Source organism: Gobius niger (genome assembly GCF_951799975.1).
Source record: "Gobius niger genome assembly, chromosome: 6".
Lineage (NCBI taxonomy): Eukaryota > Metazoa > Chordata > Actinopteri > Gobiiformes > Gobiidae > Gobius > Gobius niger.
The window spans coordinates 33,445,670-33,511,280 of record NC_136857.1 but is presented as its reverse complement, the minus strand read 5'-3'; the positions used below and the strand labels follow the sequence as shown (position 1 = coordinate 33,511,280).

General features: G+C 43.5%; 4 protein-coding genes across 6 annotated transcripts in view; 1 reads left to right on the top strand and 3 right to left on the bottom strand.

The window, feature by feature from the left end:
* Nucleotides 1-5,690, bottom strand: part of tpx2 (TPX2 microtubule nucleation factor) — a gene marked incomplete at its 3' end in the record, with an annotated part of 14,717 nt that extends 9,027 nt beyond the window's left edge. Inside the window, exons 1-6 of the mRNA XM_079559095.1 lie at nucleotides 5,671-5,690; nucleotides 5,269-5,416; nucleotides 3,938-4,030; nucleotides 2,565-2,652; nucleotides 471-524; nucleotides 311-391 (exon numbers count right to left, since the gene is read on the bottom strand). Coding sequence (XP_079415221.1) covers nucleotides 311-391; nucleotides 471-524; nucleotides 2,565-2,652; nucleotides 3,938-4,030; nucleotides 5,269-5,377 — 425 coding nt within the window. The 5' untranslated portion in view covers nucleotides 5,378-5,416; nucleotides 5,671-5,690. The remainder of the gene's footprint in view (nucleotides 1-310; nucleotides 392-470; nucleotides 525-2,564; nucleotides 2,653-3,937; nucleotides 4,031-5,268; nucleotides 5,417-5,670) is intronic.
* Nucleotides 5,691-7,728: 2,038 nt separating this feature from the next.
* Nucleotides 7,729-15,786, bottom strand: tpk2 (thiamin pyrophosphokinase 2). 2 transcript variants are annotated; one of them, XM_079559125.1, is made up of 8 exons: nucleotides 15,667-15,786; nucleotides 14,087-14,328; nucleotides 13,315-13,378; nucleotides 12,511-12,641; nucleotides 11,228-11,346; nucleotides 9,711-9,843; nucleotides 8,930-9,026; nucleotides 7,880-8,027 (listed from the first exon to the last, which is right to left on the bottom strand). In XM_079559125.1, exons 1-8 carry the CDS (start codon nucleotides 15,734-15,736, stop codon nucleotides 7,981-7,983), a joined length of 903 nt encoding a protein of 300 aa, XP_079415251.1. In that variant the 5' UTR covers nucleotides 15,737-15,786; the 3' UTR covers nucleotides 7,880-7,980. The 2 variants fall into 2 exon arrangements, with proteins under 2 accessions (XP_079415250.1, XP_079415251.1); XM_079559124.1 differs by lacking the exon at nucleotides 9,711-9,843 and having other exon boundaries at nucleotides 7,729-8,027.
* Nucleotides 15,787-15,997: 211 nt separating this feature from the next.
* Nucleotides 15,998-26,046, top strand: gmeb2 (glucocorticoid modulatory element binding protein 2). Of its 2 annotated transcripts, none has more exons than XM_079557682.1 (10): nucleotides 15,998-16,344; nucleotides 16,999-17,156; nucleotides 17,236-17,318; nucleotides 17,912-18,036; nucleotides 18,761-18,864; nucleotides 20,592-20,746; nucleotides 22,042-22,110; nucleotides 23,039-23,176; nucleotides 23,560-23,682; nucleotides 25,391-26,046. In XM_079557682.1, exons 2-10 carry the CDS (start codon nucleotides 17,014-17,016, stop codon nucleotides 25,963-25,965), a joined length of 1,515 nt encoding a protein of 504 aa, XP_079413808.1. In that variant the 5' UTR covers nucleotides 15,998-16,344; nucleotides 16,999-17,013; the 3' UTR covers nucleotides 25,966-26,046. The 2 variants fall into 2 exon arrangements, with proteins under 2 accessions (XP_079413808.1, XP_079413807.1); XM_079557681.1 differs by having other exon boundaries at nucleotides 15,999-16,344; nucleotides 16,996-17,156.
* A 1,782-nt stretch (nucleotides 26,047-27,828) lies between these two features.
* pdyn (prodynorphin) lies at nucleotides 27,829-29,758 on the bottom strand. Its single transcript, XM_079559097.1, has 2 exons — nucleotides 29,340-29,758; nucleotides 27,829-28,469 (listed from the first exon to the last, which is right to left on the bottom strand). Exons 1-2 carry the CDS (start codon nucleotides 29,457-29,459, stop codon nucleotides 27,921-27,923), a joined length of 669 nt encoding a protein of 222 aa, XP_079415223.1. The 5' UTR covers nucleotides 29,460-29,758; the 3' UTR covers nucleotides 27,829-27,920.
* Nucleotides 29,759-65,611: the final 35,853 nt, after the last annotated feature.

Below are 65,611 nucleotides of genomic sequence, written 5' to 3'. Positions count from 1 at the left end.
AGGCCAGGCTAGGTAAATAAGTACAAACAGGCGAGTTATGAAAAATAGACTGAGGGAAAATGTGTTCACTTCACAAAAAAAGATCTTACTGTAGTAGCGTTTAGTTCACTGCTAGAATAGCGTAATTTAGAGATCACTTTTCTTTTCTTTTTCACCAACAACCCGACAGCTTCGATCGGTTCACGTAGTCACGGTCAACCACTGGTCAAACGGTCATCAGTTAACATCTCTAGTATAGAGGGTATGTGTGTGCGGTCGTTATAGCAACAGCATATGGCAGTGACCCACAGGAGACCTTCACTGTACTCACTCTGTATTGCTCCGCGTCACTCTCATGCTTTTGTTGTTCTGGAGCCGGATGGACGTCCGGGGCAGCTGAGCGACTGGACTCCTACACAACGACATATGTCAGGACTTTCAACGTTTCTCGCCTTTTCGTTCACAAAAACAACAATTGCGTCACAACGTACTTCCTCGGCTTCTTCACCGGAGGTCCCGTCGTATCCATCTTGCGCTTGGAAACTCTAAAAGATCCATCGTTTTGATTAGTTTAATACATTTAGATAAGACAATATAGATGTTAGACATGTTTCAGTGAAGTATGTACAGATAAACAATATGACATAAGCCTTAACCAAGCACATTTTCTACAGTTTTACCCAAATCTAGAATCTTCTTGACTGGAGCTTACAGCCTATAGGCCAGTGTAACGCCTCGTTTGAAAGCCAAGACCTACAAAGCTGCGTCTTTGTTTCAGTTATCGCGTTTTTATCATGTCGTCAATGCATTTTTGTCCCCCATGCCACATTTGTCACGGTTTCATTGCTTTTTTTCCTGTTTTTTTTGCTACGTATGTAATGCTCTTTTTATCGTTTTGGCCGTATTTCGTTTTTTTTAGTGTAATGTAACAAATCAAGCCTCAAAAATGTGACAAACAACCAAAAAGGACAAAAACTAGGAAGAAACTTGGATGAGCTTCAGATTCACTTTAGCCATTTGCAGTATAAAAATCATATTGGAAAAAATGGGCAAGAAGGTAAGAGTATAGTAGGTCTTAGCTTTCAAATGAGGCGTTACACGGGATTATTAGGCTATAGGAAAAGGAGAAAATGCACTCGGGGGTAAGAGGATAATAGGAACTTTGTGCTACCAGCTGGAGGCACGTCATATCAAACTTTAAAAAGACAAACATGTCTATGACATGAATGCATGTGCAGGACTATGGACGTCCCACTGATGCCCTGCACTGAGCCGGAGGCTGCCATGACAGACTGCAGTTCAATGAGCGCCCACTAGAGTGGAGTAAAGAACTCCCACTTGAGCAGAGAAGATGACAGGAGTGGAAGCCACTAATTAAGAGGTTATATGCGTCCAAACCTAACCTACGTATATTTGTATTTGTCCCAATTCTCCACAGGGACGAGTTTATGGCCACATTTCACAACTTCAGGTTCACCGTCCCAGAAATGCGGGAAAACGGCATGAAACATATGCTGTACAATTAGATGTGCTTTTCCAGACAAAAACTAAATTTGCACAAAACTTATTTCATTCCAATAGTTCGGAAGCGCACGGTGTCTGCTCCTCCCTGCGCTCTGCCACTGCCCCGTCGTCGCTTCTTCGCCCCGTTTTCTTCACTTTTTCCATTCCATTTTTGTGGCTTTCTTGTTGCTTTTCCGGCACGTTTGTTGTTGCTCTTTTGCCACATTTTTTGGTTTTAGTTTCTGGGTAAAGCCAAAATGGAGAAAGTGTGCTCGGGTCATGTGGGCATTAAGAGGTTAATCTCAGGTCAAGTGTCAGTGTGTTAAAGAGCCTCAGTAAATGATTTAAATGAAGGCAGTTTGTGCTTTTGATTTCATTTAGTACAAACTTAAGCCACATGGCTAATTTGCATACTGTAGCTTTATGAAACAGCTGTTGAGATAAAACTACACTAAGGGAAATGTATGGCTCATTTGTTTTTTTCTTCTCCCTAAATGGCGACATGCACTTTTCTTTGGCCTGCTCCACCAATTACTTTAAAGGAACAGGCCACCATTTCTCCATACTGAGATATGTTCTTGCCTGAGCTTAGACGAGATGAAACGTACATGTCAGGGAGGCGCAGTAAACTGCCCTCTGTACGAAATGCACGGTATAAAATAAAGTTGCCTTTGTGCGTGCCCTCAGTCACATAAAACGACCAAAGACGCTGTTAGCATTTGGCCTCTCCCAATGTATTCCCATAGCGCCAAACGGGGTGAAGTAAGAAGCAACCGAGCTGTTCCACACGCACAATGACCAGACAGGTACATATCAACTTGTCTAAGCTCAGGTAAGAACATATCTCAGTATGGAAAAACGGTGGCCTGTTCCTTTAAAGAACAGCAGCTTCCCCTTCCCCTGGGTAAAGACGGTCGAATTCGACAAATGCTGCTGAAGCTCTAGTTCACGAACTGCATTGTGAGATCAATAAAGGCTCATCTCAGAGATCTAACAGTTGACCCCATGAAAGGTTAAGGATTAGTTGCTAGTGTTAGTGCTTAAGGCTATAATTTGATGGTTTCGGACGCAGCCAGACTTACCTGCGCGGCTCTCTGGAGGCCGTGGTGTGTTTGGTGTCAGCGCCCCATGACGTCACAATGTTTGAAGGAGGAGCCGAAGAGCCGGCATCTGCACACATTCACAACAACCACTGAGCCTGTGTTCATTCAGGGAAAACAGGACCAAATTATTTTTGTCAAAAATGATACCCTAAAAAAGGATTTCTAACCTTTTGCCTAAAATACGGATACGATTTCTCAATTTTCTAGGTCACAGAACTACATACTTCAAACACCATTTGATGAATGCTCGCTGAAGCACAATACGACCGGCACTACTAGGAACCAAAGTACTGCAGAGGCTTGTGTACAAAAAGCAGCATGTGTTGAAGCAGTCAGACTGTGTACTAGGGTTGTGCCGATGAACGATATCATCGTCCATCGGCGATGGATGAGCAACATCACGATGGAGAGCCACCATCGTGATGCCACGCCCCCTCCTGTCAAAAACACGCACTGGTCTTCTGTAGGCCTTGTAAACCTACAAACTGTGCAGGGATTGCACTGTAAATTAAATAATGTGACTATGTGAAATGTAACTAATATGCACGCTAGTGTCAGTAGCCTGCCAGAAGCCACGATGTGTTAGCCGTAATTATTAACGTAAAGACGCAGCGCTGCTCTGTTTCTGACGCGCGGGCTCTCTCTCTCTGCAGCTCAGAGTTTAACAGCGCGTGGTTTTGCTTTGCTGCGTATTGAAACTTAAACCGTTTTAAAATGAGATGGCACTCACATCGGACCTAGCTGAGCGCGTGGACTATTCTCACGAAGGACCAAGAGAGGAGAGAGAGAGGAGAGAGAAAGGCGCGGTGCAGGAGTTACGAGGTTACGAGCACACGAAGCAGGCGGCGCGTGGAGCAGCTTCAAAAATGTAGCTACGACGCAAACGTGTACATATTGTCCCGTTCACCCACTGTTTCTTAAACATTACGTTAAAACTGAGCAAATGCAAATAATAAGCTCCAATTTACATTTGTATTAGTGTGATAAGAGCCTTGGTATTGAGGAGGAGTTGACACTCTGAATAAGTCATTCTCTCCTCAGACTTTACGCACCAGTTTTAACACATTTCTGTTGCAAAAGTCGTGTTCCATGACTCTGTTCAGATCATGTTTAGTTTAGATCCATTTATCCTGCAATCTCACGTTTTCCTAACATACATAGTAATATGCAGCATATATATAGGCTATGTAAATGTCTTTAAAAAAATGCTTATAATGAAAAATGGATGATATCATCGTCCATCACGATGGTTCACTGTAAACATCGTCAACGGCCAATTAAGGGAACATCGCCCAACCCTACTGTGTACGTTTGGGAAAGGCTCAAATGGATCCAGCTGGATTTTCACACACCTCCGTCTGTGTGCGCTGCCTCTTCCTGTGAGGTCTGCGGGTGCTCTTCATGGTCCCTCAGGGGCGTGCTGAGGTGTCCACTGGCTTGTTGCTCTGAAAATGTAAAGGCTTTAGTCAAACCTTTAACATACGCACAACAAAATCCTATCTGTTGATGTGCAGGGAGTCAGGGACTGATACAGATATTTGATTGGTATCACTCAGTTTCCACAAAGCAATCCTAGTCAAACAGGACATGCCATACCTCACCAGCTCTTGGCGTACTTAAGACAAGTTTAAGGCAGGCAACAAACTGCAGCAAATAGCAATCAATAATGTCATCAACACCAAGGCTGGGACATGGGCTGGGTAACTCATCAAAATCCCTACTGTGGTCAGTCTCATTCGTCATGGGACTCAGGAATCTGTTTACAGACACTGTGTTTTTGAGTTGAGGGTTGTGTAAAAGCCATGTCTAAGTTCATAAATCAGCTACAGGTATTTATTACATGTATTCCATATTTGTTTTTAGTATGAAAAAATAAAATCTAATTGTCAGATTGTCCAGCTTTAGCATTTCAGAAGCAATAAGGATTGAGTCTTGATTTAAATTTCTTACGACATAATAATTACAATGCTCATCCATCAGGCATAAAAGCAGACCATCTTGAAAGGAACTCATCGACAGTCAGTGTTGGGGAGAGTATTTTGAAATTGTATTTAGTTACCAAATACTTGACTTAAATTATATTCTGCAACGTATTCCGTTACTTTGTGAAAGCATTCGAAATACAGTACTGTGATTAGACAGTCATTGTCATTATATTTATGTTTACATATGGCGTATAATTACAAAAATGAAGACTATGATTGTTGGAACACCTGTTAAAAAGTCACTCACCATTAATGAGGAACTCTTTAACTCTGTTGGCAAAAGCACAGGAGCATCATGTGACACATGGGCAGTGTTTGTATGAACTGTGGCACAAGGCGTTTTAATCTTTATTTTATTTTAGGAGGAAAAACAGCTCAACATTCAAAGTTCTTTCTTAATGACGTACTGGGTTGTATTCCCTTGATATCTGAAAAGTAACTGTATTCTAAATACTCCCAAATGAAAGTAACTTCACCAGAATACAGTTACTCCAATGAGTATTCTAAACACATGTATTTAGTTGCTGCCCAACACTGTCTACAGTCTAGAAGCCTGCGCAGAACTCTGTGGCTCGTTTGATCAGGCGTGTTGTCGAGGGAAATCATCAGCAGGGATCAGTACAAAGCAGTGTGGGGGAAAAGCAGCAGAAAATAACACAAACTATTAGGCATCAGTACTTGGATGTCCAGGCACTTACCGAACCAGCTGTCGTCGATGGGCGCGTTGTGGAGCTCCACGAAGTCCATCTCCTGGTTCGGGGCGTCGAAGTCGTAGCGATCCGAAGTCTCCAGCTCAATTTGTTCCATCGTGGCTGTTAAAACCAAAGCAGGACGAGCGACGACAACCTGAACAGCGAAGAAACGTAAGCTCAACGAGAGGCGATTGGAAAACACTAGACAAGTGAACCCAGATCACCCCCCAGTGCAGCGCCAGCAGCGGGCTGTTAGCCGCTAGCATGGCCACGGACGAGCTGCGTTTGTTTTGATCCCGTTTTAGAAGTTAGCCCATTGAATATACGAGGACTAATCATTTGAAGAGCGGGGATGGAAAGGGGTGAAGTTTGTGTAAATGCAGATATGGAATTCCGCTGTAGCCTTACCCAAATCCCGTGTCTGAGCGGCCCAGGTCCTACCGCGGGGCGATCAGGCTCTACTGTTGTGGTTTGAACAGTTCCCTCTTCTTCCCTCCTTTTGAAGGGACCAATGGCAGGCGCGCGCTGCTCCGCCGCCGTCTCTGATTGGCTCAACAGAACTAGTAAACTTCCTGTTACGAATACGCAGTGCCTGACGCATGCGCCTCTGCAAGGAGTTTGCAAACTTCGACATCAGCCAAAAGAAACACAACACTACAAATCTCACACTGGCGTAGGGAAGAGAGCGGCGGCCAAAGCCACCAAAGAGCTTTTTAAGGCAAAGAAGTGGAATGTTATTCAGTGGCCAAGTCAGTCACCTGACATGAATCCAATTGAGCTGCATTTCACTTGCTGAAAATGTCCCAAGAACAAGCAGGAACTGAAGACATTTACAGTAGAGGCCTGGCAGAGCATTTGTAACCAAATATTCCAAATGAAAAAGTTTAATTCATAATTGCTACTTTGTCCCATTACTTTTGGTCCCTTGAAAAGTGGGAGGCTCACATAAAACACTTGTAATAACTACACTGTTCATCTGATCTGGATGTAAATAGCCTCTAATGAAAGCTGAAAGTCTGCAGTTTATGCATGTTTTCACATGTTTAATGTAAAATCCATTGTGGTGTTTTATAGAGACAAAAACATAAATTGAGTTGATGTCCCAATATTTATGGACCACCTGACTGTATTGGCTCATACACCCTGGGTTCTGTTGATGATCTCACTGGCTTTTGTTTAGAGTACAACTAGTTTGAGGGTCATCATTATCACAGCTGGTGCTTGCCTTCTGTTTCAGAGTATCTTAATCTCTTTTCATTGTAAACAAGCTCTTGCATTTTCGATGATAGTAGATTTTTGGAATCTGTTCTCACCAAGGGACTGTGCAACTTCTAGGACTGCTGCATGATTCCTCACTTTTGCAGTTTCAAGTAAAGATAACTAAGGTTCATAAGTCTGAGGACATCCTAAATGAGTATCAGAGCCTGAGGAAGCATGTTGTATGATGCACTTGTCTATGGCATTCCCTTCTCCTTTTCCATGTTGAAGTGGATAGCACCACCACTAAGCCTGAAACAGCAAACAACACCTCCAGAAAGGTACTTGCATAACATTCCCAAGTAGAATTCTGTGGAAAAGTCCAAATCAGAAAAATCATGGAATCAAAAAAATCAGAGCAAAAAATCACTATGTTCAATAGAATGATTTTTTTGAAACGATTTTCAACCCAATGTTTCTCAGCGCCCCAGAGGCCTAGAAAGGTGGTTGACACATCTTTTTAAAGCCCTGAGTCCCGACACTGCCTCTTCCAATGTAAATTCTCTATCACATCTGGTTCCAGAAATATACAACCATTTACCTAATCGATCTGGTAGAGTTCTTTTTTTTAAGAATACAAAGCAAATTATAATGATGTACAGGCCATTTCCAACTACATTTCTGAAAAGCCACTGAGTTTTGGTTCTGTTATTGATGGTGGCATTTTTCTTTCCTGTAGTCACTGAACACCTTACCTTGACATACGATGACGTGTTGATTTCTCATGAAAACTTTACAATCTGTCTGTTTCTCATGGAACAGACTGGAAGTAGACAAATAAATGAGTAAGTTTATCTGCAGCTCAATGTTCAATTTCATGAAAAATACAACACAGACTAGATATGTCTGTCCGTGACCTGAGAAAGAGAATATGTGAGGGCCTTGCATGTTACTTGAGTGAACGTAAAAATGGGGCCTGATAAAACTGCAAGTGACTCAAGTACATGCACCCTGAGAGTGTCAAGGCAACTAAGAAATAGAACTGAAATGAGCAGTTGCTTTTTTAATATGAAATACTATTAATATTTATAAGTCAGAATCGTTTTTATTGCCATTGTTTGAAAACAAGTTCACAAACTACATTTTTTTCTCGGTGCTGACGTTCAACTTTAAGCATATAACACAGAATTTAGATTAAAAATAAGCTTATAACATTTTATAACTATGTTTGGCTTTTGGCTATTCGATAAAAAGTCTTTTGGTAAAATCCATATCCTGGTCAAACTGAAAAAGCTAAAAAACCTTTGCCGTCTACTTGAATACAGAGGATGACGATGAAATCAGGATATAAAGGAACAGTATTTTTCCCAAAGTTTATTTGAAGTTGAAGTTGTTTCACAGTTTAAAAAAGGTGAATGTGACTTTATGTCCGTCAGTTGGCAGATGTGTGTGTTCATGTTCAGAGTTGATTGTAGATTCCAAGTGGAGTGGTGCAGTTCAGTGGTAGATGCCCTTGTGCTGCTATAGCTGTTGGTGCAGTCCAGACACAAATTCCTGATAGAGAGGCTCTGAAAAAGAAATGTGCATTTATCCTTGGCATTATTGTTTTGACATGCAACTGTGTGACACCGAGACGTTTAAAGGAAGTTAATGCAGAATCTGCATGTCATGGTTTAAAGATGCAGGACACAAGGACATGTGGACACTTTAGAGGACATTCTAAGCTTCTGCATTTTGTGATCATCTATTCCACACATATAACATTATCGAACCCTTTAATATTTGCAAGAGCCAATATTGACCTAAAACGACTTAAAAATAGAAACAAGTCATTTCTACGATGTCAGCTGGCCTGCATTAATATTAATATTAACCATATTATGTCTGTGTCCATAGAATTATTGAAACCTTTTTGATTTACAATAACTTGTATTTGAGCAGCATCAGCTTTGTGGTTGTATAAGCTGCGCAGCGGCGGACTGATCTGCTAGAAAATAGTCCCTCAAAATGCAATCATTCATGTGATGCAAGGTCAGTTATATTTTAAAAATTATATTATTCGACATTTATATGGTTAGTCAGGTGTTATAAGTGATTTGCCTCAGGTGCACTGTGGAGCGGGTCGGACTGTTTTTAATGCAGGCTAGCTGATACGATAGAAATGCGTTAGCCTTACACTAGCCTAGCACCACCCTGGATAACTAGGAAATGAGGCCCTATGTCAAAAATCCTGAAATATCCCTTATAAATATACGTCCAGCGCCCAGGCGAAAATGTCTTTCCAAAACCAAACAAACAAAAACCTATGGCACAACCATTTACAATGTAAAACACAAAGAAAACATCTTTTTCATGAGCAGAGCATGAGTTTTGTAGCAATGGTGTTGTTTAAAGCAGTACACTGTCAGGCTTAGCGGATTCATATTATGAGGAGCTGTTGTGATTGGGAGTAAATGGGAGAGGATCAAACCTGTGTCTGGATGGATGAAGGAATGGCGGATGAGGAAGTCCAGGACCACCATGGCTGAGTTTGGCTTGAAGTCATCTGTGGCCAGCAGCTGTTGAACCTGAAAGAAGATGGCACTGTATCACCACTGCGCTGACCCCTGTTTAAGTCTGCATTCTCAGAAGCCGTTCAGGAAATGTGGAAAAACTGGTTGGGCCGCCCTTTGCATCAGTAACTGAGATCAAGCGTTTCTCTGGTGATGAGTCTGTCACATCGCTGAGGAGGAATTTGCTTGTTAGGGATTCTTGTCCTGCTGCCTAACCCAAGAGCACTTGAGGGCTTGAACTGATGGCCGGACATTCTCCTCCAGGAGTTCCTGGTAGACTGCAGAATTTATTATTACATCAATGACAGCAGGTCATCCAGGTCTTGAAGCAGCAAAGACCCAGACCATCGCACTGACACCTCCATGTTTGACTTCAGGCTCAGTGTAGCTGTCAATACCAGTCTGAATGAAAAGAACAGCGAGGCAAATCATAGAGGCCATGGCCAATTAAGCATGAGCAAAAAAGTCACTGCGCTGCTTCATTTTGCTGCTTCCTCAACAAAAACACAATATTGACTGTGTTCCTTCAGAGGCTTTAAACATGGCCAAGCCTCCACAGGCTTTATTAACCATATAGCTTACTGCTGTGGGTACTTAAGAAGAAAATACTTTCTGGTGGTGGATGGATACTCGCCAAAACCTGTGAAACCCAGGATATCAAATCCAATCCCAGTGTATTTACTCATGACCAATGCTGACCTCAGTGATGGGCAGCAGGTAGAACTCCTGCACCTCTCCGTCTCCTACAGCTGGTCTGAAGTCCTGAGGAAGCTCCAAATCAAAGACGAACTGGTTCTCAGCAAACACGCCCTCCTCATCTTCATACGTGTAACTGGAACAGATTCACACACGTCTGACTGCCTTTTGACGTCAGAAAGTTAAGCAGCTGCACATTTACCCGAGGAGCTTCTGGAAGACTGAACCTGGGTACTTGACTTTGAGGAGTGTAACACCAACCTTTTTATTAAACTCTTACATTAAAGGGGCTGGAAGCAAGTTCACCATTTTATACTCACTACTGCCACCTCAGGCCATATGTGTAACTGCACCTTCTATATTAAGCTCGTGCATGACGGCAATTCAGGCCGAAGTGACACATTTTTGAGTGACCGTACAGGATTTTAGAGGCAGTTGTGGTGAACAGGTCTGAGCTCATTCTACACATTAGGACATGGCTGGAACACGTAGGGGGAGGAAAATACTTCATTTTAACATTTTTAAACTCCTTATAGTCCCTTTAAAGGGGCTAGATGCAAGTTAGCCATTTTACACTCACTACTGCCACCTCAGGTCAAATGTGTAACTGCAGCTTCTATATTAAGCTCGTGCATGACGGCACTTCGGACCCGAATTAACACCTTTCTGAGTGACAGTGCAGGATTTTAGAGGCAGTTGTGGTGAACAGGTCTGAGCTCATTCTACACATTATAGGGCATTGTTGGAACATGTAGGGGGAGGAAAATACTTAATTTTTATCATTTTTAAACTCTGTATAGTCCCTTTAAAGTCGCTGTATTTTAACTTTCAATCTAAAGGTTATCTGAACATTTTATAGATCTTAAGTTTGTTTGCTTTTTTATGGAAAGTCACATTGCAGGACATTTGTCAATATATAATGAATGGACATAAAAGTTTATTTCAGAAATATCAATATCAAACTTACTCACAGGTTTTGTGTCATTTTATGTTTGCATATAAAAATAAGGCAAATTAAGGCATTTTTTGGCCTTGAAAATGTCCAGAAATATAGGAAGTCGGAGGCGGTAAAGCCGTTTTCTGCGAGTTACTGTGTTCCAGTTGTCAGAAAAAATGTGGCCCAGCTTGTAAATCTGCTGCCTGAGTGTGTGATGCTGACTTTTGCATTGTGAAGAGTGGAATGAAAACCTCATCTGGAGAAAATGGACCTAAAGTTTTGTAAGGTCGGCACATGAGCGTGTATATCCTGTATATGGCGTCTTCCACAAAGGAATTGACCATACTTAGATGACAGAATGTTGTCGGGGGGATTCATGCGTCACGTGGATACCAAACATGTCGTTACAGATGGAAATTAACATAGCGCTAAATCTGGTGTAGCCTAACTGCACACTGTCCTTTTAATAAAGTAAACTAAACAAAAACATGTTTTGTGATCCCAAGATTGACAAAATGTCATCAAATAAACATTGTAAAGAGAGTTTGACCCAACTTTCTGAGGGCTGTTATTAGATGCTTACCTGACTGTGCTGACGGGCACCGCCTTGTTTGCCAATGAGGCGGGCACACAGGCCTCCTCCTCGCACTCCTTCACTGCAGTGTGTTTGACGCTTACACCAGCCGCCAGACCCCCCGCCGCCTGTAAAACAGCACGCCTGTCAGGAAGAGCGCTATATCACATCCATCAAAATCGGGATGGTCATTCGCAGGTCACCCAAGCAGGTGTCACGATAATAAGCTTCAGCTCAACACATCAAAAACAAAGGAACTGAATAGATTTCTCCCACTCGCCCAGGTCCAGAACACACCTCTCCATCAGCCATGAGCACCTATAGCCATCACTCTTTCAAATTCCACACATCAATAACACTCAAATGGAAGCAGCATGCAGACCAAATCTACAGCAAACCCAATAAACAAGGCTTTTTCTGGAGACCACTTAAAAAGTACAGAGTCACACACATTTCATTCAGTTTTACACAGCAATGACTCAAAGCCAATCACACACCACTCCAACGTATAATCAACAAATCAATCCAAAACAGTCCCTTTTAAAGGTATTTAATCATCTCTTTAGCACAACCTTACACTTTATTGGTCAGAAAATGCTATGTCGATTTACACTGAACAATAATATGAATATGCAAAACTGACATTTTCAGAGTGTCCTTTTATTGTAGACAGCCTAAGGAACACATGTGCAATATTGATTCGGTCAAATCAGCATCTTGATATGCCCTACCTGTGAGTGCTCACTAACACAGATTTAGACAGATTTGTGACCAATATTTGAAAAATAGTGATCAGTACCGGGCCGCAGATAAATCGTAAATAATTAATAAACGCGCTTTGGACTTGCCAATAAGCTCATCCATAGTTATACAATAAAAGTCCTGATAGACGTCACCATAGGACTCGAGAACATCTGCGCGTGCAGCTGAATGTGTACGTGCAGCTTCCACGTATGGCTTTCACAGCCAAAAGCTTGGGCCTGCTCTCACCCTTTCACATTCTCCCTCAGCTTCTCCAAAACTTCATCGAACTGCAGCCTCACTTTGATTTGCATTTACATCTTTTCACGCTCTCACAGGACAGAGAGCTGTATCTATCCCACTGTGAATTGAACCGCCCTGAGAGAATGTGCCGCGGTCCCGCTGTAGCACTGCGATCAAAGGGCTGCGCTCCATGATTTAAAAACGTGACCCATAGTCCAATTATGTATACGGTTTAGACAGGCTCTAAAACACAGGTTCCAAGGTTACTCAGGAGTTTACTGGAGCTCCCCCTGCATGTTCTCACTCACCATATTGTCCAGGAGTCCGGGGTAGGTCTGCTTGGTGGGCGATCGCCGTGCCAACCACATGCTGAGCTCTCCACTGGTGCTGACCGTGTAGGCGTTAATGTGCACTCCATAACGCTTCACCCCGAACAGACCTGGCAGAGTCACATCCCTCAGCTGTCAAAGTGTCTCCATGTTCTAGAGATTTTGTAAGAGCTGTGAAACATTAATATGCTTCCTGTATGTGGTTGTCCTCAGTGCTGGGGACCAACTAAATACATGTATTTAGAATACCTATTTAAAATACTAATTTGTTGCTTTCCAAATATCAAGGGAATACATCCCAGTATCAATCCTTACATTTTAGCTCCATATTGCACAACATCATTAAAGGGGCTAGATGCAAGTTAGTCATTTTATACTCACTACTGCCACCTCAGGTCTTATGCGTAACTGCAGCTTCTACATTAAGCTTGTGCATGACGGCACTTCGAACCCGGATTAACACCTTTCTGAGTGACAGTGCAGGATTTTAAAGGTGGTTGTGGTGAACAGGTCTGAGCTCATTCTACACATTAGGACATGGCTGGGGGGAGGAAAATACTCAACATTAACATTTTTAAACTATGCATAGTCCCTTTAAGAAAGAACTTTCTTCAAAATTCTTCAGCAAAACCCGTTGTTTATCTCCACATCACCTGAAATGTGTTGTTGTCAGTGATATCATAGATGATGAACCTCCATCAAGATTATAAACTCTTTAACAAAAGAGAGTTTCCTTCCTTATCATAGAAGCAAAACATGAAAAGCCTTGAATGTGTGACTTACTGGTAGCAGCTCTCTCCATCCACATGAGGGGTGGGTCACAGAATCGAGCCATCACACTGTATTTCTGTACAGGGATAGATCATTCACTAATGAAATCCTATTTATTAGTCAGTTTGAATGTTTCCTGTATGTAACTAGAATTGCCTGGTTTCTCTACAGGCTACAATCATTTAGCTTATAGCCAATACGAGGAAACATGAGTTGAATTGGTAGCCGCTAAAAAGGAAGACACTTTTGCTTTAAATACAGAGCCAGGCTGACTGACTTTAAATACAGGGGCCTTACACAAGTCCACAGCTGGGCGTGGACAGGGGGCGGGGCAGACACAGACACCTGTCCTCAACAAGTGGGCGAAGAAAGCCCTTCTCTTTGGTCCTTATGGCGGGGAGCGGACATTGCTGTCATTGACAGGCTCTGGACCACTGTGGAGGCTCCTAGCCGGTCCGCGGGTTCCTGCTGTCATGCCCTTTTAAGGAACATGCTTTAAAGGAGGAGCAAGGTGCGCCATGTTAATTTCACAGCCACATGGGCTTGTTGGTGGCTTAATGGCCGACCATCTATGGTCCTCACCCAACTGTGGACAGAGGGCGGAGCTGTGGACCGAGGATGGAGCAAACTGACACCTGTCCTGGCTCAGCTGTGGACAGGGGGCGGAGAAGGTGGGGGGTAGGCTTTGAGCTTTGGAGAAAAAGACAGATTTTAAATGTAGGATTCTTAAGAGATGCATAAATAACTTCCGGCATGTTCTTCACAATAGAACAAAAGTCATCACCTCGTCCCTCCATCCTCGCAGACAGCTGAACGACGCTTGTCTCCGCAAAGTCTGCAGCACCACGTCCACCGCCTCCGACCGGCTCTCATAGGAGTTAAGCCTGGGAGAGAGGGACACGGCGCCCCCTGGGGACACACTGAACACCTCAGCATACGGCTCCAAATGTGAGGCGACGATAGGAGGAACCCAGCCGACCTGCACTCCGTCCACCTCAAACGGAAGGCACTGACTGCGATGCGAGCCTGGAGAAGGAGAGACCACAAGGGAGTGAGTGGCAGAGTGGTTAGCTGACATGTGTTGGAGTGAGCGACAGAGTGGTTAGCTGACATGTGTTGGAGTGAGTGGCAGAGTGGTTAGCTGACATGTGTTGGAGTGAGCGACAGAGTGGTTAGCTGACATGTGTTGGAGTGAGTGGCAGAGTGGTTAGCTGACATGTGTTGGAGTGAGTGACAGAGTGGTTAGCTGACATGTGTTGGAGTGAGTGGCAGAGTGGTTAGCTGACATGTGTTGGAGTGAGCGACAGAGTGGTTAGCTGACATGTGTTGGAGTGAGTGGCAGAGTGGTTAGCTGACATGTGTTGGAGTGAGCGACAGAGTGGTTAGCTGACATGTGTTGGAGTGAGTGGCAGAGTGGTTAGCTGACATGTGTTGGAGTGAGTGACAGAGTGGTTAGCTGTCATGTGTTGGAGTGAGTGGCAGAGTGGTTAGCTGTCATGTGTTAGAGTGAGTGGCAGAGTGGTTAGCTGACATGTGTTGGAGTGAGTGGCAGAGTGGTTAGCTGACATGTGTTGGAGTGAGTGACAGAGTGGTTAGCTGTCATGTGTTGGAGTGAGTGGCAGAGTGGTTAGCTGTCATGTGTTAGAGTGAGTGGCAGAGTGGTTAGCTGACATGTGTTGGAGTGAGCGACAGAGTGGTTAGCTGACATGTGTTGGAGTGAGTGGCAGAGTGGTTAGCTGACATGTGTTGGAGTGAGTGGCAGAGTGGTTAGCTGACATGTGTTGGAGTGAGCGACAGAGTGGTTAGCTGACATGTGTTGGAGTGAGCGACAGAGTGGTTAGCTGACATGTGTTGGAGTGAGTGGCAGAGTGGTTAGCTGACATGTGTTTGAGTGAGTGACAGAGTGGTTAGCTGTCATGTGTTGGAGTGAGTGGCAGAGTGGTTAGCTGACATGTGTTGGAGTGAGTGGCACTCTATAGGGTTCGGGAAAGTCCATAGTTACCATGGAGATCCGCCATCTTTGCAGCTGTTAGCATACATTTACCATCTAACATTAGCTAAAAACAGCATCAAAAGTGTAGAAAAAAGCAGTGGAACAACTCTGTTAGCTGCTGAGTTACTGCTGGTACATACATCTAACTCACTGTGGTGCCTAGGTGTTTTAATGTGAACAATAACTCCAGTATTTTAACTTTTAAAATCTCCATTAGTTTACAATTGCTGCTAATCCCATAATGCTTAGCGATATGACGTCACATTCCCGAACTCTATAGTAAAATCTGAGTACTACCACCTCTGGCTACGAAGTACTAACCAGCAGTTGATATGACCTAGGACGAAGTATTTCAATAAAGTGACCACAACCTGCTGTGTAGAAGCTGTTCATGCCTCGCAGGAGTTGAAGCACTCTGTCGGCCCAGGCACGGCTCGCCATTATGATCACAAACGCTTAGATTCCAATGCAGGTGAATAAAAACAATCAGCTCATTTTATCTGCGAAGCTCTGCAAACTCTACATACATGAGTAGTGTGTATTGTTAACTATCATCGAGGAGCTCAACTGCGCATGTGTACACGCTTCTTCGTGTGCGTACAACACAAAATAAAAGACATTATTGATTGTAATGTTAATACAACGCAATGAGAGAAAAATGAGAACACACAAAGCACATCTCACTGGATGCATAGACGGAAACGTACAACTATATATTTTTTACACCTACAGTCTCAGAGAAAATGAATCGTCTGAGCCTCACCTGTAGGGGGCGGTGTTTCCAGCTCACACCTCTGAAACGGACGAAAAAGCGCTGTTTACGTTAGCATTAGCATGAAGCTAGCACGAGTGAGGGGTGAACACATAATATAGCGTATATAGGTGATGTTTTGAGCTCTAAATGCAGGATATCAATGTATCCGTCTATACCCAGTAAACGGACGGTGCCCCTGGGATAAACGATGGGGTTTACTTTATTCTGACCCATACAGCTTATCACAAATGAACCCAAGCTAACACGAACAAAGACTCGTCTGTGTTCTTAGGAGGTATGGACACTGTATTACGTTTCAATCGATGGCTTTTTTTCCATTCGTTGCGGATTGTTGTTATTTGTCTCTGATTGTATAGTTTCTCTGCTCTATAAGGGGGTCCAACCTGTAGCTCCCCAAAGGCTTTGTATGTGGCGCATATGAAGTGTATATGACAGATGTTTGTGGTTTTCTAATAATGAATTCGTTTGGTGGATAACCTGGTATGTTTTAAAAATGTATATTATAGAATGATCTGTATATGAGGCCTCAGATATCCTTACATTTGATTCCAACAGGTATTATTGGTTGGAAATTGTGAAGAAAAAAAGTCCATAGAATTCAGACTTCCTCATTTCTGAATGGTGTAACATGTTCAATATAGAAAACGGTGCGTGGCAGCAGTTTTGGACATTTTACTTGGTATTTCACCGCCTGTGTCTAAAGATCAATAATAAACATCACAACAGTGCCAATCCAGGTATAACTGGGTAAAGATCTGACAAAGTTGCAAACATTCAGATAAGTATGGCAAACTAAGATGACACTAAATGATATATGTTATGCTTTTGTGTTAAAGTATCATCTTGCACATGGGGAAAGGGTTGGCGGCTCATTGTCTGCACTGATATTGTACTGTACTCTTGGCCTGTGGGCTGTGTTCTCCAGCAGAATGCACCTGCCCTGATGGCCTCGGAGTCGGAGGTCAACATGTCAGAGATGGGGGAGGTTGTGATCGTCATCCCAGAGGCTGTGGGCGGGGAAGTGCCTGCGGTCATGGATGAGGAGAAGGCGATACTGGTTTCTGAACAACATGTCACTGAGCCAAGGTTTACTTTAGGACTGCCCCATTGCATAAGTGTAAAGATCGTATGGATGTTAGACTCATGCATGTTTTTTCCCTTTCAGTGAAGAGATGGCCACTGTGACTGAAGAAGAAGCCTCAGCTGATGACAGCGTAGCAGACTCTCTGACTAAAGAGGCGGTTATCGGTTAGTATTGCACATTCCCAGATCTCTTTATTCTGCAGAATGTGCACATGACAACAGCACACAAATAAAGGTTCAGGATTACTTAATTAGTACCCGTAGTTAGATTTGTCATGCAGCGTTTGACAGGTTTGGCGTCAGGAGCAGTGAGTGTCTCTTGTGCTGCTCCGAAGCACCCAGCGTTACATCTTCAGCTAAGCTTGGTCAGGAGTTCCCAACTGGAAGAACTGCTGTGCATGTTCTGGGTTGAAACTAGGGGAACCCCTGAGGAATCTCACCCAGACATTTGTAACAGAACTCTGAAATTGTGTGTACAGGTGCTCGTCATATAATTAGAATATCATGAAAAAGTGCATTCAACTTAAACTGTGAAACTAATGTATGATCGACTCATTACATACAAAGTGACATATGTAGCCTCTATTTGTTATCATTTTATTTATTTTTTCATTTATCCATTTTGTCCAGCTAACAGGCTTTTTGAAAAGAGTGATTTTTTTGGTTGTTGTTGTTGGTCTAAATTTGAGTCTTAAATAATAATATTAAATGAATTTACGTATGTCTCATAATATGCTTGTAAATGTGTCTTTGTGCAGTGAAACTCAGTGAGGAGGTGGACGTGGAGGCAGATGTCTTCTACCCCATCACCTGTGGAGAGGCCAAAGCCGCTCTGGTCTGGAAGAAGTTTGTCTGCCCTGGGATCAACATCAAATGTGTTCAGGTAAGGGCTGCACAAAAATATCATAATATCACTAAGTCCTTACGTATGACTGAGATCAATACTTTTTTTTTTAAACAAACAATGAAGAGAACTTATAGTAAAAAAGTTCAGGTTTAGTTAAACATTTTCTAATTTAGTTCAATTTTAGTCTTGTTTTGGTCCTGAAGTAGTGTTTTTTTTTTTTTTTTTACAATGTGCTGTAAAACAAGTTACTTATGATTTGTGTTTAACCCGGGAACACTGGAGCATATTGTGTTTATATATCACAATAATATCGCAATATTGCAGAGCCGTAAAGCATATCGCAAGTTACTTCAACATTGTTCAGCCCTAGTTCAGGTACCCTACTGCAGAGGTTCTTAACCAGTGGGTCAGGTCCCAAAAGTGGGTCGCAGCACCATTTTACGTAGGTTACGGGACTGTGATTAGAATTACTGTCTAATCCAATAAAACAGTGCAGGGGCACCACACTTTTGAATTACTGTACCTACTTTATGATAGTCTATGTTATTCAAACTGAAACCCCATCATTTTGGATGTTTAATCAAATGTTTTTTTCCCAGATTATGATTTGTCAGGTTGGCATCTTAAAAATGATCACACGATCATTATAAAAATAAGGCACTATTGGAAATGAACATGTTCCGTAGATTCCCACTCTAAAGCGTTCGATCCTATCTCTAGTGCTAAGTCTATATTATGACAGTGTTTTTGTTTTTCACAGTTCAACTCCCAGCTCATCAGCCCAAAGGAGTTTGTATGTCTGGCAGGGAAGTCCACTCTGAAGGACTGGAAAAGGGCTATTCGACTGAATGGGACCATGCTCAGGTAATGGAAGGCCATGCTGAAGTCAAGGGAACACACAGGGCTGGGCAAAATGACAAGTCATTTTACTTTTTCATGTAAAAACAAATAAGCTTTGCACTGCCTTGACTCTAAAAGAGTAAACCGATGGTTCCAAGCCATTTTTCCCCCGGGCCAGGCTGGACATCCCCCATTCCAAAACCCTTGCCCCACAAATGCATCGACACATAATCAGATGACGGGACTTAAAGGAATAGGCCACCGTTTTTACATACTAAGATATGCTCTTACCTCACTTTAGACGTGTTAATATATCCCCGTCTGGTCTTTGTCCGTGCGCTCTGCCAGGCAAACGGAGCACATACGCAGCCTCTCCCACATGTCATATAGCTCCAAAAAAGCTCACGATAGAAGCTACCAAGCTCTTCCACGTGTTCCCTATTTAAATAAAGTTACGTGAAGTGTTTTCATGCAAAGTATATTTACCCAGAAATGTAGCATGTCGATTTTATAAGCAAATAAAAAGGGGGACTATATTGTGAGGCGTAATGATACGAGGAGTAAAACGTCCGCGCAGTAACTCCTAAAGGTTATTGACGGAAGTGAGCGGGGGAAGTCTTTAGGAGTTACTACGCGGACGCTGTGCTCCTCGTATCATTACGCCTCACAATATAGTCCCCCTTTTTATTTGCTTATAAAATCGACATGCTACATTTCTGGGTAAATATACTTCGCATGAAAACACTTCACGTAACTTTATTTAAATAGGGAACACGTGGAAGAGCTTGGTAGCTTCTATTGTGAGCTTTTTTGGAGCTATGTGACATGTGGGAGAGGCTGCGTATGTGCTCCGTTTGCGTGACAGAGCGCACGGACAAAGACCAAACGGGGATATATTAACACGACTAAAGTGAGCTAAGAACATATCTTAGTATGTAAAAACGGTGGGCTATTCCTTTAAGGAAGACAAAGTCAATGTTTTGAAGTGACCATCACAAAGTCCTGATCTCAGTCCAGTTGAAAATGTAAGAGCTGTCAGAGCTGAAAAGGCATTGGCACGCAAGGTGGCTACAAATGTGCCTTAGTTACACCACTTCTGTTTGGACGAATGGACCAAAATTCATCCAACTATTGTGAAATCCAAAACGTTTGACCCAAAATATACAGTTTAAAGGCAATGCTACCAAATATTAATAAAATGTATGTAAACTTTTGGTTTTGTAAAAAGTAATACCAAATTATGTCGAAAATTCTACGTCTCATTCGTCTGAATTTGAAATAGAAAGCATTTAAAAATTCTAATTGACCTAAACAAAATAAAATTTAATAGTCTTTTCATGTCTGACAGTGAGAAAAAATGCAAATGTGTCTTTATGAAGTGTAAGTGAATGTAAACATATGGCTCTCACTGTATTTTTTACTTGTCTGACCACAAAATCGATTTGTCCGGTAAAAAAAGTTGTTGTAAGAAATGTTAAGCACTAATTTTTCATATGGATATGTGATTCCCATTCGATTTTTTGCATTGTTCCACTCCATTTTTGTGACTGCAATATCACAGTCACCCTCAGTATGTTCTTTTAAAAATGATTGTGATAAATAAGATATTACTTGGCAGTAAAAACAAACAAACTCCAAGTGAGAAGGAAGAAACAACAAAACAAAAGTTCCCAATTTTCTGATATAATCGCTGTCCTCAGCACTGTGGGGTGCAGGGTGCATTTAAAGTAATATTTCTGGTTATTCCACAGAAAGATCATGGACTCTGGAGAGCTTGACTTTTACCAACACGCTAAAGTGTGCTCCAACACCTGTCGTAGTACAAAGATTGATCTGGTGGGAACCAAAGTGTCCCTGAGCGTGGACGCGTCTTCTGAGCTGCTGCCTGGCACTCCTGCATCTGACTGTAAGGATCTCACACAGACTGGTACAGTACCAGTCCTAATCTGACTGTAAGGATCTCACACAGACTGGTACAGTACCAGTCCTAATCTGACTGTAAGGATCTCACACAGACTGGTACAGTACCAGTCCTAATCTGACTGTAAGGATCTCACACAGACTGGTACAGTACCAGTCCTAATCTGACTGTAAGGATCTCACACAGACTGGTACAGTACCAGTCCTAATCTGACTGTAAGGATCTCACACAGACTGGTACAGTACCAGTCCTAATCTGACTGTAAGGATCTCACACAGACTGGTGCAGTACCAGTCCTAATCTGACTGTTAGGATCTCACACAGACTGGTACAGTACCAGTCCTAATCTGACTGTTAGGATCTCACACAGACTGGTACTGTACCAGTCCTAATCTGACTGTAAGGATCTCACACAGACTGGTACAGTACCAGTCCTAATCTGACTGTTAGGATCTCACACAGACTGGTACTGTACCAGTCCTAATCTGACTGTAAGGATCTCACACAGACTGGTACAGTACCAGTCCTAATCTGACTGTTAGGATCTCACACAGACTGGTACTGTACCAGTCCAAATCTGACTGTAAGGATCTCACACAGACTGGTACAGTACCAGTCCTAATCTGACTGTTAGGATCTCACACAGACTGGTACTGTACCAGTCCTAATCTGACTGTAAGGATCTCACACAGACTGGTGCAGTACCAGTCCAAATCTGACTGTAAGGATCTCACACAGACTGGTAAAGTACCAGTCCTAATCTGACTGTAAGGATCTCACACAGACTGGTGCAGTACCAGTCCAAATCTGACTGTAAGGATCTCACACAGACTGGTGCAGTACCAGTCCTAATCTGACCTGGAACTTTAGAGTCGTCCCAGACTGACAGGGCAGCACCCTGGAACTTTTTTCCACATACAAAGTTCCATAATGCACCTTTAACCACATGTTCAAGTATCTTTGAAAATGTATACAACAGGATAGAACAGGCAAAAGAACAAGTACAACACATATTTATAATGTGATTAACTGATGACTGGCATAGATTTGGATCAGCTCCCACTGCAGAAGTTTAAAATTGCTCAAAGGCACAGTGACCAAATCCGATTTGATTGCTATTCTTACCCAAGTGAGTAAAACCAGTTAATCTGCATGATGGCCCAGGGCTTTGGTCCTAGCACACATGCTTTGCCCACCTCTGTGTCGTAAGATGAATAAAGTCTAAAAAGCATTTCCTGTGTGACTGTGCTGCTCTAACCCCGTCCATGCTGTGTTTGCAGTGAACGGTGTGTCTCTGTCATTCTCCGAGCCCATGGACGAGTCCTCCGAGTGGGTCACTACCATCGGGGGTAAGGCCTTGCCTGTGGTCATTCTGCACACCAACAATCTCATCAGGGTCATATTTTAGTAGCTCTCAGATTATTGAAGCGGCACATAGGTATAATTACTACATCAACTTATTGGTCAATTAGTGTCAGATAAACAATACATTCTGAGCTCAATATTTATCGCCTCCACATTCATTTGCATTTTTCCTCATTTTTCTTATGTAGAAAAATGTACTATTTTATTGTGGGATATTTTAACATCAAGCACTTTGCTATTCAAACAAAGCAGCATGACTTTCATTTTGATCCTTTAGAGTCAGTCAGTACATATCAAAATTCAAGTGGTGTAATCATGACAGACCTAGTGTTATGCTATGTTAACATAATGTGAGCTACATAATCTGCTAGACTGGAAACTACAGCAAATAAAATCTGATCTTTAACAAAGAAGACAAAACACGAATATTGAAAATATATGACAGACTCATTACATGCAAAGTGAGATATGTAAAGCCTTTATTTGTTATCATTTTGATGAATATATCAATTACAAATCTCATACAACTGACTGTAAGCCAATCAAAAATATAACAAACAAAGGCTTGACATGTGTCACTTTGCATGTAATGAGTCTATATTAGTTTCACATTTTAAGTTAAATTACAGAAATCGATGAACTGTTGAACGATATTCTAATTTTCCGAGTTTCACCTATACAGTATGTCATTCACTCAATAAATCCCCAACTTGTTGAAACACAAAACACAGTTTGTAATGTTCTTTTGATTTTTTTCTGTGTTGGGATCACTTAAACTAAAAATGCAGAGTTTATCTGAAATAGATCCACAGACCAAACCAAAGTCTGACGATGATGTGAGCTGGGCTTGAACCCTGACGCCACAGGAAGTCCCAGGGCCTGAGACCTGATCAGTGCTGTGCTGTGTTGCAGAGGACTCTGTGGCGTTCTGGCGAGCAGTGAAGGAGGCAGGGCTTCTGGATGACGTGGTGCAGGACTTTGACAAGGAGCTCCAGGACATTCTGAAGGGGCTGGAGGAGAGAGCCAACGACCCACCACTGCAAGTCAAAGGTGACCACCACCAACAGCTGTGTTTACCCCTCTGACCGCTGGGGCTGTAGTCTCTCAGTTTCCTGTATTTGTACAATGAACATGAAAATGAAAGTGAAAATGAAAATGAAAATAATAATAATAATAATAATAATAATAATAATAATAATAATAATAATAATAATAATAGTAATAAAATATCGTGAAAAACTGTACTGTTTTGAAATATCTCCTAAATCTAATCTTTTATTTAACTTTAATGGAAGCAGTGGAAGTGGAAAATACTGCAAAATATCAGTTGTTCCATTTGTTGATCATGCAGCATGTAAAGTGACTTTGTCTGTCATTACCATCAGATTCCAAACATGGAATGTCCTCTCACAAAGTTCTTTGTTTTTGTACAGATGCTGTGCTTCTGAATAATATTGTGCAGAACTTTGGGATGTTGGACCTGGTGAAGAAGGTGCTGGCCAGTCACAAGAGCCAGATGGACCGGTACCGAGAGCAGTACACGCGCAGCCTGGCAGGTCAGAGCCGCCCCAGAACCGTCCCACACTCGGTTAGAGCGTCCCAGACTGACAGGGCAGCAGCCTGGAAGGTTAGAGCGTCCCAGACTGACAGGGCAGCAGCCTGGAAGGTTAGAGCGTCCCAGACTGACAGGGCAGCAGCCTGGAAGGTTAGAGCGTCCCAGACTGACAGGGCAGCAGCCTGGACGGTTAGAGTCGTCCCAGACTGACAGGGCAGCAGCCTGGAAGGTTAGAGTCGTCCCAGACTGACAGGGCAGCAGCCTGGACGGTTAGAGCGTCCCAGACTGACAGGGCAGCAGCCTGGAAGGTTAGAGCGTCCCAGACTGACAGGGCAGCAGCCTGGAAGGTTAGAGTCGTCCCAGACTGACAGGGCAGCAGCCTGGACGGTTAGAGTCGTCCCACACTGACAGGGCAGCAGCCTGGAAGGTTAGAGCGTCCCAGACTGACAGGGCAGCAGCCTGGACGGTTAGAGTCGTCCCAGACTGACAGGGCAGCAGCCTGGAAGGTTAGAGCGTCCCAGACTGACAGGGCAGCAGCCTGGAAGGTTAGAGCGTCCCAGACTGACAGGGCAGCAGCCTGGACGGTTAGAGTCGTCCCAGACTGACAGGGCAGCAGCCTGGAAGGTTAGAGTCGTCCCAGACTGACAGGGCAGCAGCCTGGACGGTTAGAGCGTCCCAGACTGACAGGGCAGCAGCCTGGAAGGTTAGAGCGTCCCAGACTGACAGGGCAGCAGCCTGGAAGGTTAGAGTCGTCCCAGACTGACAGGGCAGCAGCCTGGACGGTTAGAGTCGTCCCACACTGACAGGGCAGCAGCCTGGAAGGTTAGAGCGTCCCAGACTGACAGGGCAGCAGCCTGGACGGTTAGAGTCGTCCCAGACTGACAGGGCAGCAGCCTGGAAGGTTAGAGCGTCCCAGACTGACAGGGCAGCAGCCTGGAAGGTTAGAGCGTCCCAGACTGACAGGGCAGCAGCCTGGAAGGTTAGAGCCAGCTGTTCACCTGAAAGTTTCCCAACTCTGCCCACCTCTGTGTGGGTTTAGAATGAATGACAGTTTACTACACAACTCTCTTGAATGAAATAATCTGCTATATTCCCAATAAAACCGGTCATGGCAGCGTCAGAGCCACAGCAGCTCCTGTCTTGTTTCAAAGTAGCTTTTACAAATGTACAAACTGAACACTGCACATTCACAAAATACAAAAGCAAAACTGTAGCTAATTTGCATAAGCGTCACCAGCTACATTCTAAGGCACCTGCCAGCAGGGATCTAAGGGTCAGGACTTGGTGGAATAATTAGGAATAATTATAAAATAATTAGTTTTCAGAATCAGTGATGATTTTACCGTCAATGGAGTTTATAAAGAAACATTTCAGTCTGTCACTCTGATTACATTTACATTGTTGTGTTGAAAGGATATTGATTGCTGGAATCCAGTGTCTGGGTCTGTGTGGCAACACATGACAAAGTCACCCAAAGCTAATCACAGGGTAGTGAATGTTTCTTTAATCACTCTCCACACGGTGTAAATAGCATTTTCTAACCAACAAAGTAATGAAACCAAATGTGTCAGTATATGGCACGATCTATTCACCATCTGGATACTGTCCGCTTGTTCTCCCCTGAATTGTGCATTGTTAAATTGGTGAAGTTGACCAGTTGGTGCCCTGTGACCTCTGGCCTCTGTGCTGACCCTCCTCTGTGTGTGCAGCTCTGGAGCAGCAGTGTGACGAGCATCGGAAGAGGGCCAAAGAGCTGAAGAGCCGCTCCCAGCACCTGAACAACGTCCTGATGACGCTGACTCCGGTGCCCGCTCCTGCAGTTGCCAAACGGCCCCGGCTGACGCGCGCAGTGTCGGGCCCCGCAGCAGTCGGGGGCCCCACGCAGCAGATCAGCCTGCCTCTGAGCCAGCTGAGCGGACTGCCTCTTGGCAAAATGCTGACAGTGGCTGGAGGTCAGGCCGGCTACACTCTGCTGACCTCTCCGCTGCCCGGCTCTGAGCTAGGGGCCGAGGCCTCAAACCTGACCGTGCTTCAGGAGGGGGCCGCGGGGGGCTTTGTTAAAGTGCTGGGCCCACAGTTCCAGCTGCTCACTCTGCCCACCACGCTGCAGGGCCCCACCATCACCTCGGGCATCAGCCTGGAGGCACTGTCCGCAGAACAGGTCACAGGCCCCGCAGCCGAGGGCCCCTCGCAGGATGAAAGCTTACCTCCAGAGGGCGCCACAGAGGAGGCCCCTGAGCTGAGCACTGAGGCGGACGAGCAGCCCCTCCCTACCACAGACTGACACAGTAATGTAATGTAATGTAGTGTAATGTGGCGTGGTGTCATTTCAAAATGTAACCTTTTTGTAAACTCTGTGCTTCATAAACATGACTTGAGCTAAACATGTTCAGATCTAATGTGTGTTTTACTCATAACAATCCACAATTACAACATTTCAACTCTTCATGTTTTTCTTCTCGAGCTGATTGCAGACGAAGCACTTAGAGTTGCCAGTTCTTTTGGCTAAAACTTAAAGGCTCAGCTCCACCAGGGTTCATTTTAGCCATTTGTTTTTTAGTCTTAATATTTTGACAAAATAGTTCAAAGTATGAGTCTCATGAATTACTTTTACCTTAGTTTGCCTATTTCTAGCAAATTAAAAAAACATAGACTCCGCAGTACGAGGAGGCTGATCAATGTAGTGTTTGAAAGAAAGAAATGAGATGAGGTTGCAAATATTTATTTTGAGTGAGGAGGTCATTCCATGAAGACATTGGATGATGTTAAGCACATGACTCAGAACACACTGATCAACCTGGATGTCCATGTTTACAGCAACAGAGAGTCTCCTAATGCAGGCGCCCGAGTAGCTCTGAGCTGAACATCAGAAACACGACTTCAGCAGCTGGAATAAGTTAGAAACACTATACACCCCCACCACCAGGTTTTCTCTGTCATTGGTAGTTAGTGTTTCAGTCTCCATAAATGGTAATTAAAAATAAAAGAACGTATTTGTGGTTGGTGGAGTAAAACAAAACAACTACTGGATATTTGGACAGAATCGCTGAGCCTGATGGACTGAAAGAGAGAGCTTTCTATTGACTGGAAGGGGTGGTCTGGTCTTAATAATGTCAGATCAACAGCTGCCTCTTGGCCAGGACGCCTTGAAGAAGAGGTTTTTAATCTCAGTGGGACCTTCCTGGTTAAATAAAGGTTGAATGGAAAAAAAAATACAGGAACACTTCGGAGCACGTCTTATTAAGCAGCTGGAGAATCTCTGGTGCTGTCGAACAAAGGCTGTGTTGAAGCGTGGGTGATTCAGGACCACGGAGAGCGCAGAGACGGACCGCTGCTCGATGTACTCTAGGGGGCGTCATTGGATCAGGTTATTTAGCTCCGTACAGACACCAGCCACATTCTGTGTCAGGCTGACGCGCGGCAGCCTGCCGGAGAATGACTGCAGACACGGTTGATTTCATTGATTTATTTTATTATACCTTTATTTAGACCAGTAGCCTAGTCTTTAGTTCCCCTGAGATTAAGGATTTGTCTTTCAGGGGAGTCCCGGCCCCAGAGGGGAACCTATTGTACTTATTTTTAGTGGTAGGGAAAAGGGAGCACCCGGAGGAAACCCACGCAGGCACGGGGAGAACATGTAACTCATGTAGACCGGTCACGCTCACATTAGGTTACGCAGTTACGCATCAGATTTGATCATCGATATAATGAACCATTGTTATTACGCGTGTGTTCCCCCGCGTGCACAGTGCGGTGCCTCTGTGACCTGTGGCCGAGTCAGTGCGTCATATTCAAGTTTGGAGCGCGTGGAGTTCAGGGGCCAAACCAGAGCACAATCACGCGCCTGCGGTGTGTGTGCGCGCGCGTTTGTGTGTGTGTGTGTGTGTGTGTGTGTGTGTGCGTGTGTGTGTGTGTGTGTGTGTGTGCGTGTGTGCGTGTGTGTGTGTGTGTGTGTGTGTGTGTGTGTGTGTGTGCGCGCGCGCGTTTGTGTGTGTGTGTGCGCGCGTGCGCGTTTGTTTGTTTGTGTGTATGTGCGTGCGTGTGCGTGTATGTATGTAGGCCTGTGTGTGTATGTGTGTGTGCGTGCGCGTGTGTATGTAGGCCTGTGTGTGTATGTGTGCTGCGTGGTTGGCACAGAAGGACACGGTTATATGAAAGAAGCTCGTTTATTGAATGCAGCCGTGAGGACGAACACATGACAGGACAAAGGCGGGAGACTGCAGTCCCAGGTCTACGGCTCTACCGCCTCCACGAGTGCGGCTCCTCTGCGGAGCGCACGGAGATCTTGAAGTGGCGACGCAGAAAGCCCCCGTAGCGCTTGTCCCATTGGAGGTTGTTGAGCTTAGGTCGGATCCTCCTCATAAAACCCCCGTAGCGTTTGTGCAGCTCTCCCGGAGCCTCGGAGCTCTCCTCCTCCTCACTCTGAGAGTCTGGCTCTGGACTCTCCTCCTGACTCTGTGCGCTCTCCGCGGAGCCGCTCCTGCGGGTCTTGGGGCCGAACTTTCGTAGGAATCCCCCGTAGCGCTTGGAGAGGTCCCGGTAAGCGTGCTCCGTGTCAGCGTCTCTCTGGAGCCGTCTGAACAAGTCGTCATAAGTCCGCTCCACCTTGTTCTTGTTCCGGTCGATCCTCTTGATGAAGCCCCCGTAGCGCTTGACCAGCTGCGCCTCACGGCTCTCCTCCTCCGCAGCCGCGGCGTCCTCGCTCCAGTCCGCCAGAGCGCGTTGCTGTCGGCTCCAGTCCTCAGTCTGGCCACAGTCCCTCAGCTGCTCCGCGCACTGGGCACTACACTGCGCACAAACACACACGGCCGGGATTAGTGGTTAGTCAGTGGTGACCTGACCTGGAGTTCTGTGACTCTGGAGCTGTGACAGAGAGAGTCCCTAAACCTCCCGTGCGCGCGCTGTTTGTAATGTCGTTAGAAATGGAAGGGATTCAACTGGTTTGCTCCTAGACTTTAAGTCATAGAAACCAACTCCATTTCTGTTTTCCTCGGGGCGCACTTTGATGTGTCCTTAGCTCGAGATAATTTTCCTAACAAAAACTATTCCATTCTTAGAACTTAATGTGCGTAATAGCTAAATAATTAGTTCATTGGATGTTATTAATTCAATATATATTATTATTATTATTATTATTATTTTGTTTGTAGTAGTAGTAGTAGTAATAATAATAATAATAATAATAATAATAATAATAATAATAATAATAATAATAATAATAATAATAATAATAATAATAATAATGCAAAACTACAAAAAACAACCTTCCTTGGCACAGCGCACATCTTCACACATCTCTGTCTATGAAAATGAACTCAACAAGGTCCACGGAAAGGACTTGGAGATAATAAGAGACTGGACTACTAGTTAATAATAATAATAATAATAATAATAATAATAATAATAATAATAATAATAATAATAAAAATAAAAATAAAAATAAAAATAAAAATAAAAATAAAAATAAAAATAAGAATAAGAATAAGAATAAGAATAAGAATAAGAATAAGAATAAGATGAGCCCGTGCGTAAAGCCCCTTGCGCGCACAGGCGGTGACGCACAGAACAATCCTAAGTGAACTTTTCCCCGGCAGTTTCCCCAGTTTCTCCTGGACAAAACCCCCTCAGATCAATCAAAGGTTTGTGCTCTGCTCTTACCAGACTGAGGGCAGCGCCGGGCCTCGCGATCAGCGCGCACTTCTCACACTGAGCCGAGCATAACGCGCGGACAGACGGCGGCAGACTCAGCACCAGCACCAGGACGAGCCACTCCATCATCTCTGGTCCCGGACACACGCACACGCGCGCAGACACAGGAAGCTGTCGGGGAGCGACACTTGTTGCTCTGAGAACAAGAACGAGCCAAAGTGCCTTTGCGCAGTGCGTAAAAGGAGGAGGTCCAGATGGCGGATAGTTCCGGTGTCGCTAACACTCTTTGGGGCGCATCTACCTCTCGAACCTCGGTCCGCCTCCAGCCCTCGTGTCATGTCCTGGGTGCGTCTCGGAAACCCTCTTTTATGGCGGGAGCCGCGTGCGTGTCACCCTCGACGACCAATGAGCGCGCGCCGTAAGTCCTTAATGCAACGACATCCGACACCCACACAGCCGGTAAGAGCAGCTCTCAGCCCCGTCACGAACCCTGCACGGTCAGGGCCGAGGAACTGGTCCAGCGCTGGGCCACGGGGGTCAGGCTTTACCCCACGGGCTGAGCGGTGCTCCTCCGCCAAAAAAACAGCTTCCTCTACCTTCATTAGTGGAAAAGGTGGGGCCATATCTCTCTACATTAAGTCAGGGGACGCCGGCCCTGGAGCTCACTTCGTCTGGCCCTAACGTGTTTTAGAGTAACAGGATTGCACACGACAGAGATCAACAAATATGGTCAAGTTCTCTTAAATTTCCTGGTGGTGAAAACCCAAGATTAGCCTGTTATGCCTAATGATATGCAACAACACGGCCCATCCCTGTTTCATTGTGTGGTCTTAGTGATGTATTACAGCAAAGGAACCTGTTGTGCAGCTCAAGGAGCCTGAAGTTATATTCTTCTGAAGTACATTCTCTACTGTGACTAAATCTATCAGTGACTAAAGCAATAGCACTTCATTTAGCCTTCAATGAGGTGTCTTGTTTCTCTTCATGAGCATGTATGGAATGCTTTGTGCAGTGGTTCCCAAAGTGAGGTCTGGAGGGGCCTCAGAGATAGGCCTGTTACACAGACCACAATAAAAGTACAAAACACAAATAATAACGGTTACACAAATAAGAAACATAGCCTAGATCAGGAAACAAAACAAAACAGAACTAAATGAATGTGACAAGCAACACATGTTGGACAAGTAGAATCATTTAAGTAGAATTATTTAAAGAAAACACAATTACAAACAAGCATTCCTGATTTTTTTAGTGGGGAAAAAAAGGGTCACACTTTATTTCACACTACCTTGATACATTGTATATACTAAATGTAGTACAAATGTAATCTGCTATGCAATAACTTGTAGATATAGTACATACACATTGGAATGATGTGTATTTGTATTTTGGAGGTACATAATGTACCATAATAAGAGGTTAGGGTTAGGATCTCATTGCATGATGCACCTCTGAACTACAAACACATATTATTCCATTGTGTATGTGACCCATAGGTGCACATTGTTGCAGCACATTACATTGTACTTAGTTTGGCAGGTACAAAGTATCAAGGTAGTGTAAAATAAAGTGTTACCAATAAGGTCCTTTTTTAGTTGATTGTAAACTCAGATATTTGTCGGAAAAACTTTGTGCATCTAATTATAAAGCTTTTGTATCAATTTCAGGAGCTCCCAGGTTAGTTTTCTAGTATTTCTGTGACAGTGACCCTGAAAAGTGACCCCGCAAGCTGTGGAATGTTCTGATAAACTCGCAAAACTCTTGTCTACGGTGCCCTGTTTATGAGATACCAAATTACTATTATATTACTATTATACTACATTATATTACATGTATTATTATTATTATTGGGACTGTTCCAGATTTAGACTACATCCGAACCACATCGATGTACAAGATAATGAAACCGCTGCCTTCGCGAGCGGTTAAAAGTATAGTTTTCTGTCAAACTATACTTTTAACCGCAAGCTGCTGTGGCAGCAGCTTGCGGTTAAAAGTAGTATAGTATTGTTCTTCTCCAGGAGCACCTGGGGCCCGGACAGCTCCCAGCCCCACGGCTGATCCGTTGGTCTGGACCAGGAACCTCTGACTGAAGTCGGGGCTCCTCAGCACAGGTGAAGAATACAGGCAGGCCTTGGAGGTGTGGAACAGTCTCCCAGTCCTCACTCCAGGCAATGGTGAGAGCGGTCAGGGGAGCAGCGATGGTGGTGGGACCCACCTTCTGTACCTGCTGGATAGACCCAGGAAGGACCTCACATGCGGATGGGCCTCCGCTAGTCTCTGCATTTGATGTTCTGAGCTTTTGAGTTACTACAAAAAAATGTAACACACAATGTCCACCCGAGTCCCTAGCCCCTCATTGGTGGTTCCTAAAGTTTTCCTGGAAGGCCCCTGCACATGCTGTAGTCAGTTGCAAATGCCTGCTAAAAAGTGTCTGTTTTGTTCTTTTTAAAAGCTTGATTGAACAGTGTTGACACAGTGTCAATGCCACTGAGTCATGACAAGGAAGAAGAATATGTATAAATGCTTCTGCTGTTGCGTTTGTGGCGGAAGTTTTTAAGAAAAAAGATTTAAATCTCACAGTAGAGAAATTCTCTGGTTACAGCAGCTCTGAAGTGCAGAGAGTTAGAAGAAATACACAGACGAAAGCTTATGAGTTATTGCAGAATAAAGGTGAAAAATGTAAAAAATAAGCCAAAAATAAGTGCAAGACATGATAATATGATGCAAAAATAAAAACTAGAAATATTATAAAAATGAATCTAAAACAACACTGCAAGGAAACTGCAGCACTAGTTCCAAACTTGGTGTAAACCATGTACAAGAAAAATAAGTAACTGAAATCCATCACCAAAGTATGAATGAAATGGTCTCAAAGGAAAATAAAGACGACCCTGAGCACCACCGGAAGAAGCCCAAGTACCACCCGTTGTACATGTACCACAGTTTGAGAACCACTGTTCACAGCAGACCAACAGAAGAGTTTGGCCTGCTGTGCCCTGCCTTAAACACGTCACTGGTGAGCTTGTGTGTGAACTAAAGATTTCATCTGCGACTCACAAACCGTTGCCATGGCGCCTTCTTAACAGCAACATGTGTCCTTGTTCTTATCTTTTTTAGTGTTTAATGAGAAGTACCTCACAACTTATGCTGACGCATGCCAATGTGGAGCCAAGAAACCTCCACAAAAAGGAGGTTTTGGTAGGACCACAGTTTGTAAAAGCAGGGAGGGGCAGAGGGAAAGAGGGCAGGGAGGGGAGAGAGTTCAGCCCTGACGTCTCCCTGAAGGCGGAAGAGACTGTGTGACGGAAGCGATGCTAAGGTGAGTGAGCCGGGAGAGGGGAGAGGAGCACCAATGATCCTCTCAGCTGCTCAAACTATACTCTGGAGGCTCCGACAACAGGACTCAGTGCTGGAAGGGGCGAAAGCAGACCATAGGTGGGCTAAAGTAAACCATGAGTGGGCTAAAGTAGACCAGGAGAGGGCTAAAGTAGACCAGGAGTGAGCTAAAGTAGACCTGGAGTGAGCTAAAGTAGACCAGGAGTGGGCTAAAGTAGACCAGGAGTGGGCTAAAGTAGACCAGGAGAGGGCTAAAGTAGACCAGGAGTGGGCTAAAGTAAACCAGGAGAGGGCTAAAGTAGACCTGGAGTGAGCTAAAGTAGACCAGGAGAGGGCTAAAGTAGACCAGGAGTGGGCTAAAGTAGACCAGGAGTGGGCTAAAGTAGACCAGGAGTGAGCTAAAGTAGACCTGGAGTGAGCTAAAGTAGACCAGGAGTGGGCTAAAGTAGACCAGGAGTGGGCTAAAGTAGACCAGGAGAGGGCTAAAGTAGACCAGGAGTGGGCTAAAGTAGACCAGGAGTGGGCTAAAGTAAACCAGGAGAGGGCTAAAGTAGACCAGGAGTGGGCTAAAGTAGACCAGGAGAGGGCTAAAGTAGACCAGGAGAGGGCTTAAGTAAACCAGGAGAGGGCTAAAGTAGACCAGGAGTGGGCTAAAGTAGACCAGGAGTGGGCTAAAGTAGACCAGGAGTGGGCTAAAGTAGACCAGGAGTGGGCTAAAGTAGACCAGGAGAGGGCTAAAGTAGACCAGTGTGGGCTAAAGTAGACCAGGAGTGGGCTAAAGTAGACCAGGAGTCGGCTAAAGTAGACCAGGAGTGGGCTAAAGTAGACCAGGAGAGGGCTAAAGTAGACCAGTGTGGGCTAAAATAGACCAGGAGTGGGCTAAAGTAGACCAGGAGAGGGCTAAAGTAGACCAGTGTGGGCTAAAATAGACCAGGAGAGGGCTAAAGTAGACCAGAGTGGGCTAAAGTAGACCAGGAGTGGGCTAAAGTAAACCAGGAGAGGGCTAAAGCAGATCAGGAGTGGGCTAAAGTAGACCAGGAGTGGGCTAAAGTAGACCAGCAGTGGGCTAAAGCAGACCAGAGTGGGCTAAAGTAGACCAGGGTGGGCTAAAGTAGACCAGGAGTGGGCTAAAGTAGACCAGGAGAGGGCTAAAGTAGACCAGGAGAGGGCTAAAGTAAACCAGGAGAGGGCTAAAGTAGACCTGGAGTGAGCTAAAGTAGACCAGGAGTGGGCTAAAGTAGACCAGGGTGGGCTAAAGTAGACCAGGAGAGGGCTAAAGTAGACCAGGAGAGGGCTAAAGTAAACCAGGAGAGGGCTAAAGCAGACCAGGAGTGGGCTAAAGTAGACCAGGAGTGGGCTAAAGTAAACCAGGAGAGGGCTAAAGCAGACCAGGAGTGGGCTAAAGTAGACCAGGAGTGGGCTAAAGTAGACCAGGAGTGGGCTAAAGTAAACCAGGAGAGGGCTAAAGCAGACCGGCAGTGGGCTAAAGCAGACCAGAGTGGGCTAAAGTAGACCAGGGTGGGCTAAAGTAGACCAGTGGGCTAAAGTAGACCAGAGTGGGCTAAAGTAGACCAGAGTGGGCTAAAGCGGACCAGAGTGGGCTAAAGTGGACCAGAGTGGGCTAAAGTGGACCAGAGTAGGTTTACTGCAGTTGAAACATGGTTGCTCAGCTGCAAATGAAGCTACTGTTGTAGTATAGTTGGCACAAAGGTTTCCATGGTGATCGTGGATGCCTTTACACGCACTGAGGTGTTTTCAACACATTTCTGAAGTGATATTTTTGTCTCTGAGCCACGTATGATATCTTTGGCCTTAATATTTGAAGTAGGCAATTGGTGTAAATTTTATATAGATAAATTACAGACTTCAGAAGATTTCAGCCTTTTGAGAAAGAGGAGACTGCTCTGAGTCAAAGTCCACTATCATCTCCTGGCTTTTCGCTGTGTGAAACCGTCCATTGCACTTGCTCTAATGTGTCAATTCAGAGATGACCCTCCTGTTGGCTCCTCCTGTTCATCCCCATCTCCACCCAATCGTCCGACTGTTTCTGGATGGCTGCTTTAAACAGTAGCTGTGGATGTAACAAGCCTGGGTTCAAGTTGCTGTCTGTCTGCTGAGTCATTGTTTATTTCTATTTCATGCTTTTATTTTAGGTTCTATATTGTGTATGACGACACTTCGGACCCGAATTAACACCTTTCTGAGTGACAGTGCAGGATTTTAGAGGCAGTTGTGGTGAACAGGTCTGAGCTCATTCTACACATTAGGACATGGTTGGGACATGTAGGGGGAGGAAAATTAATTTAACATTTTTAAACTCTGTATAGTCCCTTTAAGAAAAGCAGCTTTCACCTCTCAGCCTTGGGACCCAGACTATTTTACAGTGTACGTTTTCTCCTTGATTCTCGAACCATAGACAAGTCAGTATCAGAGTTCACCGTAATAGATTGCCCATCCATATTTGTGTTTGATGAAAAGAAGCTCTTGGAACACGCTGCCTCCTGAGGCGCTCCCACACAGCCCTGTGACGGTTCCTACACGGCAACGGATTCACTGTAGAATTTACAAGAAGTAAACGCTCATTTCTTTGCCAGCAATGTATTGTAGAATTTAAGATCTGTTGCTGCAATTAACCAGCAATTAACTGTTAAAACATTTACTGTAAGTCACCTTGAAGTATTTTTTGCTTTTATTTTGCCACAAGCTATGGTTAATTTCCTGTTTAAGATTCAGGGCTTTTATTTTGAAAGAAGTTTTTCCGCTAACTTCACTTCACAGCAACAAAAGTCGAGTGAAAGAAAAGGTTACGACGGAGCGAACTAATATGCATTTAATAATTAGCTAAACCTTAGTAGAGGAACACGGTAGTTTATAGTGATGTACAAGCACATGTTTTAAATGTTTATGTTACTGATAAAGTAAAGTTCATTTAAATGAAAGATTGTAAGAGTATGGAAACTTGCTTACACACTGTTTTTATTGTGTGTCTCCAGCTCTCGGTGAATTTAAGAGTTTACTGCCATTAAACTTCAGCAAATCATCAGCAAAGTGTCTTCCATAATGCGGGGGGCTCTGCTACATTTACAATATAGTGCTGTATTCCTAATTTACAAGATTTAAACAGTATTTTTTTTGCCAATAACTAACTGTGATATGACATTACAATTTCTTAGTGTAAACAGTTTTTTAACTGTATTGTGAGTCTTTATAATACCAAAGACATAGAGGAACAACAACATTTATTAACATTTAACACATGGCTATGGATGAGCAGGCATTATTACTCCAGGAGTACAGGAAGATCAAAATGTAAAGTACTACAGCTAGTACCTTTAGTGAAAATGAATAAATAAATAATAGCTTAGCCTGAGCTGTGTTACGACAACTCTATTCACCTTACTCCGCCTCGCTCACTTTTGCCTCTTTTTTCACCTTTTTGTCACAGATTGGCACTTCCTTTTGTATTGACTTTTCTAGTGGATCACAAAGTCCGTTCAAGTGGAGAACGAGGGAAAATGTTTAAGGCTAAAATATTATGGACATTTTACACAAATCAGTCGACTGCCCAATGCACCAACAAGTCAACACTGTTTCTCTGCGGTGCCTAAAAACATCTTTGTGTCTGTGTGGAACTGGTCCAGGCCCATGTAAACTAACAGGAGTGACAGACAGACAGACAGACAGACAGACAGACAGACAGACAGACAGACAGACAGACAGACAGACAGACAGACACAGACAGACACAGACAGACAGACAGACAGACAGACAGACAGACAGACAGACAGACACAGACAGACAGACAGACAGACAGACAGACAGACAGACAGACAGACAGACAGACAGACAGACAGACAGACACAGACAGACACAGACAGACAGACAGACAGACAGACAGACAGACAGACAGACACAGACAGACAGACAGACACAGACAGACAGACAGACAGACAGACAGACAGACAGACAGACAGACAGACAGACAGACAGACAAACAGACAGACAGACAGACAGACAGACCCACTGATTTCTTGTACAGTAAAATCTATATATATTATTGTGTGTACATAAATATTGAGCCACTCCACCATCGATGTCTGAAATATACATTAGTGCAGTGTTTTTCAACCTTTTTTGAGCCAAGGCACATTTTTTTCAATGAAAATATCACGAGGCACACCACCAGCAGAAAATGTTAGCCTATATTCAGTCATCAAAGTGTCTTGAATAGGAACACCGTATAGTCTCGCTAGCAACAATGCCTCAATGCATCACTGATTCTCTTGTCTCAAAGAAATTAACTACCTGATATGGAAGAGTATTACATGGTTACTCTGCTGATCACTAGACAGCACAGACTCGAAAACAATACATTATTTGTGGATAATAATGCATGTGTTTTCAAAAAACCATCTAGGTGAAAGTGGATAATTTCCCAAGGCACACCAGACAATATCTCACGGCACACTAGTGTGCCACGGCACAGTGGTTGAAAAACACTGCATTAGTGGGTGTGATACAGAAAGACACATTTTTACCTGATTGCAGATGAATGGCGATTATTTAGGGAAGTCAGGCCACCAGATATTATATTAATCATATTAATAAATAGGCTGGACTCTGCTGTGTGTGGACAGGGAGCGGATCACAGACTGTCCACTCCACAGTCTGACACTTACGTCCTAACTCCAGAGTGCGTCTTAAAGAAAGCACGCTCACCTGAACAGGCACAATTGTGCAGATATATCACCAAACAGAGTCCGGTTAGTGGACAAAAGAGAGAGGTGAGACAAGCTCTGACCGGGGGGAAGAGAGAGGCTGCCCGGGGACGGCATCTGACCCTGAAGTGTAGGTTTTGTGTATTGCACCAAGAGCGTGTGTCATTAGCACACAGTGCACTGTGGAGCTACTCAGGCGCAGAGCTGACCCACATCAGCAGCAAACTGCAAATGTGGGCATGGTTTGGTTTTTAGTTGCTCTTTAACATAGAGGTGAGAGTGTGACCACTGTGCAAAGCCTTCTCCAGCACATCCCAACCATCTGGACTCTGTGGCGGCCGATCCATCTCATGCTCCCTGAACCACTTTTTCACAATGTGAGCCTAATGAATCATGCTTTGTCATGTTGGAATATACCCATGCATCAGGAAAGAAGAAATCCACTGATGGGATAACCTGGTCATTCTGGATGTTCAGGTCCAGTTGGTCTCAGTCTTTGGGCTCATAGTGTTGCTGAACCTAGACCTGACCAACTGCAGCCGCCCCAGATCACAACAGTGAGGGAAAGGTCACTTGTTTTTGGCGAGGCTGTGTGTATGGGCTTCTACATTGCAAATATCTACATTTTCAACACTTCATGTCACCGATCTTATGAATTCTGGGGAAATGCACTGCAGCAGAGGAGTGGCTGTATAAGCTGGAGTTGTTGATTGAGGCGTGGTACACTGAGTAACATCATTTGTTAGTGCTGCATAGTTTATCATCATCTGCAGAGTCAGTGTGACATAATGAGCTCCTAATACACTGGCCTCTTCTGCGTGAGCAGTGCACTCACTTGTACAGGTCTGTATCTCTCACAGTATGCTTGTGTGTCCTAATAATGGACAGTATGCAACACAATTCACTGCCATCACTGAGACAGGGCTTTAACAGAGTAGTCTACTACTGTGGCACAAGGCGATATTATTTTAGACAATGCTACACGTCACCTGCTAAAACTCTGTGCAAAACAACTAGCGTTAACTTTTAGTGCTCTACCTACAGTTTTGCTCTTCTGGACATATTCAGCCGATATGAGCCAGCTAAAGCCGGGACTGTCCCTCCACCGCACACCACGGACCATCGCACGCACAGCTTTGGACTTTTTCTCGAACATGGACTCATTCACATAGAAGTAACTACGAGCTAACACTCTGGGACCGAAAGCTTGTTTGCTTCAGACCTGGATACATGACAAGGATGATGCGAATAGAGAAGAGAAGAGAGGAGAGGAGAGAAGAGGAGAGGAGGGGAGGGGGGAGGAGAGAAGGGGAGGGGAGAGAAGAGGAGAGGAGGGGAGGGGGGAGGAGAGGAGGGGAGGGGGGAGGAGAGGAGGGGAGAGAAGAGGAGGGGGGAGGAGAGGAGGGGAGGGGGGAGGAGAGGAGAGAAGAGGAGGGGGGAGGAGAGTAGGAAAGGGGGGAGGAGAGGAGGGGAGAGAAGAGAAGAGGAGGGGAGGGGAGAGGAAAGGAGAAGAGGAGAAAAGGGAGGAGAGAAGAGGAGGGGAGAGGAAAGGAGAGGAAAGGAGAAGAGGAGAAAAGAGAGGAGAGAAGAGGAGAGGAGGGGAGAGGAAAGGAGAGGAAAGGAGAAAAGAGAGGAGAGAAGAGGAGAGGAGGGGAGGAGAGTAGAGGAGGGGAGAGGAGGGGGGGAGGAAAGGAGAAGAGGAGAAAAGAGAGGAGAGGAGAGAAGAGAAGAGGAGAGGAGGGGAGGGGGGAGGAGAGGAGAGGAGGGGAGAGGAAAGGAGAAGAGAAGAAAAGAGAGGAGAGGAGAGGAGAGGAGAGGAAAGGAGAAGAGGAGAAAAGAGAGGAGAAGAGAAGACAAGAGAGAGGAGTTACGAGACAAATGGAAGAGTAGAGAGTGGAGAGGACACGGCTCTGATGTTTCAGGAGGTCTAAGGTTGCATGTTGCATGTTTATCAAGCTCCACACGCACCGCTCTGTGCTACATTCACAGAGAAAGGCAAAGACTAAGTAAGAGAATAGGATCGAGGAGAGAGGGAGAGAAAGGAGAACGTCCACGAGGAATCAACCTGCTGCTTACACAAAATCAAGATCTCTACAAACTTAAACTAATCCATAAATGTAGTCAGCGAGTCCCGAGCTTTTTGAGAGAGATCCGCTTCATATTTTCGGTTTCATAGCTAGATAAAGTTACGCTTGGTTTGTGGAAGTGAAACAATGCGATCACGCACAGTGATTCGTCGCAATGCCGGCCTTTTCCTCTCATGTGTCTTTTCCTCTCAGTCCTGTCTGAGGTTATGACTTGAGTTAGAGTCTGCATCCCTGTCTCCTGCAGCTCACGGAGGCGGAGCTAACACAGGCAGCAGAGGGAGAAACTACGGAGGACACTGACTGTATATCAAAGTGAAACTATGCAGCTTTAAAAGTGTGTGTTGCTATAATAAACAATGACTCCACCACCTTGAAAAATCAACTGTGATTCCTGAAGACAACACAGACATTGAGGCTGCGCTGTTTTGGGGATTTAGCTGTAGAGTGTCAACAATCAAGACCAATGTTCATGATGTTTGTAGCTGCACAGCGTCTTCTATGTTATAGCTATGGACACATGATGTGGCCCGTTTGAAAGTGGGGCCTCTAAGCTCCTCGTAGGTGAAATCCCAAGCTAAAGGGAGGCTAATTTTGATCAAATCGCGTGTTTTATGAACATTTACATGAAATCTACACATTTGTTTTCATTTTACAGCATTAGAGGATTTGGGCTAGGCCTAGTTTCACAATTAAAAACGAGTTTGTACGTCATTTTTTTCTTGATCATAGTTTGTTTTGTGCAGGGAGCAGTAGAAAGGCTCATTTAACAAGCCATGAAGCAAAATCTCTCCTAAAGTGTGTATGTAAAAATAAATGAAGAGCCATCTGGGAGCCAAAAGAGATTCAAATGATCTACTCCAAAAGTCTCTGTCCCCAGTTATGATCTTGGAAAGAAACTCTAGTCCTCGACAAGTCCATAAACCTGACATTATTCAGCTGTTCACTCGCATTGTAATAGCGCACAGCATTGTAGTGTCTATGTTGATCAAATTGATATCTGTATCTGTACCCTGAGATAAGAAGTGTGTTCACCTGGAAACTAAGGAATAGTCTAATCCAGTGGTTCTCGGTTATGTTGATCGTGCCCTGGTCAGGTTTCTGAGTCACAAGTCACCTTTGTTAAGAAATATTACCTGCAGGCAAGTACTCTAACTTTTTCAGATTTCCGTTTTCAATGTTTGCACTTTCATATTGCTGTTATTATGTGAACTTTGACCTGCTTAATCTTCACAAAAAGCAGTGTAAGCACACTGCGTAACATTTTGAACTCTCCAGCAATACAAACCCTAATGAGCTCCACACAGAAAGGTCTATTTCTGCTCTGGGTAATCAAAGGATGGACTTGGATGAGGACCTAACCTGTTTAAATCTGATATCATCTCCATGGAAACGAGCTGGAGACGTCCCGCTCCCAGTCAAGTTACCGTCATAGAAATTGCTGTAATTGAATAAGTTCTATGTTATATACATTCTTCTCAACAGACCTCCACAAACCACACTTTACAAACCTGGATTTAGATCATGTTTTAAGGGGTTTTTCCCAGAAGCATTTTACAATGTCTAATTCCTTGCATTTAGTTCAAAGTTCAACTTTCAGAGTTCAAACTCTAAAGCATTTAGGCTTTTAAGTTTGAACTCCATAAACAGGACGAAAATCAAAACCTTTCTGTTCTTTTTTCCGTCTCTCAAAAATCTGTGTTTCCAGAACTGAATAAAACAGTAATTAATCAAGTGAATTAAAAATAAAAATACCCTGCACGTTGGGTGACTTCTGTCGCGTGAAAATCGCAATTCTTTCCACATTTTCTCAAAACCCAGGCACATTAGTACCACAGGTGATTCATTTATTCCCATTCACACGACTATCAACCAATCAAACCTATCTATGTGCCTCAGAAACGGATCCTATATCAAATGAAAATAATCCTCTTTCCTTTTTAATTCATTTTTTTTTTTTCAATTGGACATGTTTCATAAAACAAACAACAAATCAATACACTGCGTTCCAAATTATTATGCAAATGACATTTTTCTAAGATTTTCTAAATTGTCAACTCAAATAAGAGTCAGCATAATTTTCAAGTATTTAACTGACAGAGGATCATTTAAATGTGGTTGAAAAACCTCCCAAAAATAAATATGGTAAAAATCTCAAAATCTGCTGTTCCAAATTATTACACAACTCATCGTTTCAATACATTTAAAGCTTGTCATTAACTGAAAATTGTCATTTGTTGAATTTGCAGCATTTGTTTTTTGTTTTTGGACAGTTTCTGCTTGGATTTCTTTGCAGGATGTTAGAATAGCCTCCCAGAGCTGCTGTTTGGATGAAAACTGCCTCCCACCCTCATAGAAGTTTTTTTTGTTGAGGTTCCAAAGGTTCTCAATAGGGCAGAGGTCAGGGGAGGAGGGGGTCCACATCATGAGTTTCTCTCCTTTTATGCCCATAGCAGCCAGTGATGCAGAGGCATTCTTTACAGCAGGACATGGTGCGTTGTCATGCATGAAGAGGATTTTGTTAGGGAAAGCACGGCTCTTCTTTTTGTAGCATAGAAGACAGCGGTCAGTCAGAAACTCCACATATTTTTCAAAGGGCATTTTCACACCTTCAGGGAGCCTAAAGGGGCCGATCAGCTCTCTCACCATGATTCTCGCCCAAAACATGACTCCGCCCCCTCCTTACTGACGTCACAGCCTTGTTGGGACATTGTGGCCATTCACCAACTATCCACTACTCCATCCATCTGACCATCCAGGGTTACACGGCCTCATCAGTGAACAAGACTGTTTGAAAATGAGTCTTCATGTATTTCTGAGCCACTGCAGCCGTTTCTGTTCATCAACTTCAATGACCCGTTTAAGGGAGGCCCGGATAGAAGGTTTATGCACAACTGCAGCCTATGGAGGGTCCTACACCTTGATGTTCGGGAGACTTTAATAATAATAGATAGCACTGATATAAATGTAATAATAGTTTTCTTCTCCAAAAGTGCGCACACAGGGTCAGGGTGTAACTGTGATCCTCACTTTAAACATTTGGGTCGAATAAGCCTCTATGTTGAGACAGTTCCAAAAAGTGTGAGCTGGTGAAGCCTGTTCCTGTGTTCACCCTATGGAACATTCCGGGAAGCTGTACTTTGGAGAGGTGAAGTTTCTTTTAGGGGATCAAGTGAAGACATATATTCCATATCTGACAGTTTATTATATTTTAGTATATTTTTTTTTATTAAACAAAACTACGGATTTGCAGATATTTAAAAAAAAATTATCTGCATTACACATTTTAAATAAACAAATCTTGCATCGAACGTTTTCCTTTGATTTCCACTGAGAAAAAACAACTTCACGAAGTGTTGGTTGAACTGGATAAGTGTAATCGGGGTAAATACTGAAATTACCTGGCCATTTAAAATGTTTTCTAATATGATGCCAAATGTTAACAGTATGAGAGACTACAAGACTTTTGACATTGAGAGTAGTAGTCTTTAAAGAAGAATGAATCAATGCTTGTCATGAAGTAATCTGACATCTCTGATTCTCCATCTCAACCCGGTCAGTCCCGGTCAGAGGTTTCCCATTTGTCCAAATTCTGTTGTGTTTGTTTGTACAATGTTGTAAAATTATGTTTAAAAAGACCAGCAATTATTGTGTAAAGTTAATCCCTAGATGCTTAAATTTAGTTGATATATTATGGTATTAGATTGCTGGGCTGAACGGCTATTCAATAAAACAACTTGTAGAGAAATTGGTTTTATAAATAAGTCCAATATCTTTTAAAACAGACATAATAACTGGAAGATGGCTCAATTGCCAAGGCCAATAACAAAGGTGGTGACGGACATCGCTGAGCTCAAGGATGTACAAGCCTTTCAAGTGTCCATATAGAAGCAACAGTCAGGTGTAATTATACTTTATAGTGTAATACTTCATGTAACCATATTTAAATACGGAAAACATGGAAGAGCTTGGTAGCTTCTATCTTCACCTGGTTTGGAGCTATAGTGGAGAGTAAGAGAGGCTAAATGCTAGCATCGTCTGTGCTGTGTTTACGTGACTGAGGACAGGCGTGAAGACCAGACAGGTACATGAACACGTCCAAGATCAGGTCAGAACATATCTCAGTATGTAAAAACGGTGGCCTATTCCTTTAAAATGGACTGTAACCTATGGACTATGATGGATTATTATGGACATGATCCTGTGTTTCCTTTTTTTTATTGTATTGATCCTCCTGAAACAATCGTGACACAAACAGAAGTTAATTCATAATCAACAAAATAAATACTGTTAACTTAAATATATTTTCTGCCTCAGTCAACAAACCTATCTGCTTTTGGTTAAGTTAAACTTGATCTTTCCAGGTCTTGCTGCGTGTTTATCAATTCTTCGTGGCCGCAAGTGAGTGTCTCTTTCTACGCAATAAACTGGTCACTGAGAGCTCGGATGTCGTCCTCAGCATCGAGCTGGGCCGAGGTCAGAGCTGTGCGTAGCTCATCGCGCATGGCCCCAATTTCATCCGTGCATCCGGTTCGGCCAAAAAAACGGAGCTCCTCCCATAAAGCTCGCACCATGACAACAGAATCCTCGTCTGCACTCCAACCGTGCACATGCCACTCGCCGTCATGTTGCCTCCCTCGCTGCTGTCCTCCAATGTGGCCCTGCGTGTAGCTTTAGCATTAGCCGGTTTAGCTAGGTGGCTAGCCTTGGCTTGAATAGTTTTCTGCACAAGTCCGTGGGATTTGGATGACATTTCTCCATCTGTGAGATCAATAAAGTACCATCTTATCTTGTCTTATCTTATCTTATTTTAGTGAAAGGTATCCCACCATAAATCACCAGCTGGCCCTATCAGTCCAACTGGAAAGTCAAAATCTTTTGAGATTTTGGCGCAGCTGCCCAAAAACTTAGCAAGTGCATTCGGGCGGATGTGACGAAGTCGCTCATATTGGCTTTGATAAATTTTGTCATTAAATGTCTCATTTCCTTATGGAATCATTCAATGATTGTTGAGTCATCATCCGTATCTACAGTATTAGAACCTTCGTCTCAGAGTAGCTCTACATTTTTATTGTTTTCCCCCCTAACTCGCTTGCAGTGCCACGCCTGAACTTTACTAAAGCTGGGTCAAACTGTGAAATGATTTTATTACAAACACAAATGAATGATTTTGTTTTGCTTGCAGTATGTAGTGGTAAGTAGAAAGTAAGTCCGAAAGTGCCACCAGTTGAAAACCAATTGTCTGCGTCATTATTCCTCTGAATCACTGAGCTGATGAAACATGCAGTGAAAGTACCGACTCTGGTTGTCTCAGACTACAGCAGCTGTTCTGAATCCGAGTACTGTGGCGTTCAGCTGAATGTGAGATGAAAGCACTGTCACCGCGTCAGTTTGGCATTTCCACCGCACAGAGTTCAGTCTCATAACCTTTCTCTAAGTCTGCTTTAAATGTAACACCAACATGACATTTCCCATGAGGCCATGTGGCACACATGTCCCACCACCGCCAGTGGTCCAGGGCAGTGGTGGTGACGTGGGTAAACTTTTTAAGGAAGTCAGTGGAGCGAAAGAGAGATGTCTCATAGTCTTATAACGCCTTACACCCAAAAGGGAACTTCACATCAGCCACTATCAGTAGGTAATCGAACGCACAAGACCTGACCATGCACCAAGGCTTCAACACCAGACCTGACCGTGCAGGGTCAAGGTTTAAACACCAGGCCTGACGGTGCAGGGTCAAGGCTTAAACACCAGACCTGACCGTGCAGGGTCAAGGCTTCAACACCAGGCCTGACCGTGCAGGGTCAAGGCTTAAACACCAGGCCTGACCGTGCAGGGTCAAGGCTTAAACACCAGACCTGACCGTGCAGGGTCAAGGCTTCAACACCAGGCCTGACCGTGCAGGGTCAAAGCTTAAACACCAGGCCTGACCGTGCAGGGTCAAGGCTTAAACACCAGACCTGACCGTGCAGGGTCAAAGCTTAAACACCAGGCCTGACCGTGCAGGGTCAAGGCGTAAACACCAGACCTGACCGTGCAGGGTCAAGGCTTAAACACCAGGCCTGACCGTGCAGGGTCAAGGCTTAAACACCAGGCCTGACCGTGCAGGGTCAAGGCTTAAACACCAGGCCTGACCGTGCAGGGTCAAAGCTTAAACACCAGGCCTGACCGTGCAGGGTCAAGGCTTACCAGAGGAAGCTGGGTTTTTGACTCAGAACATGAACAGCCTGACGGCACATCACCAAAATGTTTGCATGTTAACTGGGCAGTTGAGCGTGTCCCAGAGAGTACAGAGAATATGCTAAAAGTTTATAATAAACATCACAGATGAAGACAGAGACACGTCAAGTTTGGGGCAACAGCAAAACGTTGTGTTTAGAACGCTTTAGAAGCTTTAGAAGGAAAACTAGCAAAAATAGAAACTCTTCTTGAGTCTACATCCTAGACTAACTCAGAATCAAATCAAATCAAATCAAATTTATTTATATAGCACATCATCGAATCATCGAAGTCCCATGGATTCTGCTCCAAAAACTCTTGACACTAACTCACACACCGTTTTAGCATGACATGACTACTCCAAGCACATATCGTTTCATGGCCTGCCAAAGTACATGCTTTTTCAAAGATTTTCCAAGATATGTAGTCTGGGAGCGAGTGTGATCTCAGTGATTTCCCGGTGGGCCTTTAAAAGCTTAGTAACGTTCATTGTGTCTACTTGTGTTACTAGCATAACTTTCAAGGTTCATTTAGTCAAACATAGACTTAGAGATGTTGAATTCTTTTATGTTTCAGCTGCCACTGTGAGCCGTCCTCAGAAGCGTCACTTCAGCTGTTCTTTCTTCCAAGGCGTGACCAGTTTGACGGTCCTGACAGGTCCATCAGACTGGCCCCGCCCCCCTCAGGGTGATAGGGAGTGTGATCTCTGGAGAAGGTGTGGGATTGATGGTGTCGGTGCTTTTTCGATGGCTTCTTTTATCCAGTGCAATTTACGAAATTCCATGTATGTCAATTAATCCTACATAGGTGGAACAGGTCGAGCTTTCCATATGACAAAAAAGGAGAAATAAACTGAATGCAAGAAAAAAACTACATGACGACTCTCACGAACAAAAAACGAAAAGTGGAACAGGAAAATTTAAAATCAGCTATTTCATACCACTGTAAAAGAAATAATCACATTGTGGACTGAGACGAGCCGCAGATCTAAAGCCAATAAATTCAAGCTCAAATTAAATTCTGGATTAACGAAGCCATCGAAATCAGGAAGCAGAGTACGGACACCATTGAAGGAGCGTTTTTTTCTGTCCTACACCTTCTCCAGAGATCGCACCCCCTGTCGCCCAGCGACCATCGGGCGGCAGGGCCTGTCTGATGGACCTGTCAGGACCGTGAGACGCCTTGTACAAGTATAATAATTCAACATCTCTAATCCGAGCCTCTGACTAAATACACCTTGAGAGTTATAGCAAGAGTATTTTCCATGTGTGCATGGAATAAATTACCAGAAAAATAACTTTGGAAGGAAAAACAATTACATTTAAACTAAGAAAATACTAACACGAAATTAGCCTGGTTTTACCATACCCTTGTATACATTGTGTTTCATACAAGGGTCTGGACCTTCACAATTGAGCTCCAGGTGGGAGGGGTGAACTCCTTTGAAACCATTGGATCTGATTTCCGCTAGCGTTTGGTCGTGACGTATGTAATGTGCCCGAGTGTGTGAAGCAGCGATCATAACTCTATCATAACTCTATCATGACTCTATTATAACTCTATCATAACTCTATCATGACTCTATCAAAACTCTATCATAACTCTATCATGACTCTATCAAAACTCTATCATAACTCTATCATGACTCTATCATGACTCTATCATAACTCTATCATAACTCTATCATGACTCTATCAAAACTCTATCATAACTCTATCATGACAATCATAACTCTATCATAACTCTATCATAACCCAAACATAACTCTATCATGACTATTATAACTCTATCATAACCCAAACATAACTCTATCATGACTATTATAACTCTATCATTACTATCATAACTCTATCATAGCTCTAGCATAACTCTATCATAGCTCTATCATAACTCTATCATAACTCTATCATAACTCTATCATAACTCTATCATAACTCCATCATAACTCTATCATAGCTCTATCATGACTCTTTCATAACTCTATCATAACTCTATCATAGCTCTATCATAACTCCATCATAACTCTATCATAGCTCTATCATAACTCCATCATAACTCTATCATAGCTCTATCATGACTCTATCATAACTCTATCATGACTCTATCATAGCTCTATCATAACTCCATCATAACTCTATCATAGCTCTATCATAACTCCATCATAACTCTATCATAGCTCTATCATGACTCTATCATAACTCTATCATGACTCTATCATAGCTCTATCATAACTCTATCATAACTCCATCATAACTCTATCATAACTCTATCATAACTCTATCATAGCTCTATCATGACTCTATCATAACTCTATCATGACTCTATCATAACTCTATCATAGCTCTATCATGACTCTATCATAGCTCTATCATGACTCTATCATAGCTCTATCATGACTCTATCATAACTCTATCATGACTCTATCATAGCTCTATCATAACTCTATCATGACTCTATCATGACTCTATCATAACTCCATCATAACTCTATCATAGCTCTATCATGACTCTATCATAACTCTATCATAACTCTATCATAGCTCTATCATAAGTCCATCATAACTCTATCATAGCTCTATCATGACTCTTATCATAACTCTATCATAGCTCTATCATAACTCCATCATAACTCTATCATAGCTCTATCATGACTCTATCATAACTCTATCATAACTCTATCATAGCTCTATCATGACTCTATCATAACTCTATCATAACTCTATCATGACTCTATCATGACTCTATCATGACTCTATCATAACTCCGTCATAACTATCATAACTCTATCATAACTCTATCATAACTCTATCATCGCTCTATCATGACTCTATCATAACTCTATCATGACTCTATCATAACTCTATCATAACTCTATCATCGCTCTATCATGACTCTATCATAACTCTATCATGACTCTATCATAGCTCTATCATGACTCTATCATAACTCTATCATAACTCTATCATAACTCTATCATGACTCTATCATAACTCTATCATGACTCTATCATAACTCCATCATAGCTCTATCATAACTCCATCATAACTCTATCATGACTCTATCATAGCTCTATCATAACTCTATCATGACTCTATCATGACTCTATCATAACTCCATCATAACTCCATCATAGCTCTATCATAACTCTATCATAACTCTATCATGACTCTATCATAGCTCTATCATAACTCCATCATAACTCTATCATAGCTCTATCATGACTCTATCATAACTCTATCATAGCTCTATCATAACTCTATCATAACTCTATCATAGCTCTATCATAACTCCATCATAACTCTATCATAGCTCTATCATGACTCTATCATAACTCTATCATAACTCTATCATAGCTCTATCATAACTCTATCATAACTCTATCATGACTCTATAATGACTTGGGTTGGTGTGAATCCAGTTTAAGAGGGTGCTGCAGAGATTAAATTCATGGAATCTCAGTCCACTATTTTTGTTCATGGAAGGAATTGTTTTTGTCCAACAAGCAGCAGTAAATGTGTTTAAATAGATCTAGTAAAAATGTGTACAGCCCCACCTTGAGTTTACTGCTTAGAAGTAACACTGCTACTTTGCCTTTTAATACGAGCGATCGCGATGTCGTCACATCCGTTGGCCGTGGTAGGCATTTTACATTTTCATATTTGATAAACATTTTATTAAAATCCTATAATCAGCAAAAACAATGTCCATAAACAGGGCATTGCTTCTCTTGCGCTGTAACAGATCTATCATTTTATAAAACCGAGTTAGAGGCCTGTATGCATCAGCTGCCTACCAAACATCCGGCGAAAACTGCGAAAGTAAACAATAACAGCAATCGCTCGTATAAGCCGAATGCCCATCTCGGGTCCCCCGTTGCATTATCGGTAATGGAATCTCTTTTGGCTACCAAACAGTATTGATAGTTAGCGTAAAGTAAGAAAGAAAGCTCTGATTTGGACCGTTTTAACAGCTGGAAAGTTGATGATATAAAGTGATTTTGTCGTCGCCGTGGAGCTTGTTACGATATTAGCATAAAGTCTATTTTTACAACCAGGGCTGCAAACGGAGAGAGACAGAAACTGAAAGAACTGAACGGCCGTTCATATGTAGAGCTGCTGTCAAAGTGACGACCAGTCCTTGTTCACATAGTTGGAAAAAGTATGTGAGAAAAACATTTGTGACCCTTGAAGGCGACTGTTGGACAAAGTGCAGGGTCTGAAACTGTGGCCTCAAGTCGCCGATATTTAGAACATTTAAACTGGAGTGAGAAATAAACACGTAGAGTTCTTTTTTTTTGTCAATAAGGAGGTTATTATTATTATTGTGACCAGAGAGATCCACGTACACATATAGGCTAGGCCATCTAAATTACTTTATTTGTATTTTTTGCGAGTGATCTGATGGTACAACATGGCTGATCGATCACTAATGTGACAGACGGAAATGTACCCACTATATTTAACATCAACACCGTTTAGAAACCTTTCCTGCGATTTCAAGACGAATTTAAATGATTTCAAAAGTGGCGGTGTCTGTGTCAGGCTGATCCCAGGTCCTGTCGTCCCCCTGTCCGCTGTGGTCCACTATGGTCCACTATGGTCCACTATGGTCCACTATGGTCCACTATGGTCCGCTCCTGCCTACTGAGCCGCCGTCCTGACTTTTCCCTCGCTTTCAAGATACTGACAACATAAATATTTGCAAGAAATATTAAGTTGAGACTTACAGTCTTTAAACAAATGCCCGTCAGCGTTATGGGTCACGGTTATGGCTCAATACACTTCAGTGTTCAGGCTCCGCTGCCTGGACTCGCTCACACATTTCAATGGCTGAGTGGTTGGGCCGAAATTAGGAGCCTGATTGACCCACGCATGCGCAGTCAAGATGGGCATTCGGCTTATTATGATACAATCTTTATCTGTATCTGTTCATTGCTCTTCACATGGTGTCGCCCTGACTCTGTTTCAGATGCCCTGCAGCTGGCTGCTCGAAGCTCCAGTGATAACTGACCAACTGGACGTTAGTGTCACTGTCTTCAGCCCTATCTGTAAATGCCTAAAATGGCTCCCTCATTAAGAAGGCCCAGCAGAGGATGTTCTTCCTGTGGCAGCTGAGGAAACTTAAGCTGCCGACCAAGATGCTGGTGCAGTTCTACACGGCCATCATCGAGTCCACCCTCTGCTCCATCACCGTGTGGTACCCTGGGGCTACAAACCGGGACAAGCATCGACTGCAGCTTCATTGTGTGTCCTGCTGAAAGGGTGATTGGCTGTGAGCTCCCATCTCTCCAGTACCTGTTCACCTCCAAGACCCGGAGGCGTGTGGGTCGGATCACAGCTGACCCCTCTACCCTCAGGCAGGAGGCTACGGTCCATACAGACCCGAACCTTTTTCCCCTCTGCCATCAGTCATGAACAATAACAAGACCCAATAACTCTGTATCAGATTCATGAACGTCACAACCTGTTCCAGCCATTTGCATTGCTCTATTACACGATTACTGTCCACACATCTGCTTATGCACTTAATGCACATCTGTTAATACATTCACGTTGTTGTTCTGTGTTAAATTGTAGTTTTGTTTATTTTTATTTCATTTGAATCTATTTTTATGCATGCCCTAATAGTTTTTATAGTTTACTTATTATCTCTACCAAGTTATATGACTCATGTTGCATGTTTGCACTGAAAAAAACTCTGTCTGTGAACCGTGGGAGTGGATCTCTCCTTCTGTGGTTCTCCCCAAAGTTTTTCTTTTCTCCCACTAGGTCTTTGAGTTTTTCTTTGTCGTGTATGAAAATCTAAGAACAGGAGACGTTTCCATCTGCTGCTGATGCTCATTTACACCAGGGCTCACCAGCTCTATGCCTGCAGCACCCATTACAAATCCCCACCCCTGCAGTCAGGGCTGGACTGGCCATTGGGAGATTCGGGAGTTTTCCCGGTGAGCCAACGTACTTTTGGGCCGGTTGGGCCAGTCAGATCGAGATAAGTCCCGTAATATCCTTCACCGGCCCACAATTAGCGGGAAGAGCCATCAGAATCTCTATCATTACTCAGATGCAATTACACAATTTCCCCTCTAGAGGGATGTGATGCGTGATGTGTGTGAGCGCAATGGGCCTCTGGGACACTCATGCCCCTCACATTGTGAATATAAGAGGAAATAGTTTATTGTAACACCCTCCAGGACCCACAGAACCTTAGACCACTATTTTTTATACATTTTAGACAAATGTTTGCAAAGAAGTGCATGCTGGGAGTTGTCAGGTGACTCCGTCTTGCCCTTCGTCGTCAGTGCGCACAGTTTGGAAACCTTCTAGTTTCCATTGAAAGGATTTACAATGTTTGGCCTTTTTGGGACTTCTATTCTCACTCCACACCTCTCTAACTCTGCGGTGAGTTTTACCATTTCATCTTAAACCTACAGTGGGATCATTTTAATTTGGTTGGTTTTGAGAAGTTTATTTGTGTTGCAGTCGCGAGAGGAACTTCATTAACGGAACACACATTTTAAGATTGTTAAGTAATTTTACAAAAGTTCCATCAAATTGTAAATGACAAGATTCAAGAGTTGAGTGCTATGAGGTGCTAGCTTGAATTCTCGCTAAACAACATGCGACTGTTGTCCTCCATTTGTAGCTTAGACTGTTTTAGTTCAAGCCAAGGGCTTATTGTTTTGCTCATCACCTCGACTATTGCATTGAATATGACAGTTTTTTTTTTTGAGGGCCGGTCTTGACCCAAAAGTCCCGGGCTGATTTTTTCTGCCAGTCCAGCCAGCAGTATACTGTTAGTGATTGAACCTCCTGCACTACTGCACTCACAGGCAGAAGTACCACCGGAGATAAAGTTGTCTATAAATAATACCTCAAGTTAGTACCATTACTTTAACAAAACTTGGATAACTGAACCCTAATGTATGAAAATGTATTACAGCAGAAGAAGCAGGACATTAAACTTGATGTTCAATGACAATATTAAGTCACAGCGCCCCCTAGTGTGACAACCAACCCGTGGCACAAACAGCCCCTTCAAAGTACAACTCCATAAAAAGTTGTTCCAGTACTTAGAAGTAGATGTAAGTGACTATCCAGCTTTGATTACCAGAGCACAGATTTTGCAAACATAATCTTCTTCTAAGATGTGTCCCCTGTGGACAGTCTTCAGGGGCCCACACACACGCACGCACGCACGCACGCACGCACGCACGCACGCACGCACGCACGCACACACACACACACACGCTCGCTCGCCCATAATGAGTCGAAAAGGTTTATCTTCATCTCTGACCACTGTTATGGTGCACAGTCTGGTTCTGATGAGTGGCTCTTAGGGGCCTTTGAAGGCCCCGGGCACAAACGAGCTGCAGCTAACACCGCCTTCTGCATTTGTCATCTTCAGGGCCATAAACTTAATCTGCCACATTTTCTCTGAGTCACTGTGGTATTAAAAAAACAGAGAGGCAAGTTAACTGACTGCAAATGTTCATTATTATGTCTTGTTTCCAGTAGGGTGCACACTGCGAACCTATGACGAGAACTGTGGGCCAGAGCAGGGGATTATACTACGAATACCATGAAATAAAGATTTTTAGTAATATACACTGCGTTCCAAATTATCATGCAAATGACATTTTTCTAATATTTTTTAAATTGTCAACTCAAATGAGAGTCAGCATAATTTTCAAGTCTTTAACTGGTAGAGGATCATTTAAATGTGGTTGAAAACATTTCCCAGTGATAACAGTATTTTTTTCAAAAATAAATATGTAAAAACCTCAAAATCTACTGTTCCAAATTATTATGCAACTCATCGTTTCAATACATTTTAAAGCTTGTAATTAACTGAAAATTGTCATTTGTTGAATTTGTAGCATTAGGAGGTCATATTTATTGAAATCAAAAGCTATTTCAATCAAAAACATCTTAACAGGTCAAGTTATATTTTACCATAGGAGCCCTTGTGTGATAGCAGCTTCAAAATTCTTCCTCCAAGAGCTGCTGTTTGGATGAAAACTGCCTCCCACCCTCATAGATGTTTTTTTTTTGTTGAGGCTCCAAAGGTTCTCAATAGGGTTGAGGTCAGGGGAGGAGGGGGTCCACATCATGAGTTTCTCTCCTTTTATGCCCATAGCAGCCAGTGATGCAGAGGTATTCTTTACAGCAGGACATGGTCCGTTGTCATGCATGAAGATGATTTTGTTCGGGAAAGCACGGCTTCAAAGGGCATTTTCACACCTTCAGGGAGCCTAAAGGGGCCGACCAGCTCTCTCACCATGAATCTGGCCCAAAACATGACTCCGCCCCCTCTTTACTGACGTCACAGCCTTGTTGGGACATGGTGGCCATTCACCAACCATCCACTACTCCATCCATCTGACCATCCAGGGTCACACGGCCTCATCAGTGAAAAAGACTGTTTGAAAATGAGTCCTCATGTATTTCTGAGCCACTGCAGCCGTTTCTGCTTCAGCTTCAATGAACAGTTTAGGGGAGGCCGGATAGAAGGTTTATGCACAACTGCAGCCTCTGGAGGGTCCTACACCTTGATGTTCGGGAGACTCCAGAGGCACCAGCAGCTTCAAATACCTGTCTGCTGCTTTGTAGCAGCTCTTAATCTGATGTGTTTATCTGGCAGAAACCGTCCTCATTGTGCCTTCATCTGCACAAACCCGACCGAGTGTGCTCTGAATCATCCACAAATCTCTAATCAGTACGATGACTACACTTGATCTTTCATGAAATATCGAAGGTTTTCATACCTAGACCAAGACATTCAACTATTTCACGCTTTTCATCAGCAGAGAGATCCTTTTTCTTTCCCATATTGTTTGAAAATTATGATCTGCTTAATAAAGTGGAACATGCCTTTTCAGTAGTTTTTCCCTTAACTGGGCTTAACCTGACAAACTAATCATCCCAGGTCTCTGAGATTAATGTCAGTGATTCATAGAGCCCCAAGACACGATACCATCCATGAGTTTCATTGAAAAACTATTATCTTTATGGCACTGAAATACAATTTGCATAATAATTTGGAATGCAGTGTAGTAATATCACTTATATTAGATTAACATCCTGCGATCTGACCCTACTGTTGTAATAGAGTGACTGGTCATTGTAATGCTGTATCACAGAGAGCGTATTTACTACCATCTGTGAAGCAGGGCCACTTAAGATGCACACCGGCGATCACACGGCAGGGGCAGTTGATTCCTGTGTATTGTCAATGTAAATGCTGTTCAGAGCAGTGTGAAAGTGGCGGGAGGATGAATTGAAGCAAGTCACAGCAGCTGTGGTTTGAAATGCCTTTCCTGGGCCCAGGCATTCGGATCAGAGGAATCATACGCTACAATAAACGTATGAAAACACGAAAAAAAAAATAAAGGACGCACGGGATTTTATCATGACATTGTAGTGAGGTGTAGTAAGCATTTAGCCAATCACCTGGCCTCTCACCTCTCTGACGTCACACATGCTGTGGGACTCGGCTTGGTTAGCGGCTAATCTGGGGTTGTCTGGGAGCATCAAGCCGGTGATGTAGGCTTAAGGCCAGAAACTTTGAATGTAGCTTCCATGCCTCGATGGTAAGCGCGTCCTTTGCAGCTTGTGTTGTGTCAATGCGGGTGCATTTTTTAAGTTCTTATACTGTTCAGACAGCGCTGATGCCGGTCCGAGTGGTGCCGTATAGCTGGGGTTGGCGGGCTCGTAGGGTGTTGTGCTTCGCTTTCGCTACTGTGTTTGTGTACACTTATTTACTGTATGTTTAAATGTACTTAATCATGGCTCGCCTGTTTGTCAGTTGTGTATGTCCTGTTTGGCCAAATCTGCTTTTCCAACCTGTATGTTCTGGACTGAACTTTTAAACCAAGTAAAAGTAAAGTAAAGTCAATTAAAACATTATTTTATTGACCAGGATAGTCCCACTGAGATTAAGAATCTCTTTTTCAGGGGAGTCCTGGCCCCAGAGGGGAAACTATTGTACATGTTTTAATGGTAGGGGAAACCGGAGTAGCCGGAGGAAACCTACGCAGACACGGGGAGAACATGCAAACTCCACACAGAAAGGCCCCATCCAGGTGGGAATCGAACCCGGGACCTTCTTGCTGTGAGGCGTGAGTGCTAACCGCTGCGGCACCGTGCCACATAAAATGAACTTTTGAGAAACCTAACTTAACTTATAATAAAACAAAACATCTTGTGTAAATCCTCTGCCCGGTCTGTTAATGAACCTGTGTGCTAAAGTTAGTTTTATCTGGCGTTGTGGCAACATTTATTTTAACAAACTATTCAGTATCAACCGCACTCTGCTACAACATGATGGTTGGACAGACAGCTGGCATACAAAACATTTACCGCTGATTTATTAGTGGTAAACAAAAACATGCTGGTCAGGTTAACTCACAGTAGAGGTAGAGTTGTATGGTTGTACAATGACAAATAACTTACTTAGTAAAAAATAATTAAAAAGGCTGGCTAACAACCACCTAAGTCCTTTATAATCATTTTGAATATGATTGAAAATCGCCCACATGGTCATTTATAGCATTTACAATAATCTTTTGCTCATAATTTCTTGCTATTTGCTCTTGCTCTCTTGTTTTAGTCAGTGCTTGTGAGATATTTTCTATCTGCATCCAAAACATTCCCAAACATAAGCCAAAGGTCCCAACTGAGCTGCAGTTTACTCCGAATTATATTTTTAGTTTTTGTTTTTAAAATGCTTTTGAATTCTTGAACTTGTAAACATTCACTGTTTCTAAAAATAAAAAAAGGCTTTAAGATTATTTTGCATGAAAATAGATATATTGAATATTACAAAACAATGTCAACTTTTGTACTTTATCATTCAGAATTAATCATAATCATCAATCATTTTATTATATTATTATTAGGCCACAATCTCTGCTAGGTTCATGTTCTCAAAACTTATGCTGCAACTAGTGTGAGTTAACGCGCTGTTTGTGGCGGCGGCTCGTACGTCAGCGAGACCTTCTCAGACACATACTGCTCTTTTACATGGTGCATTTATTTGGCTATTTTTTAAACTAAATTGTGAGCAAATAATTGGGTCAAACACACTCATTTTTCAGACCAATTTACCATGGATTTGAAACCAAATAGGCCGAATTTTAGACTTTTTAGGGCCTTAAATTTGGAGACTTTTTAAGACCCCGTGGATACCCTGTCTGTACTGTATATCCATGATCTATAACTATAGTGAGATCTAAGCACATATGCAGTGCACGTCGCTGTCTCTCATCGCTCCAATAGCGTCTTTGAACCACGACCATCAGTTACAGGGATGAAATCATGTGTCTCTGCGGATAATCGCGTTGTGTAATATCGCGATAAAATTGTTTGAATTACTTGATCAGCCCCGGGTGAACACGGAAGGTCGGGATCAAGAGTGTGAGCTCATCTGCAATCATTTTGTCCCTACGTAACCAGGTGAGTAGTGAGTTTCCTTACCTGACTCAAGCAGCATGGCCGTGATGGAGTCAGTGTGACTGGCCACACCAACATGTTGCTTTGGAAAGGATGGGCAGGAACACGTGAGGAGTAGTATAAAGAAATAAAGGCTCTATAACATGTATATTAGTTTCACAGTTTGAGTTGAATAAATGCACTTTTTCATGATATTCTAATTATATGACGAGCACGGAGCACCTGTACAGTCAGGTCCATGAATATTGGGACATAGACTCAATTCTCATCTTTTTGCCTCTATAAACCACCACAAAAGATTTGAAATGAAACAACCTAGTTATTTTTGCGCTTTCTGCCTGATGAGAGACCAGCCCAAATTCCACAAGAAGTAGCCATTTCCTCCCCTGAAACAGAGAAGGGACCGGCATTTCATTCCTCTCTCTCTGTCTCTGTGACACACTACCCTCTCAGCTGTGCGTGTGCGCGATTGTGCACGGCTCCTGTGTTCTCTGGGCACAAAATAAATATATCTGATAATAACAGAGGCGTGTTAATGATCCTCATGGTGTCAGCTCAGCGTCTCCTGTCACAGACACTTTCCTGTTCATCCACCATGTCGGCCTCTTTATGCACATTTCTCCGTCCCTCTGCAGCGCCTCAGGAGAGCGGCTTTAGGCAAAGGCAGTGCTAGTCTGTGTTTTACTACACAGTCTGCGGAAAAGACCCTGTGTACGAAGTGTGCGTTTAACACTCAGACACTGGAGCGTTCGCTTGAAAGAGACTGAATAGTGGATGCGCCCACAGCACTGACCTGCATTGACCTGCCCTCACTATTGACCTGTGTGTCAATAGTGAGGTCTGTCCACTCTCAGAGACACGGACGAGCACACTTTGGCCACAGCCAGAGGTCGGTCCCAAAACCTATACCTGGTCAGACCGGTTTGGCCCTGGCCTTTGTTATGGAAAAGCTGGACAAAGCGGGTGAAAGAGCCATTTGGCCGACACGTGCCTGCATGTGGAAACACCATTAAAGCACATCGTGGTCCTACGCACACTTTGTTTCAACAGTCGGCTATTTTCCTCCAGCCACCCAAAATCAGCTATTTAAAACAAAAGAAATGTTTTTTTAAAATATACATTTATTGTATTGTATGGGCTCTGTTCTTCTTGACACATTTGTACAGGACCTTCTTCCTCTGAGCAGAGGGCAGAGAGCTCACAGGTAAGGCCCTGACAAAGACAAAGACAGAAGGCTGACAAGACAGGCGAGGGCACAAGGACAGCCCCAGGAGGGGCAAGGGAGCAGCGCGTTGAGGCCAGGGAGGTACCCCGGACAGGAGCGGCAGGGTCGGGTGGTGGGGGCAGGCTCCCCAGGCATACGCTCCCCAAGGTGGACCCCTTCAGCGCCTACGTGGGAATCTCCTGGAGCCGAACACACGCCACCACTTTTCAGCCCTTTTTATCCCCCTTATTTATGCCTTTAAATATATGTTTTAACCCGTCCTTCACCATTAAATAGTGTTTGAGTGTGCGCGTGTGTTTGTGTGTGCGCGTGTGTGTACATGTGTTTGTGTGTGTGTGTGTTTGTGTGTGTGTAAGCACTGAGCAGTGCTTCAGAGTATACTTCCCATCTGCCTGGACTAGTCGTGAGCGAGAGCACGGCCTGAGGAGCAGAGGATTAATCATTTATGGAGGAGACAAACAGTAGCGTGTCCTTCACAGTCAAACATCAGGCGCTGGGCAGAGCGGAGCCGGAAGCTGCTTTAAGACAGAGAAGGAGCTGTATGGGCCCAGCACAGCAGCACTGCTCTGACACACTGGTCTTATGCCGGGCTACATTATGTGTGGTTAAGGTCCCGGACAGCCTCTGCGATCTGAGAAAGTCATTAAAAGCGATGTTGCACACTCACGTTGCTCTGCGAAGTCCGGTCTGGTTACCAAGGCCGTCTGGTGGAAAGAATCTGCAAGGAGTCTTGCGGAAAGAATCTTGCGGATTGATGAATTCTGAAGTGCTGCAGGAAATATGTGCTCATATTCAGCCAAATGCTTGGACGCCGCTTTACAGTGCAGATGGACAATGACCTCAAGCTACTGCCAAAGCCGCCAAAGAGCTTTATAAAGAACTAAGTAACTTGTTTACCTGAATAAATCCTTTTCATAGTTCCTCTGGGGGTAATACAAGTGTAAATGGGATGATTGGGGGTCTTTCATCTCCCCCAGTGTCTCTGTCCAGAAAACCACACTTGCGACTTTCCTGCCTTTGGGTCAGAGGCCCCAAAACACATTAATGGAATCACGAAGAAGAAGCTAACAGGCTAACGGGCAAAGCTAACTGTGGGCTAGCCTCACTTTTGCAGTATTTACAGACAAGTTTGGGTGAAAAAAAGATCTTTATATTGTATATTGATATTGTTTTTTCTGTCAGTGTAGTATTTACTCTCACGGACAATTAATGAGTTAAAAAAACGCAACTTGCTACAACACCTGCAGTGGCGCTTATGGGCATGAGTTACTTGAGTATAAAATCCAGATGTGTTAAACTTGGAATATGAAGTGAACTTTATGCCCTGTTTGTATTACAAACCTTACTCAATCAATCAAACTTTATTTATAAAGCGCTTTTCATACCGAAAGGTATCAGAAGGTGCTTTACAGATTACAACATTTAAAACAATACGCCTGGCACACCCTCCAATATATATATTTTATATATTAGGACTAAATAAATAGATTAGTCAGTTAAAGGCTAAGCTAAAAAGGTGGGTCTTGAGCCTCCTCTTAAAAACATTTTCGTTCTCTGCAGCCCTGAGCTCCTCCTCAGATCGTTCCAGAGGCGAGGGCCGTAATGTTGGAAAGACGCCTCACCATACTCATTTTCTTTTCCAGTATCTGACAAAGATCAGAGTTGAGGAGAGGTGGTGGTCAGGGCAGAGTGAAGAAAGCAGAGAAGCCTCACAAACTCAGAGTATGAGTAAGGGTTGAGAGCAGTTTTGTTGTTTTTACATTTTTCAATGTTACATGTGACTGCAATCCTTAACATTTCACATCAATTCTAGACAAAAATGTTTCACTGTATAACTCGTAGATAATAAAATATAGTGAAAGTGCAGAATTGAAACATGCTACTTTTACACAATATGAACATCGGGGAGCAACTTATGTTCAAAAGACTTGAGTTTTTTTTTTTTCAGAACAAACAGAAAATGCATCTAAAGTCTTTGGCGAGATCCCTGATATATGACATAATTATGGATGTACACAACAAATTGGTTATATTTATACATTACACAGTTACAGTCTCATACTAGGTTAAACTATGTGTACATGCTGTCTGTTGAATGAATCAAAACATCATAAAGTGATCATCACCTCGGTGATCAGCTTTGGGCATACGTCTCTAAACCTGGTAACAGAGCGTGCGTCAGGCCTGGACAACATTACAAAATATGCACAATGTGAGTTCCAGGACTCAGGGAATCCTCACCACAAACATTCAACATTCTGCGCTCCGGTGCTCATAACTATGGAGCTGGGCAAAGTGATGCTGAGTGCCCGTTCAGTAGTCTGGTCTCAGTCCTCTGAACTAGACTGAGAGACCATTTAAAGTCTCAAGGAGCCTTTGCAGGTGTTTTGGATTCATTAGCTGATGAAAGGAGCCGACAATATACCGTAAATTTCGGCTTATTAAGCAGCGGCACTCGAATTTAAGCCGCAGGTTTTCATAGTGCCGTGCATCCGCTCAGAGCGGCCTATGGCACGGATGAGGAGGAAGAGGCGCCTCATCCCGGAGAAAGGTGCAGTTGCGGGCAGAGTGATTAACACGTAAAAAAGGCACGCAGAAAGGGCCAGTGTAGCTGACCTTAATGTGGAAGTGTAGGGATGTGATGTGTGACCCGTCCGCGTTGTGGCCACATCACAACGGCATTTCTCTGGGTTTTTTCCATGATGAGGGTGTGTATGATTCACACCAAACCAGAGGGGAAAGATACACGCCTATGGGTCAGCCATGGGATCCCCATCAGGATGAGGACATGTTTCCACAAAGCCCATGTGGAGATCTTCTCATTGTGCGATCACAAATATTTTACACAGATCAAGGATATGTAGGCTCAAAGAGAAGGCGAGCATTACAAGACTTTTTGTTTTGTGTTGATTGGTCAAATATTCACGGAGATCGTCGATGCAATGAAAACACATTTTTAAGTGTGGAAAGGACCGGGCTCTGGTCTTTAGAGCGAGCGCCTGCACCCCCGCACACGCCACCGTTTTAGGACCATGTTTTGAATAAACAGGAGAGCGCATGGCTCGGTCAGTGCTGTGGACGCATCCACTTTTCAGTCTCTTTCGACTGCGGGGTCTTTTCCGCAGACTTTAGTGCTTTGTAGTAAAATACAGACTAGCACCTGTCACTGCCTTTGCCTAAAGCCGCTCTCATGAGCCGCTGCAGAGGGACGGAGAAATGCACATAAGGAGGCCGACATTGTGGACTCTCAGAGCGGAGGGCAGAGTGGTCTCCTGCTCGTCTCCATGGAGATGTTGAGTAAAGTCAGCAGAATAGGGGTTATGCACTTTCCGCTAAGTGAGTAAACCACTTCCGGTCACCGTGTTATTTAATAGGAGCAAGCACTTTTTAGCAGCAGAAAACACTGTCACATGTTTTACACATTGGAAAACGGGTCAAAATAGCTTCACTTCACAGAGCTACAAATTCTTCCCTGCTCAAACGAGAGATTCCAGGAGTAAAAGTCACGTATTTATTGAATGCTAACGCTTGTGGACCCGTAGCTATCATTAAGCTAGCTTTAGCCGCATCACCCGACGCACTTTATTTAAAGAGGGGGTATTGTGCTTTTTTCAGCCACATAGCACCAGTCTATAGCACACTACAATGATGACGAAACCTTCTGTTGGTCTGTCAATGTAGTAAATTAAAATAACTGCCTTGTATAAAATTGCTCTTTCAAAATGGCCGTAGCAAATGACTTGAAATAGGCCTCTGTCTCTTTAAGAACCTCTGACCCTTTCCGACACGCCCCCTCCACACGCTGTCTGTGGCATCACAACAACACTACGCTCGTTGTCTCAACAGTATTGAAACTACGATCGGTGCATTTTAATTTTTATTGTTGGAAAGGAGCTACTGTTTATCACTTTGTGAACAATGGCCACACAGGATATTATTTGGAGACGAACCTTCCACACCGGACGCTTGGAAGGGGCTCTTGCCTGAAAAATAACTGCTGTTTGGAGGCTATCTCTTTGCATCTGCCATGCCCTATGGATCTCTAACTATACCCCCATGGACAACACCAGGATCTGCAGGAGCCCATACCATTCAAAAGACGGACATTATCTGTGCAGGTGGACAATGGTTTTTCGAGGTTACCCGTTAGCTTGTTATAATCGACTACAGCTCATTGTTGATGAAAAGTCTGCAATAAACCACAAATGTGTAAAGCCAGGCTCATTGTGTGATCATTGTAAAGGCTGCTTCGAGTAGTTGCCTGCTTTATTGACGTTATTTGTGCATAATATGCTGCCTGTTTTCAATGAATGTTGTGAAGGTGAAGGTTGTTAGCTTGTCGCGGCTAATAGTGCCTTAGCTCCGGGAGAAAACCACTCGGCTACGACTCACTGTAGATGAAATGTGAGCAATGAACTACAAAATCAACAAGCCCGGCTCAGTGTGTGATCATCATAAAGGCTGCTTCAAGCAGGTGCCTGTTTTAGTGACGTTTTTATTGCATAATATGCTGCTTGTATTCAGTGAATTTTCCCGTTAGCTTGTCGCTGCTAGCTTGTTAGCTCCGGGAGAAAGCCACTCGGCTAGATGAAATGTGAGCAATAAACTTCGAAATCAGCAAGCCAGGCTCCGTGTGTGATCATTGTTAAACGGTTCTTTATGTGGTGGTTTTATTGACTTTATATGTGCATATTTCTCGTTTTCACGTGATGACTCGAGGTTTAGCTTAGCATTAGCTTTCTCCGGAGGCTCTGTGCATCAAGGCCCAGCGCAGAACCAGACACTGAAATAAGTGTTCTTGTCACCGGTTTTAATCCTGGGTGTTTAGGTAACAGAAACACTGATGTGTGTCTTTGTAAAAGTCTGCTGTGGCTCCGGTTCACAACACATGAAGCTAATCCTCCATGATGACTCTGTTTACATCTTAGGACTAGACACTGCGGGGAGGGGGTTCTGCTGAGGGGCAGTGGTTGGCTACTCGGCTGGTGACGAAAGGTCGGAGGCATATCCTGGAGGTCGAGGGCGTTTCCTGAAGGAATCAGGCGTTTTATCCCTAAAATGGCCGCCATCAAAGTTTTTACAGATTACTCGAAAATACGTGAATGTGCCCAGGCAACACTTCAGGCATGTTTTTAATGAGGGAATGACTTAATAACATGATGTAAAGCTTGAAAAAGTCGATTTTGCACAATACCCCCCCTTTAAATTCATGTACTGCCCACGGATGTGTATTTGCATCGTCTGTGATCACAAACAATACACAAGAGCCAGTTTTAATAAAGTATATTCAACAGAAGACTTCGAGCTGACGCGTTATTGATGTAACCGGACTGTTACGATGCTGTGGCTGTTCTTCTGCAGATACATTAAGCCTGTTTTGAAGCCTTTGCACACACAGCCTCTGGATACGATTTTCACATGTTGTATGTATATTTCACTGAAGGCTAAGCTGAATTTATGAAACTAAACTGGATTCATCGATGCAGCCTCCGGGGTGGAGCTGCCTGTGCGTCAGGACGCATCTCTCCCCATAAACTGACTACGAAAGGCACGGGCACACACGCCTCTAACCAGAGAGGAAAGATACACATATGGGTTAGCAATGGGTGTAATTTGTCAGGCCATGGTCATGTGCAAATCTTTTCACTGTGAAATTTTCCACAAAGGTTTTACTTTAGAATCGTAAAGAGGAGGGCGAGCAGGGCCTTTACCAAACACTTTTGGTTTCGTATTGATCGGTCAAATATTTGCGGAGGTCTTAAAAATTTCGGATCGCAACTGCGCAGCATCTGTTTAATGGAGTTTATTTACGTGCGCCTTAACAGTTCAGGGGAAACACGCGATGTCTGGCACTTTATAGATCATGGCACAAAGTTTAGACGTTTCTTACCGGGTGGTCGCCATGAGTGCGGAGCTATTACGCACCACGAGATGTGAAGCTTTGCGTAGCAAGTCCCCAAGAGCAGCTCCAACCAGCTAAAAGACACCAGCCTCCGACTGTCCACACAGGCGTGTTAAAGTCCAGAGCACCTGCTCCTCCCGGTGCAGCTCGGTCTTTATGAGACAGACATGAGCTTTTGTCCTCAACTTCCACCTGCACCGACTTCCGACTTCCAGATGTGCGTCTGTACAGCATTATCTTTGTCCAACATTTAGAACATTATTTAATCATTTAAATGCATTCATAATTATCATAAAAAATATTTTAACATTTAGAAACTTCGAGTTATTTCTTTCAAATTTTAGAAACTTAAAAAGTTTCAATGTCACGTCAAAGGGGCTGCAGCATTAGTCTGAATATGCCTGCACATGACGCACACACAACTGGAAGAATATGGACTATCTTATACAATCTTGTTTAACAGTTCAGCAGAGAGCGTTTATAACAAAATACAGGCTTTATTTTCCTCTTGTTTGGGAACAGGCCTCATTACGCACAAGCTATAGGCTAGTAAATTTAACTACATGAAAAAGGATTTCGAAAATGATTGCCTAAATGTAACGTTGTCAGTCGAACCCATGTTGTCAGGCTCATCTCGTTGGTTTAGTTTACAAAATGAGTGCGGTAAATAGTTGATGAATTCTGCGTTTTGCTGTTCCATGCTCTGCATCTTTCGTTAGTGGAGGGAAAAAAAGAAAAGGTCTCCGCGGGGAATCGGGACTTGTCCTAAAGTCATCAAGTCTCGACGCTGATGACTTCCATCAGAGGCAGGCGGTAGTTTGGCTTTTGCAGCTCACACCTGTAGCTTGCCCTGACTGATGCAGATGTGGAGCAGCTGCAGCTGCGCGTCCTGACGCACAGGCAGCTCCACCACGGAGGCTGCATCGATTAGACCAGTTTTGTTTCATAAATTCAGCATAGCCTTGAGTGAAATATACATACAACATGTGGAAATTGTATCCAGAGGCTGTGTGTGCAAAGGCTTCAAAACAGGCTTAATGTATCTACAGAAGAACAGCCACAGCATCATAACAGTCCGGTTACATCAATAACTCAGTTCGAAGTCTTCTGTTGAATATACTTTATTAAAACTGGCTCTTGTGTATCGTTTGTGATCACAGACGATGCAAATACACGTCCGTGGGCAGAACATGAATTTAAATAAAGTGCGTCGGGTAAGGCGGCTAAAGCTAGTTTAATGATAGCTACGGCTCCACAAGTGTTAGCATTCAATAAATACGCAACTTTTACTCCTGGAATCTCTCGTTTGAGCAACGAAGAATTTGTATGTAGTCGAGCTATCTTG

Bases quoted from the DNA above. Each gene is read 5' to 3' on its own strand.
- tpk2 (XM_079559124.1), bottom strand. From the start codon at position 15,736: ATGGCGAGCCGTGCCTGGGCCGACAGAGTGCTTCAACTCCTGCGAGGC. The intron at 12,642-13,314 runs GTAAGTCACACA...TGACTCTGCCAG, and splicing joins GATGGAGAGAGCTGCTACCA to GTCTGTTCGGGGTGAAGCGT. The intron at 11,347-12,510 runs GTGAGTGAGAAC...GCTGTTTTACAG, and splicing joins CCGGACTCCTGGACAATATG to GCGGCGGGGGGTCTGGCGGC.
- gmeb2 (XM_079557682.1), top strand. From the start codon at position 17,014: ATGGCCTCGGAGTCGGAGGTCAACATGTCAGAGATGGGGGAGGTTGTG. The intron at 20,747-22,041 runs GTAAGGATCTCA...CTGTGTTTGCAG, and splicing joins TGGCACTCCTGCATCTGACT to TGAACGGTGTGTCTCTGTCA. The intron at 22,111-23,038 runs GTAAGGCCTTGC...GCTGTGTTGCAG, and splicing joins GTGGGTCACTACCATCGGGG to AGGACTCTGTGGCGTTCTGG.
- pdyn (XM_079559097.1), bottom strand. From the start codon at position 29,459: ATGATGGAGTGGCTCGTCCTGGTGCTGGTGCTGAGTCTGCCGCCGTCT. The intron at 28,470-29,339 runs GTAAGAGCAGAG...GTTTGTGCGCAG, and splicing joins CCGGCGCTGCCCTCAGTCTG to TGTAGTGCCCAGTGCGCGGA.